The sequence below is a fragment of the Pinus tabuliformis genome, chromosome 3_2 (genome assembly GCF_031772625.1).
Source record: "Pinus tabuliformis cultivar Carrire ecotype Pingquan chromosome 3_2, CPIR1, whole genome shotgun sequence".
NCBI lineage: Eukaryota > Viridiplantae > Streptophyta > Pinopsida > Pinales > Pinaceae > Pinus > Pinus tabuliformis.
In genome coordinates, this window is record NC_142302.1 from 1030523479 (window position 1) to 1030595567 (window position 72089).

General features: G+C 36.3%; 1 protein-coding gene across 1 annotated transcript; it reads left to right on the plus strand.

The window, feature by feature from the left end:
• Positions 1–40408: 40408 nt before the first annotated feature.
• On the plus strand, positions 40409–41930 carry LOC149184108 (uncharacterized). Its single transcript, XM_089418843.1, has 2 exons — positions 40409–41570; positions 41642–41930. Exons 1-2 carry the CDS (start codon positions 41149–41151, stop codon positions 41772–41774), a joined length of 555 nt encoding a protein of 184 aa, XP_089274969.1. The 5' UTR covers positions 40409–41148; the 3' UTR covers positions 41775–41930.
• Positions 41931–72089: the final 30159 nt, after the last annotated feature.

Consider the following 72089-nt stretch of genomic DNA (forward strand, 5'->3'; position numbering starts at 1 on the left):
ACCGACCATTAAGAAGCAAGGCCTCTATACCCCGTTGCCTACCCCTAGTCGACCATGGGAATCCATCTCCATGGATTACATGTCAGGCCTTCCTTCCACTAAGCATGGAAATGACTGTGTTTTTGTGGTCGTCGACAGGTTCTCAAAGATGGCCATTATGATGGCCTGCAAGAAGAATATCACAGCAGAAGCCACTGCTAAACTCTTCTTTGAACGACTGTGGGTGCACTTTGGGATCCCACAGTCTATCATCTCAGATCAGGACAGTCGGTTTCTAAGCACCTTTTGGTCCAGTCTCTGGTCAATGCTGGACACCAAACTCACGAAGTCCACAACATTCCATCCTCAAATTGATGGCCAGACGGAGGTTGTCAATAGGATGATTGTGCACATTCTGCGCATGTATAACTCAAAGCATCCACGCACATGGGACGAGAGCCTCCCCTACGTTCAGCACAGCTACAACCGAGCTCTTCACAGCTCCACTGGCCATAGCCCTTTTCAGGTGGGTTTGGGATTCCAGCCACTATGCCCCATTGATGTGGCCATGCCACTTGCAGCTACTCACATGAATTCAGCTCATGTCCAGTCCGAAACAGATAAGGCCACCAGCTTCATTGAGCGAATCCAACATATTCGCCAGCAGGTCCATGACATTCTTGAGAAATCAAATGCCAAGTACAAGCACCGACATGATCAACATCGGGTGCCACACAAGTTTCAGGTGGGCGACAAAGTCTGGTTGCATTTGCAAAAGGAACGCCTTACTGGAGCCTATCGGAAATTGAGACCACTCCGATATGGTCCTTACACCATTACTAAGGCTATGGGAGACAATGCATTTGAGCTCAGCATTCCCCCATTCTTTGGCCTGCACCCAGTATTTAATGTGGACTGCCTTCGGCCATACTTTCCACCATTGCTAGACACATCCGACATTGCAGAACAGCTCAAACCCACAGAATTAAATCCAGATTGCATGGAACAAGTTGCAACTGATCGGATCATGGACACACAGATCAAGAACACTCGCCAACAGAATATCCAACTGTATCGAGTTGTCAAAGCGGGCCAACTCCTTCAGCAGGGCAAGTGGCTCACCAGGGAACAAGTTCAGCAGAAGTTTCCTCATCTCATGGAGGAGCTCAACGCAATGGGGACCATTGCTCCCTAAGGGGGGAGGAATGATCCAGGTGGATATTGGTGGCCACCTGCCAAGTCCACCTGGACCCCCACCATTGTCTTTCTCAGCATTTTCAGTTTCCTTAATTGTAGCACAACTTACTATTTTTAGCAGTTTTTCGGGTCCTGAACTTCCGGAGCCGTTTTGAGGCCCTAAACGACGTTTTTTTGGGAAATCTGGGGGCAACATGGGTCCCCTTCCCGAAGTGGTAGTGCTCGGATAGATCTTTCTAACGAGCTATTGTACGCGTCAAACGGAGATCGTATGCCAAAGTTACGACCCCGGGAAGTTGATGTACCAATTTACCCAAACGGGGCCCATAGTTTGGCGTTTCATCTCCTAGGGTTAGGTTTTGGAATGTTAAGGGTTGTCCATTGTTTCTCAACAATAAATAGGCCTTCGAGCCTCATTGTAACACAGTTCAGAGGCATGTAGCCATCACATCTCTTCTCAGAGATAAGCTACCATCGCCCTAGCTAGTTTATTGCCATTTCTGTTTGTAAGCATATTTCAGTATTTTCCATTAATGAAATGAAGTATTATTTCCGCTGCATCTTTGTGTATATGGTTATCTCTGTAATTTGTTGCGTTCCTGTTTAAATCCGGATCACTCAGTGACTATGATTACAAATCAATACTTATGGAAAGATTGTAAGAAATTCTGTGAAATAGTAAAGCATAACCTCTATTTTCAAGCAACAAAATCAAGACATTGTTACATCAAGAGCCATAATTGATACATAATCAATGAATGAAGTCCTTGTATGGCACAGGCTTGTTTCACAACCTCTATTTTCTCAATAACAAAATCAAGACATTGTATGTGGTTATTGCCAAAAGGAAACTGCGTTCTAATTTGGAAGAGGGTCTTATCAAAATACATGGATTTATTGAAAGCTACGAAGCCTAATGGGTTACTGAAAATAAGTTGGAATATGGGATCATGATACTAAATTGAAAAAATATGCTTTCATTTTAGAAACATTACAGTTATACAATGTTTTTTGAAAGAATTAGAATTTGAAATTGGACCTTTCTATCAAGACAAATTTTCATTAACAGAATGTACTTTCCTACCTGAAACATTGTAGATATCCAAGAAAAACTTGAAAAGCATAAGAGAACTTAGCATAATGTACTTTCTTTCCTTCCTTAACATTCTTGAAGAGTTGAGGTTCCCCAAGTCATCAGGTAACTTTCGAAGGAAATGACAGTTAGTAATAGTCCAATTCACAACTGAAGATGTGTCACAAATACGAGGGGGCATCTCCTCCAAATCACAAAATTGCTCCAGGTTAAAATATAGCATTATTGGAAGCTTAATGCTCGACTGGGTGTTATTGAACCCAGACATTTTTCCAATCTTCACTAAAAGCTTCAAGATAGATTCTCTAAGTTCTACATGACTTTACTATGCTCTTGAAGTGGGGGCACATGCAGCCTCTCCAAGTGAATACTCTTAAACTAAGTGAAGATAAGGCCGATATATCATTCAGTGTGGATCTCTTTAACCCATAATTGAATACTATGTCTCTCTTGAACCCATAATTGAATACTATTAGGACTTTCAAATTTTTCATGGAACTCAAAAATGTTGAAAGAAAGTATTTGCTTCCAGAAAAGAGTAAAACTAAAGCCTCTGCTTGAGGACAATTGATGTCACACCACTAATACTTCTCCATGGAATCTGTGTAGGTAAACCAAAAATGCAGAATTCCATTAGAATATTGTGTTTATTGAATACACAAATGAAATCATTGCATTTCTTTAAAATATCTTTTGAAAGCAAAATTACTGAAATTACATATCAATAACCTAGTGGGTGTAGGATAAAATTCACCCGTTTCGTTCATAGAAAGCATGAGAAAAAACCTAATACTATATATAAAACCAAGAAAAATTCAAATTCATCACTTCTAGGGACCTCGTCACCACCCTGCCAATACACAAGTATGTTCTTGTTTCCAGTTAGAAAAATTACCCAAATTACAATCTGTTTACTCTAGCCTATGACTAGTGCAATCAATCCATTCCTTTTAGCCCTGGATTTGTTTCACTTTAATACAAAAGTATACAAATATACTTGTCCAATGTCTATGCTTTAACCATTCACCTTAAGATGTTTTTACAATATAATTTCCTAAGTCTATTTAATATCTTCATTATCATAAAAACCAACCTATATCCATCTTAACTCCACATCTACCACTCTTAGGGGGATGAAATCCATTTATCCCTCTAAGCACTCGGTAGACCCAACATTAATATGGATCTAAGACGATAGAATTTCCCCTTTAAATAGTCTATGCTCACATGAATACCATGGTATTACCATGGGTCAATACCATGGGTTATCATAAATCTGGAGCTTAAAAATTACTATTAGTAATTTATAAAAATTAATAAAATTAATAGTTGATTTTTATTTTATTTTTTATTTTAACCAAGCTAAAATGTTTAACATACATTAAATTACAACATCCATTTTTACTCTTGATCCACCAAGCCCCGAGAGGGATCAAATATTTTTTCACTCTATGCTAGTTTGCATATCACGATATTTGATACCTCTCGGGGGTTAGTAGATCTAGAGTAAAGATGGATCTATGCTGGTTTAATTCCCCCATTTAATTAGGCTACATTCCAGGTGAATACCATGGGTCAATACCATGTGCCATTTTTATTTTTATTAATACTAATATTAGGTTTAATAATGTTTTTTTGCATGGTATTAATAATAATCTAGCCCATGGTATTTGTCCCATAGTATTTTGCCCATAGGTTTCCCCTAAATATAACACATTTTTTGAGTGTTCAAATATTTTTTCACTCTATGCTAGTTTGCATATCACGATATTTGATACCTCTCGAGGGTTAGTAGATCTAGAGTAAAGATGGATCTATGCTGGTTTAATTCCCCCATTTAATTAGGCTACATTCCAGGTGAATACCATGGGTCAATACCATGTGCCATTTTTATTTTTATTAATACTAATATTAGGTTTAATAATGTTTTTTTTCATGGTATTAATAATAATCTAGCCCATGGTATTTGTCCCATAGTATTTTGCCCATAGGTTTCCCCTAAACATAACGCATTTTTTGAGTGTTCGTAAATATAAGGTGACTTATGGAGTAAATATAGAAAAATGTTTTATTTGTTTACCATACCTCTCGTTTATTTATATTTTTATTAATTTACCATACCTCTTTTACAAATATGGTATTTGGCCCATAGGATTCACTTAAATAAAACCTATTTTGTGAGCCTTCATAAATAGAAGGAGGGTTATGGACTAAATATAAAAAGAGGTTTTATTTATTTACCATACATCTAGTTTATTTATAGTTTTATTTATTTACCATACCTTTTGAGTAAGTATAAAAAGTCGTTTTATTTATTTACCATACCTGCAAGTTACTTATATTTTTATTTGTTTACACCGTTGCATGTATATAATGTGACTTATGGAGTAAATATAAAACATGTTTTATTTATTTACCATACCTCTCATTTATTTATATTTTTATTAATTTACCATACCTCTTTTATAAATATGGTATTTGGCCCATAGGATTCACTTAAATAAAACCTATTCTTGAAAATTAGGGCAAATGGAAGGTTGTAACTCCTAATTTCAAGGGCTAAATTTACCTTTTTTACCCTCTCCCTTAAAATAAGGTGGGCTATTTGAGGTGATTTGTAAAAATGTACTATGATACAAAATATTCGCCCATTAAAAATTTAAAACCCCTTAATTTCGCCAAAGGGTGAACATTCGCCCCTAAAATTTTCCATGCAAAAATTCTTAGAGTAACACCTTACAAGGAGTGGAGGTTGATAGTAATAGGCTCACGATGGTCATGAGAAGGCCTTAAAAGCATTAGAAAAGGTAGAAAATAGTGGAAAAAATAGCACCCAAATGCACTGACAGATTTTCATGAGCGCTAGGGAGGACAGGCGAAAATGTAGAAGTTATTAAATGTCACTGACAAGAAGAAAACCTGACTGGATGGTAGATATTGTAGACACATTTAAAGTGAGGCCTCTGATATGTGTTATGGAAAGCTCAGGATGGAAGAACTGAAATGCACAATGGCCACAAAACCAGTGGCTCAAGAGCAGGGCAAGAATTCGCCTGCTCTGATACCATGTTAGATATACATGGAATGTGGACAGCCAAATAAGGTAAAGCATGAATACCTTTACTATTAACAAATGATACACATATATAATACACTCATATGACTATTGGATTCATATTCCAATCTCTCTTGGACTCCCTTTGATTGTTTATATTCCACACCATAACACATAAAGGATTAGGTGTCCAACAATCTCTATGTTTTGGTTATAAATATGTATGTCATTATGTTCCCTTCATAAATTTGGATCACTATTACATTCTCTTCTTAGATTTTCATAATTTAATGTTTTGGTTTCTCATTCTCCTCCACCAAGGTTAAACTATTCCTTGTGAGTAATTCATTTTGTATTTTAATAAATTTCAATAAATTCTTGCATCTCTTCAATAGTTTTTTCATATTTCTAATTTTTCTTTTATTTTTCTTCTAAGCTTCCTCATTAGTAGCCATGGGTACTTTTACTTTGTCTTCCTAAGGTATATTCTTCATATCTTCAATTTCATCTTTGGTGGGGATGTTTTCCTCCTCTTCATCAATGATAATATACTCCTCTCACATATTTGTCTTCTTTGGTATTGATGGTTGTTACTCTTCTCTATCTTTGCTTCCAAAATTCTATGTAATCTTGTAATATATGTTTATCCTCATCTACTTCCAAGTTTCTTGAGAAAAAATTATACCTTGGCCTTTTTTTTTGTGTTGGAAAATGCTTGGCCTTTCTCTTTCTATTCTTGAATTCGCTTTGACATAGCCCTTGTGACTCTTTTTGCATATGTAGTAGACTCCTTCCTTGTTGGTTGTACTTTTTGTTAGTGTGAAAATTGTTGGAAGGTGTACCAAAAACACTTCACTTAAGTCACTAGGTGACAAGTGACCCTAACATCAAGTTGATGGTTTCTTGTGATTTAGATCTGCAATAAAAATGGAAAACTTGCAACAAAAAGTATAGACAATCTAGAATAGAAAGTAGTAGTAAAAATATACAATGCAATAACCCAAATGGAAAGACTTTAATTGAACAAATCTTTTATTAAAAACACCTGGTGAAGGAGATCTATAGATGGGTCTATAAGTCTCCCTCTGTGCGATGGGTCCTTTGATGTCCATGATGCTTTAGAAAATGATCTTCTCTCTCAATATGTGAAAAACCGACACAAAATGTGGAGAAATCGAATGGGAGCTCAAAAGAAAAAAGATGATAATGGTGACGATGATTATGATCATGGTGAAGAATGAATGAAAGAAAGTTAGCTTTGCCTTGGAGGCTTTGTAACTGGCGAAGGGTACATGGAGGAGGAGGTTTAAGGAAGGCTTGAACTTTGAGCATGTCAAGAGTGATACCATATTTAGACACAATGAAGCCCAAAAGTCAGACAGAAGGAACGCAAAAGACACACTTAAGGGGATTCAAAAGAATTTTATACTTGCGACATCGCAGAAACATGGTACGCAAATTATGAAGGTGTTATGACCAAGTTTTGGAACAAGCGGTGAGATTGTCGAGATATGAAAGGATAATGTGAGCCAAGTCGTGAAAGCAGTAGGAAATGGCATGCTAAAATGTGACCCTAACATTATTTAAAATTAAAGGAATGACCTTGTAAGTGAAATTTCCTGATGGATAAGTGAAAGCAGTTTTAAGCTAATCAGCATAACGGATATGTATCTGGTTATCTCCATTGAATCCATCCATAAAGGATAGAATCTCATGCCCCGCACACTCATCAATGACTTGGTCAATGAAGGGTGTGGGAAAGTTGTCTTTGAGACACACTTTTTTCAAATTGTCGAGGTCAGTGCAGACATGGATGGTTCCTTTTTTCTTGAGAACAAGAGCAAGATTGGACACCCATGTGGTGTATTCAATGGGATATATGAAACTAGCATGCTTGAGCTTATCGATTTCAGCTTTGATAGCTTCATGTTTGGAAGGATGGATAGGCCTTTGTTTTTGGCAGACAGATATGGCATTAGGCCAAGTGTCGATGTGATGTTCAAAAATGGCAGGATCTAGTCTAGGAATTTCATAATAAGACCAGGCGAAAACATCATGAAATTCCTTAAATAACTTGGTGTAAGCATCAATTTCTTACTAAGTGCATTGTGCCCCCAAGATAATGTTTTCTTCGATCCTCGGTTTATTCAAAATGTTAATTTTGATGGTAGGGGAAATGTTAGCCATATTTCCTTCTTCAAAAGCATATGGTGTAGGAATGGGATTTTTAAACCAATCGACTTCACCATGAATGAGGTCTTTAGACTCCACAACACAATGGTCATGGGTTTGTTGTGGAAGGAAGTACGCACGATGATGCATATCATCCCAAGAATAATCAGGGGTGGTCATAGCTTCAATTATGTCTTCATCATAATGGAAGATGGGAGGACTGGAGGAAGAAGGACCACATGATGGCGAAGAGATACCTGAAACATCTTCACGAGAGACAAGGTTCACATACGAATTGTCAAGGTTGGTAGACATATGACAAGTAGATGGAATATTTACCGATGTTTATACTGGGGTGTTCATCGAAGATGGTTCAACCGAATCACAATAGGAAACATCAGGAGAGTTCCAATCCATCGATATCATGGATGATGACAGGTAGAGAATAGGAACAGTATTATCCATCATCTCGACATCAAGGGGAGGGATCAAAGTGGGTGTTTGAAAAACCTCCTATTCTGGTGTTGGAGTGGGACCAGGATTCACAAGTAGAGGAGAGGTGGACTCACTACGAACAACCTATAATTTGCAAAGCACTTGAAGTGTATCACGAAAATCTGCAAGACGGGGATGGCGATGAGAATAGTGGCCATAATTATCACACAAGTAACATGGGTGGCTTGTGCGTAATGATCTATTCTTCTTGGCTGACTTGGGTAAAGTGACATGGACCTCAAGAATGTTAGAATCAGGGAAGGTATCAAATACCACATCCTTAACATGAGGGAGTTCAGGAAAATTATTGGTGGCATGACCGCCAAAACACACAAAGCACAAGGAGGAATAGGCTTTGTGGCTTAGGAGGAGCTAGAGTTGTTGGGGGGGCCTTGTCTTTAGTTCCATTTTCTGGCCTTTTCCCCGTTCACCATATGCTTTCCCAACAGGAGTAGTATCCCATTGACGTTGCTGCAGAACTGAAGCAAAGGTAGGGGTAGGAACAACAGGTTGGACTGGGGGAAAAGCAATGTAAGGTTTGAGTTGATTGGGTGGAGTGTTTGTAGGAGGATCGATATACTAGACTGGGATCCCCAAGGTAATGTTGGGTAGGTTCAACATAGCCATGAAATGTGTAGAATAAATTCCAGGAGGTGGAAATAAGAAATGTATATGGAAATAAGAAAGGTATATTTTTGAAAAAAATTTAATTTTTTTTTTATTTTTTTTTAAATCTAATTTTTCGATATTTTGATTGCTTAGAGTCTTATTCTGTAATGATAATATGTACTTTGACATATTAATAATAGTGTACATCAACCAACTTAATTAAATTTAATTACTATGGGAAAAGGCACCACAAATAGACTCTAAATCTCGAAAATTTGTCCAGCGAAATTATGAAACCGTCTGATTACCATCAGCATTCCTAAAGCGATCTTTGCCGGTATTTTTCATGTCCAAATCAAAGCCTTTCGTGGAATGCACAATACCAACATTAAATAGAGCCTTAAGATCTCTGACATTAATAATAACCACAAAAAAGTACACCCCATTTCTGTCCCCTTTTAGGGTATCAAATGGTACCACCCTCAAAGGAATCAAGGGACAACCTATCACACAAAAATGAGTTGGATCAAAAGACAACGCATCTCACAAGGATGGGTTGCAGTGATCAAATTTGAAGGGCTGGTCTTAATTTTATTTGGAAGGGCATATATTTATCTAACCCTTCAAAGATGAAAAGTTATAAAAAAAATTATACTTCTATTAACAAGTGTATATTAAATAAACTCTTTATAAAAAAAAATGCCAAAATGAAATGGTGTCCTGAATCTTTAAAATTTAAAAAGTGGCTACATTAAAACACTATAAAATCTTAATAGAATTTAGTAAATAGGCAAACATTTTTCTCAAATTCTATTGAAAAAAGGTAACCATATGTTTCTTCTATTCATTAGATAGTCTTAAAAAATATTTAAATTTACATCATTGAAAATATATATCTATTTGCACAATGGAAAAAATATTTTTTAGTTTCATTTGTTTCTAATTTATACTATATGTTTTGTTCAGCTTGAAACAATTTAAAGCAAACCAAAAAAATAAATATATACCTTCAACAACCAAGGGAATTGAACTTTTCTCTTAACATTGCTCAATCAAAGAACACTATCAATAGACTTTCATCTCCATTAAAAACTTCAAGCTTTATAGATTCAAAAAATTATGTAATTAAAAGGAAAGTTTTCCACATCTAATAGGGAAATATTGTAATATGTAATACACATCTGTAGTGTTGTTGTTGTATGGCTTGGTTGGTCATTTTTGTTGTTGTTTAAGAATGGTTTTCAAATTTGGTCCTTACAATGAATTCAAGTTTTGTTGATATCTTTATCTAATAATGCAGTTTCTTTTCGTTGATGTCTTTTTCTAATAATATGGTTTCTTTTCATTAACAATGTCGTTTAATTTTTCTATGATTTCAACATCAACTTAAAAACCCTTCATAGCAGTAGCTACATGGACACCCACACACAAAACTTATTTCCTAGATGTCGAATGGAGAAAATGAAGCGGGAGACACAATAGTAGTTGTATGGATAACTATTGGCATTCTATATCTTTTGGGAAGACCAACCGGAAAAAGAAAATTAAGTTGTAGCCGTGTAGGCACACCAATCTTATGTTGTGTGGTTATTAAATAGCCATAGAATTTCATTTTAACACTTCTCCCCGGTTCAAAACTCTACATAATTTTATGGGAAGCACATTTATTATTTCTCAAATTTTTTTAATAGCATTAATTTCTATGTTTTCAAAAACTAGAGAGTTAGTAAAGAAAAAGGATTTTTAAGATAAGAAAAGAAATACACGTTTTTAAATGAAGTTTGATTTTACAAATGCTAGGCTTAATAGTAAGCTTTATTATAGTCAGTTTAAATGGAAGAAATGCTAGGTTTTTGTAAGCATTATGGTTGTCAGTCACGGAATCATTTAAAAAAAAAAATGGTAGTAGTTATTTACAAGAATATAAAAAAACGTTTGAATCACTAAGTGTAGTTACCACCATCTAATGGGGTAATTTCATAATTGAACAATCTTGACTTAATGGTTGCTTCACAAGAAAGAAAGAAAATGTTGCAAATTAGTAAAGAAAATGAAGATACAACAGAAAATGTGGTTATGATGTAAAAATGTCAATATTATCACTTTAATCTATTTTTAAACATGATAAAATTACATCTTTAACTAATTTATTTCATTTATTACTATAAAATAAAAAATTGTTCATTTATTACTATAAAATAAGAACTCAAATTAATAAACAGATTACTTTGTATATATATTGATTTTCACTAAAAAGAAACCCTAAATAAAGAACCCTATCAGTCTTATTATGCTATCTCAAGATTTCCATGTCGAACATCAGAGTTTCAAAGTAATGATGTCTTCATGGAAAATGTAAGGAACCCTATCGGCCTTATTATACTATGTCAAGATATCTATGTGGAACATCAAAGTAATGTCATGAATATGTCCTCATAAAGGTAGGATGGAAGTTGTTTTCATAGTGGTAGGATGATCAGTACTCGAATATATTCGGCATGATCAATACTCGAATATATTCGACATCCTCGAAGATGTAGTAGATGGTAGTAGTTATTTACAAGATGGAAAAAAAATGTGAATCAGTAAGTCTAATGAGGTAATCTCATAATTGAACAATCTTGTGTTAATGGTGAGTTGACAAGAAAGAATAAAATTTTACAAATTAAAGAAAATGGAGATACCACAAAAAATGTAGTATGTGGTTATGATGTAAAAATGTCAATATTGTCACTTTAATCTATTTTTAAGCACTGGACAAGTATGAAAAATATCATTTCAAATGTTGAACTACATACCTGTTGAAGGCCATTGATTGGGACCGTGAAATCGCTTGCCTTTATCGATGCTTCAGAAGCTTCATAACTCCCCTTCCAATACCTGGAAAAACGAATATATGAAAAAATATGAAGTGAAATACTTCAATGGATTGATTTTTCAGAGTTGAGCAGAGCAAGATGTAATTACAAGAAGAAGTAAATATAAGGAGACAGAAATCCACATCAAACCTTCAAGTTGAATGGAAAGATTAAGAGATTCTTCTTGATACGGAGTATAACCTTGATGGTTCTCATTCTGCAACAATTTCATCTTTTCCTCCTTGGGAAGGGAAAAATGCCATTGACTTTGCTCAAAGACTTAGTCCAAAAAATCTTCATCGATGACATGATCGATGATATTAAAAAAATACAGAGTCTACACATGACTATATAAAGATAAATCAGCCATTCCATGCATAATAATTTTAATTGGTTCCGCCTAAACCAATGAACTGAATGAAAGGCTAGGGAAATGAAAGTTGAAAATTAAAACTAAGAGTTAAAATACCTTGCGAACTTGTTCTACACATGACTATATAAATATCAATCAACCATTCCATACATAATAATTTTAATCGGTTCTGCCTAAATCAATGAACTGAATGAAAGGCCAGGGAAATGAAAGTTGAAAATTATAACTGAGAGTTAAAATACCTTGTGAACTTGTGTTGCACTTGCCATAAGGTTGGGATTGGAAAAATCAATGCAGGCAAGATTCACAGGCTCAGAATAATCTACCTCACTCATCGTTAATTCTGTCTTTTGTCATTTGTTTCTTTTAAATCTCTGATACCTTCAAAATATGCATGTTCACAAATACCAATACATAGCTACTTCTCCTATGCTATCAATGAATGTGAAAAGAAACCTCTGTTATCAACGAATGCGAACATAAACCTCATATCATCACTGCTAACTCTATCAGTGCTGCCATTATGACTATGGCTTGGGAATGGATGAACAACCTCCATTACATCCCATTGCACTTTCTTGAGTGTTGTCAGAACCTCCTGCAGACTTTAGAGTGTTACATCAGTCAGAGAACTGGAATTTTTTGAAATGTCCTATGGACAATCAACCCTTCATTGGGCATTTTATAATATTATTTTAATTGTTTTTTTAAACTTGTAAAAATCAAAATATAAGTTTCTTTTGACTGGTAAATTTTGCTGAACACTTCTCTGACATGCTAAAGGGCTTTGAAAGGGCTGTGATATGCTACAGGGCTTCAGAAGAGCTGTGATGTGTTTAAATTTGAACACTGATGGGTTGTCCCTTGATCCTTTGGGGGTGGTATCTTTTGATACCCTAAAGGAAGACAAAAATGGGGGTGTACTTTTTCCTCCAAATATGGCAAGCAATATTTGCTATGCTATTGGGTATTCAATGCAGCTTAAAAGTACTGTGATGGAACCTCAAGTGGGCCAGCAATCGCCTAGAAAATTCACCATGCATGCATGGGCATGTAAAGGGATAGCCCTCGAGCTAGAAAGGACTCCAGCTTCCACCGGAAAATATTGACGCGAGCTGCAGTACCTGCATTAATGCGATAGTCATTTGAATTTTGAAAATGCCCGCCCAGATTCTAGATATTTTAATTTCAAATTCGGAAATAGTTAATGAGTTTCATCTCATGGTGTATAGCAATGCATCAGGAGCTCAGTGGGTTGTGGCGAAAGGAGGCAAACTCAAAGTATTTCACGATTCGAGCCATGTGCGCCACAGTGTCGGGCAACGAGCTAAGCCCGAAGGTATTTCACCTGTGAGTTTGTTGTTGAATAGAATGAGCTTTGCAAGACTACATGCTACGCAGAGACCCTGCGGAATCGGCCCTACCAAACGGTTGCCTGAGGCGTCCAGGGAAATGAGCTTTTGGTTTTTGCCAAGCTTCCGTGGGAGTGTGCCAGTAAAAGAATTGTTTCAGATCATCAGTGTTTGCAGCTTGGGCAAGTCTCTGATTCTGCGCAGAACCCATATTTACACTTCAGACTTCTAAGCTCCCAGCAACGATTGAGCTTCCTACCTTTCGATTTGTACCTTTCACTTACAAAGCGAACATAGTAGCACTATGTTATGGATAAAGGCAGTTGTGTTGTACCTTTTCATTTTCTTTGACACTGAGAATGGCAACATCGACAACTGACAACTGCATCATCGTAGAAGCACAAAACGAAAAGCGGGGAATTTTGTAAATATCAAACATGAGGGGATTCTAGCGCAAATGAGTGACATTATTCTTCTGAATTGTCATTACAGTTGTTTTATTTTTTTAACTCGCACAATAAAATAGTTTTTTTTTTTTAAACTCGCAGAATAAAATAGTGGGCACTATGTTATCATTCGAAAGTGTTTAAAGAATTTGATAGGTTACTTATAAGAATCTTAATAAGAGGATACCAAGTATTTCTTTTCACTACTCACATTAAAATAAATTTACATCATAATCGTTAGAAAATTTAATATTATTTCCTCTCACCACTCAAAGTAAACTAAATTTACAGGATAATCACTTAAACTATTAATATGGAAAAGTATTATCGAAGCTTTTTCTAGAAAAGGGATGCGTGGAGATTGGATATAATTTCACGGGAATCTCTTCACGTACGAAGAGAATCGCGGTGGCAATTAAATTTGGCAAGCTGGTAAGAAGAAAAATCTTGGCTATCCAAAGAAAGTTGGTGTTGCAAGCACGTTTACACTCTATAGCTTAAATGAATGTTAGAAATACTCAAGGTTTAATAACTAGTTTGAATTAGATTATTCATGGAGATGCAGAAGATTTTCATTGTTAACCATGAAGGTTTTCTTGCAGTCGTTTGAGGGACACATGGAGGATCAAGGGAACTTTAATTTCCCCGGATGCAAGGGCTACAATCCCCTTAGCAATTGGTAGATTGGGATTTTAAATTGGTAGACATGCATGCAAACTCTAGTGAACGAGTAAGGTTTTTGAAGTAAAAGGCGTGCATGCAAACTCCAGTTAACAAGGTTAATGGAACTACGGTAAAACTGAATTGAAAGCTAGAGACCATCAAGGTTTAACAGCTAGTTTTGAATGAGATCATCAAGGTTTAACAGCTAGTTTTAAATCACATTATTCATGGAGGTTTAACCCTGAAGGTCTTGTTGCCATGGAGGATAAGGGTACTTCAATTTGCTCGATGCAAAGGCCACCATTGCCTCAATCCCTTAACACTTGCTAGATTGGGTTTTTAAAGTTGAGGAATTTTATAGGCATTAAATTTGAAGGGAAAGTTCACATTTCAAATTAAAAGATTAATTACATTTTGGCTTTTTAATATTCACAAATTAAAATAAATTATTATTTTCATATAGAAATGGAAAATATTTTAAAATTTTATGTATATCTCACACATCACAATTTTTATTGTGTTAAGTTGTGAAGATCTACCAATCTTCCTTAAAATATGAAGTACATTTCAAGGATCTTTAAAATATAAACTTTAAGTACATTTCAAGGAGTGCACATAGATGACATTGGTTCACCTGTATTACAATTCATATAGAAATCATATCTATTTACTTAAGCTCTACACATGAATCAAATGGGAAGAATTTCATTGGATCATTTACTTATAATATATATACGAACCATATGGAGGAAATTCAGTAAAATCATTTACCTTTTCATCTAATATGGATATCATTCCTCAATACAATGAAATTATTTTTCTTCTTTACAAGACTCAATTGTTCACATAATTGCAATGACTTTAAAAGGATAAAAATAAAGATATAGTATTATTTTATAGATATCTTTTTTTTGGTAGGTAAGCACCCACGAGGGATTTGAACCAGTGACCTATCGCAAGGAGTGCCTTAATAGTGCACCCATTCACCGTCAATCCAAAGCCCCGTGGGCTATTATTTTATAGATATCATTGTAATCTCCAATAAAGAAAAAATAAACAACTATTTAAAACCAAACCAACAACAACAAAATTTTCCATAAAATAAATATAACTTACAAGAATATTTTTCCATAACAATTATGAAGTCAATGATTAGTGCACATGTGCATTCCTATGCATGACACCAGTTGCAAAAGAACATATAACTCACATTATTTCTAATCAACAAAAATGAATGAACATTGAAAATGGGATAATAAGGAATCATAGCTCGATTTAATCAATTTTAATCTCAAGTGTTTGTTCTCATATCTTCAAAATAAATAGGCATAAACAAAACATGCTGGTGATATTCATAAATGCAAGAAAGCTAAGAAAGTAGTAAATAATGCAAGAAAGCTAAGAAAGTAGTAAATGCAATGGAAGAGTAGGACGTAAGACAATTTGCATTTTTAAATCCAAACACTAAGAGCGTAGGGTGTTGATTGGAATTGAAATTGTTTTTATCTACGAATAACAAAATATTTCACCACAACCAAAGTTTTGATCTTCAATTCCCATTACTAAGACACAACTGTAATAAATTATCAAGATATGGAGAAAAATTGTTAGAATTCATTTTTCTAATTGTTTATATATCTATATAAAGTAAATTTTATCCTTCAACTGAAAAAAATTAGAAATGGTTTTCTTTGCAAATTTGATAAGCAACTTTTTATTTTAATTTCATTTATATGGGAAAAATTGCATACCCCTCTATCAGAGGCTAAAGGGTTCTTAGAGGGTAATGATGAGTTCAAATTTGAACCCTATATACATACAAACTCAAGTTTAACTAAAACCCAATGCTAGTGAGATAAACTAGAAATACTCTAAATGAAAAAAAATTATGGAGAGGAGTTCAAAATCTAGAAATATTTATGGTTGAGGTATTGATGTATCTCAAGGTTGAGCACAAAAGAAATTATACATATTCCTCATACTAGGCTATTGAATGTGTATCTCAGTGCAATAAAATGGATACATGTTAACTAAAGGTTGAACACCTAAAAAATGACACATGTAGCTCATAATAAAATATATTGTAATTTATTTCTTATTTGTAATTATTTTTTTCTAAGTACAAGTTTTTTCATTATTTCTAATAACTATAATAAATTGAAATGTGTCTTGGTCTTCCACTAGGGAAACTAGGAGAGGCATAAAAGTTCTTTTTCTTTAAGAGCCACACAAAATTTTTAGTAATAGTGTACCAAAAAACCAACAACTTTGTCTGAAATAAGTGGCCTCTAGGGTTATACTCAAGAAAAAAAACAAAGTAACTAGGACTTGATAGTAAATAACCACAGAACATAGTTAACATTCAATACTTTCTAGAGCCTGAGGCTTCCACATGGATAGGATCCCCATTATCTCTTGGAGAACAATCTAGAGCAGGGGGCAAGTCAAGGAAACCTTCAATTTTCTCTAGTCTTTGGTCCATCAAGTGCACTAACACCTATAATTTATTCAATTAAAGAGGCATCTCTTCTCTTGAAGTGTTCCTATCCACCAACACATAGCTGAACAACAACATGAGGTGTTAGTAAAGAACAACTATAATGATTGAGGTGACCCCAAGAGTGGCCTATGTTTGGAACTTGTCTTGCTACTTTGGCAAGCACTGTAGAGTTAGTAATGCATTTTTTCTCATGTGAAATGTCATATTCAACATGGGAAATTTCTTCTTGAAGGCTTGTATTATTAAATAAAATAAAATTGTATTATATTGTTTAATTCTTTTTTGAAAGTTTGGTAGTGGTGAGGCTATATCATGGTCATATCCAAGAATAACATTCAAATAGAGTGGGGAATTGAATCATTGTCTTCAACATCTAGGAGTAACTTAACACTATAGTCATCACCATCTACCCAAAACCCGTTGACATTTTTTTTGTTTACTTTTAAATTAATTATTAATTTTTAATAAAATTTTATTAAATATTTCTTAAACTATCATAAAATATAATTAATAAATAAATCTAATTATTAATAAATTTTAGTTAAAAATATTCTTAACTTTATTAAAAATATGTTAAAATATTATTTAAAAAAAAATCAATCTATTATAATGAAGGATATATATTAAACAACCTAATTATCATATAGATGTGACATTTAATATTTATGAATAATTTATATAATTATATTTAAATATAAATTATTGCCATAATTTAACTATTTTACAGTGTAGCTCACACCGTGTAGCTTATTAGTGATCATTCTATTCAAAAGTATTATATAAATTATTAGATTAAAGGCTCAAAGTCCCGTTGGATTAAGCCAACAAAAAAAAAAAAAAAACATTTTTTTTTTTGTATATTTTCTAATCAATTTTTCTTAAGTATTCGGTAGGGATTTATTAGTATAGAAACATAAATAATTCCTCAAGTAAGAGATCTAAATATAGAGGAAGATATAATCTCCAGGAAAATTTGTAAAGGTATGTTGGAGATGCAAAAAAGAAGACATAAAGAAAATGGTCTTATGATACTCCTTCTATAGAAGAAAAAACCTTTAGATGAAGTAGGGGATGTGTACTTGCCTTTTTCATGCACACATGTATGTCTTGAGGCATGGTTGGTTAACTCAATTGAATCCTCTCATATGACTCGTCACAAGGAGTGGTTTGTGCATATGAAAGGTACGATGGAAATGGCATTTCCCTAGACTCAGTAACATCAGTGATTTAAGATTCTATCCTAGACTCTAGTATCACGTAAAAACGACATAGTATCATAGCGACTTTGAAGGGCTAGTGAATCAAAGTGTGCATAGTGAAGCAGCTCAAAGGTAGCTAGATTATCTAAATCATGGAGGAAAGGGTTCAAATGAAGTTACGGAGATGTGGTCTTGAATAGATTGGAAGTGAGATTGACTGGGAGTTTTGGTGGATTAGTGGAAAACCTAGTGAAAAACAATTTTTTGTAGGGTAGGTGGTTGATCGTGAACTTCCTCTGACTTTCCATGGATTTTTGGGAAAGCTTGAGGATTTATTTGACATGGATTATATTGGTTTGATCGAGATTTCTTCATGTGATGGAATGGAGATTGGCAGACTAGTTTCTTCATTAGATCGTGATATTTCATATCTGAGAGTGGAGGGTGTGCACAGGTGGTGTTTGATCAAGGAGGATGAGTGCTACTAGGACTGAGTTGGGTTGATGATGGAACATGTTCCACCGCAACTTAGACTGACCTTGTAGGACATGAGTTCAGTAGTAGATTAAGTCATTGGAGACCGTGTAGACTCAGAGGGAGTAGCCCTATGGAAGTGTTGAGGTCTTCAGGTTAAGATGAGATGATGCAAAGGAACTATCAATATTACAAGGTTAATTCTATAGAGTATACTATAGTGATGGATGCCATATGGGCTAGTGGTGTCAGTGATGAAGTTGATGGAGACTTCCTAGTGTTGGAGGTGCCTCCCTCGCTAAGAGGAAGTGTTGATATTTGTACCTTGAGAGGTACTCCAAACCCTAGGATAGTGGGTTTTGGAAGAATTGGCACACAAAAGTGACTTGTGGATAAAGAACCCAAGTATGTGGGCTTTGTACCCAATCTCGTGGGTGTGAAACCACCAAGAGAAACCATGGTTTGACATAGGTAGGTGAAGGGGCATCTCTACAGGAGCTAGGGGCCACTTCAAGCACTTAAAAAGGATGTATCAAAATGGAGTTGTGAATTTTTATATGTGGTTGTGGGTTAATTTGTGAAGGAGAGAAGGTCGGCTAGGGCTAGATTAGCCCTCTTGATAGTTCATTGGGAGCACATGTTTGTGTATAAATAAGAGTTAAGTTGATGGAATTTCAACACATCTAAGTGCAAAAATATCACAAGGAGCACATTTGTTTTGGGTCGCATATATAAGGAGCATACTTCATCAAAGATTAGAGGATTTATGGATGATTTCTAGTGATTGTTGATGGTCGAGTTTGATCTGTGGAGGAGGCCAAGACTTGAGGGACGAGTCTAGTTCTATTTGTGCATAGTTTTTGTGGCACATTTCCTATTTTTAGGTGCCAAGATACTCTATATGTAGGCCAAGGTAATTATGGGTAGATTGGTGAAATATTTATGTGTGGTAATATCTCCAAAAGGAGTCACATTCTTTTACAATAGTTGGATAGGAGGGCTGAAGCCTTGTACTCCATTGGAAGGTGTCCAAAAGGCCTAAACAGCGGCTGGAAACTTGCTTAGATACCAGCGTATGGGAGAAATAGCATAAGGGAGAAAGGCCACAATATAGGAGGTTGTTGGAGCATTTTGGAAAGGGCTAATAGGCTATTAGAAGCACTAACCAGAGGATACAACATAGAGAATCCAACCCTAAGGTATGTATTGATGATGTTTTCAAGGGTGATTTGTTGGTAGAGGATAGGGTCTAGATTGGACATTTCAATCAGAAACTCATGGACTTGTTATCACAACAAGAAACTCTCCTAGGTTGTAGCTTGGAGATGCCTGGTAACATATAAATTCAATTTATTTGTTGCAATGGATGAGTGGAAGGGATGATGTTTGTCCAAGCTAGATAACCACTTCTACTTTGTTTCACTCCAGACATGCGTGAACACCCCCAGACTACAACGCTTTAGACTACCAACTACTCGCAATTTAGAGATAAGGTGAATATGGAGAATACTGACCACACCAGCAGATGCACAAGACCATGTGATGGCCGGATGCAACCAGTAAGAAGCCTGTAAATCTATTCTACTAATGCATAGACAGGATGACAATTCACTGACACTAGATGGAAAGAAACCTGGATAACCTATTCAATGATACATTCAACAATCTAACACATAGATAAGTTGACAGCTTTCTAGTGCTAAACTTTAAGGATCAAGAATACAACATATCAGGCACAACTTAGAACGGAGAGAAAGTGGAAAGTGAGAAGTTAATAGCAAAAGAATCTTGTATTATCTGAAAATGAAGACGAGACGTTGCAAGTGGCAAAATATCCACAGTCTCTAGAAGTTGAACCTTACATCAAAACATCAACCATTAACCCTGATTACATCCTTCTTCTGGGTATTTATAGAGTTTCATTACAAAGGCGCTTGACCGTTTAGGTATGGAGGGGTCATAATTGACCACCAACTGCATTTAACGGCCTGATGGAGTCTCTGACTGTGTTTGCTTGTTGTAGTGGGTGAATCCGATCTGATCAGGTGTTGTGTTGTCCTCTTAGGCAGTTGGAGTGTTCGTATCAGTGTAGCTCCATAACTGGTAAATGCAGTTACAAGATCGTGCTTGTCCTTTCTCTCCCTTAGCCATACTTCCTGTTAAACATGGTTGTTGAGGCTTTACTGTGACTGGTATAGGCATGCTGGTCACCTCCCTTCGTCGAGCAAATGGACTAGTGGGGGACGTGGGGTGCATGGGCAAACAGATAGTCGGGATGATAAGGAAGGATGACCGTCGGATCGGGAGAATATACGGTCGAGATGGCTCGACGGAGTCTGTCGGACGATGTGGGAGCGGGTTGATTTTAGGCCGTTAGATCTTGGGCGGCCAGATCTAACGGTGATCGGGCAATGAAGCTGCGCGATATTTATCGGGCGGGTGGATAGGTTAGGCGGTAAACAGTATTGCTCGCACCGCCTTCGGGTATGAAGTGGTAAAAAGGACAGGGGCGTGCGATCCCACTCAGTGATAGACATGTAGCAGCAGATGAGAGAGAAAAAACACTCTCATTGCGCGCTAACGTTCGATTGGGTTATAGGTGCGGGGAGAGAAAATGCTGTCGATCTCAACGGAGATGATCAGACAGTGGGGAAATGATCGCGCAGGTTACTTTATCGGGCGCGACGAGAGCCATTATCTGTGGGAGGAAATCAACAGCGGGGAAACGATTAAGGTTTTAGCAAGCACGCGAGGGCGTATGGGAGGGTTTTATGAGGGTTTAGGCCTTTGCGCTTGGGGCTTAAAGTAAAAATGGATTTTGTTGGGTTTAGAGGAAAAATAGAGGAAACAGAGATGAAGGAAGAATGAGCGGGGTAAAGGAGAAAGGAGAAAATGACCATTATGAGCTTCTTTTGAGCATAACCATGTGGACCAAGCTTATTTCCGACTTTAGAAAATCATCCTTATATAGCAGGGCTAACAAGACTATTGAAGGGAAGCATGAGAGTGGACCAAGTGTGGCCTAGAGTAGCACCTTAATTGACTAAGGTGGCTTCTAGAAGAGGCAAAGTTGGATAAACCTAAAGAGAAACTTGTGGAGGGTTGTAGGGGATTTATTCAAGCCCTACAGAACAAGTCTCCTAAATTATTAAGGGATTGTTAGAAGTGGAAAAATAAGATCTCACAGGTATGATCAACTAGGAGCAGTTTGTAGCCCTAGACTTGTCTTGTGAGAAGGACATCTACAACAGAAATTTGGCAGTCCTCCATACCCTAAGTTCATTATTGGAGAAGGAAATTTGATAGTGATAGTGGGAAGCCCTCTAGCCCTAAGTGTGTCTTCATTGGGAAACATAGGAATTCACTAGTGGGAAGAAAGTACTAAAACAGATGAGGAGTAGCAGTGCGGGGTTGAGAGTTGTGAACACATCTATAATAGTCGTAATGTGTTAATGTATTGAAGGACTAACGATCAACTAGAGAGTAGTTGGAGACAATTTTAGTGACCTAATGGAGTTGGTTCATTAATAGAGGCAGATTATAGTTGTTGCAAATCTGGAACTGAAAGACAAGGCAAATGTGTATAGGGTATGACAAATGCAACTGTGAGGAGCTCTACAACATCTAGACATTCAAAGTAATTTGTAAGGGTAGATTGATTATCAAAAGACTCAAAGCAAGCCCTAGTTGTTGTTATCTTGTATCAAAGTATGTATGAGGGTCATTATCTATAGTATGGGAGCTCTAGACTATTGTATTATCAATTTGTTAATATAACGAAGTTGGGTTGTAAAAAATTGTAAATAAGTTTTCTATATTTGTTCACATGTTAAGTTACTACTATATATTATTCCACTGTGAAAAGTCGTCTTATTGTGATACTTGGATTGGTAGCGTCAGTGATTTAAGATTTTGTAATAGACTCCAGTATTATATAAAAAAATAGTATGGTTTGGTAAAAAAAGCCTAAACATCTCATGGTAAATGGCTATGATGTCTATGTACATATTCCAAATAAAACTAGGTCTAAACTATATATCTTTATTGGCTATAAAGATGGTTTAAAAGGTTATAAGATTTGGAACATGGAAACTAAGAAGATTGTGTATAATTCAGATGTATTATCTAGAGAAATCAAATATAGTTTAAAATAGGAAGTCCTTCCAAGGGAGATAAAACCAAAGAAGATAGAGTTTGAATGGAATGATGATATATCAAAATCTACAGAAAAGAACAAAATTGATAGAAGAAGAACCACATATTTCATTATTGGTAAGATCAAATAAGGAAATAAGGGTAGGTGCAAGATAATGATGGTATTTAATGAACGAGATAATGTTTTCATTATATTCCTCCTTTCGAGAGGACAAAAATCGATCTAAAGATCACCCAATTTGGTCAAGCAGAAGTTGAGTTATGACTTATTTTATTCATACATGTATTATGGAATGGGTTAGACCTAACCACATGGGTAATTGCTTAACCCCAAGTGGACTCTCATGAAAGCCTATGAATGGAAGATACCTTAAGCTCATTTAGACACATTCAATCAAGCCATATTCTCTTCTATTATTGTCTTGGTTCGCATAGGTTTGTCTAAGGAAAGTTCGCACAAGGGTCTGTAATCTCAAGATCGAAGCTCGCATTGATCTAGAGAGTTCTAGCCCCTGGACGTTGGGACAAAACTAGTCATTTTAGTCCCTGGACGCTTGCACATAAGCCTATGAGAGCATCCAGAGACTTGTAGACATTGGCACAAAATCTTATGAGAGATTCCAGGGTTCTAGAAGTAATTCTAGAGGTGTTAGTCCCTGGACGCTCGCATAGAGTGGTCCTGAGAGCGTCCAGGAGGTCTCGGACACATGCACAGTAACTATAAGAGAGTGTCCAAGGGTTTTTTAGCAGATCTAGTGAGTTGGTCTCTGGACGCATGCACAGAATGGTTTGGGAGCATCCGGGCTGCCATAGACATTGACATACAGTTCACAGAGAGCATCCCGGTCTGTTATAGACGCTCGCACAACTCCTCCTCCCTGTGTCTAAGACTCAAAGATAAGATTTCAGTATTCTGAAGTTTCTGCTCAGTGTTCGGCAATGTTCAACACACTGATAGTAGTATCAAGTAGTCATCTACAGTCAGTGACAAGATATTACAGTCATCAGAATCAGGGTTTTATTTTCAAGCATGATTAGATCTGTTTCATGGATATCATAGTTTTTTTGTTGCATAGATAAAGTTATGGATCATTGTACTCTCTTTTTCTAAATCATTTGATGACGATCTAAGAAGAATAAGATTTGCAAAGGTTTTCCCCATAGTGGGTTTTACCCTGGTCTCAGACCAATCCTGGTGTCTCTATGTGTGTGCATGCTTTTCTTTTACTGTTCCTTTTATGTTCTGTTGCATTGATGATGATGATGATCATGTTATTTCTATATAATTGCATATGATGATGTATAATGGTGTAGATCTGAATAATTTCATGATGATATGGGGTAAACTTAATGTATTAATGATGAAAAGCAATTATCAAAGAAAATAAAAATGTACCCCTATGAAAATTTAACAAAAACAAATGCCAATATTAACTGCCGAGTTAATAAATCAAAACAATGCGCCATATATGGGGTGGACAGGGTTTGAACCCTATCCGCCCCCACCAAATCTGCCAAGCTTAACCATTGGGCCAACAACCCATAGCTTGGCTAATCCGCTAAAAAAATTATATAAGAGCTCAATTCATTTTCCTAGGGAGTGAGACGAAGGTCTGGGCACGAAACCCTAAGCGGTAGGGATAGTGGAACCATGAGCGAGGGAATCCACTAGATGCTGAAAAGATTCCCTCAGAGGGTTAGAGGTACCAATATCAGAATTTGACAAGTTTATAGTAATTTTTGCACATTTTCTCTCCAGGAGTCCAACCATGTGATCTGTTTCCCCATCTGAGCAACAAAAATTCAGGCATCTAGCAGTAAGGAATCATTGCAGAATCTTGTGCAATTTAAAAGATTCCCTTGGAGGCTAATTTTTTACCGAGGCAGAATGATGCCAACTTTATAGTAATTTTTCATAGAATTTCGCAGGGAGTGTATGAGTGTGCTCATAATATTCATTCAAGCAGCAGATTTTTCGGCCATCCTCGGGAAGGAATCTTTGGGGAATCTTCGAGATTCCCGAGGGTCCAAAATTTGATGGTGTCATAAAGGGGCAAATTTTATAGTCGTTTGACACAATTTCGCACCACGAATTCAGTGGTGCAGTCCATTTTGTTAGCTGAGATTTTCATTTTCTATCCATCCCTGAAAGTGGAGGTAAATGATGCAGTTATGCCATGTCTTTCTTCTGATTTGCTGAGATGATGTTTGTTGTTGAGGTCCTTGTTACTATTGTGTTGAAAGGATGCTTGTATGCCACATCATGGCATCGACCCAATTAATATATCCTCTATTTTGTAGGTTTTAACTATATACAATTAATTATTGCACATAGATTCTTAATAAAATATAAAATATTCAATTGCAAACACACACATTAACACAAATATTTTATCCTAGAAACCCAAACTCAGAAAACCAATAAGATTTTTCTAATATATTCTTCTATATAGTGTTATAACACAATATATATCCCACGACATCCATAAACCACCAATAAATTAACCATGGATTAGAATACAATTGTAGTTTTCTAATTAAAACTAGAAAAACCATGGGCAAAAGCTCCATATACCACAAAACCACTTTTAGCAAAAAACAATGTGCCAAAAATGGATGTAGAAAACCACCATTATTTTCTTTTGGATCTGGGGGGGGAGGGCACTACCTTCAAACCCCCATGAAAAAGGGCTACTAACCCCCCTGTAGCCCCCTCACTATTCCCGAAAAAATGTACAACACATATGGATAGTCATGCAAAGAATATAACACATTCCCAACATATTTCCAAATATATTTTTTCCTATATCTAGCTAAGTCTCTTTAGCGAGGCCTTCTAAAATATCCATTTGAGCACCTATCATTGCAAATGTCATAAGTGACCTTTCTATTGTTTCAAAGATGCGATAATGGATTCTTCTAATATCATTTTCAATATTAGAGGGGATCAAATGAGGATATAATTGAAGATGATTATTACGGAGCCTTTCCCATAGGGTTAATAAGGATAATCAACACAAGGAGGGGTTAAAGGTAGGGAGGGTATCATAGTTTCATGGAAATTCCAACATACTACAGAACTATGGGATAGAGTGGAGAATAAAGTCTTTACCAACTATTGCACCAAATTTGATGACGAAATTCCCCTAAGCACATGAATAAATATAATACTTCTTTAATAGAAGGGGCTCCTAGCTATATAAACATACCAATATAGGTCACATATTAGTGAAAAAATAGATAATACCATCCTTATCAAAGAAAGAAGACTAGCATCTCAATGAGATAGAGATATCAATGGTAGGGATAGGGACCACCTAAAGAGAAAAGGCCATGGCGACACCCAACAGAGTCACCTGAGGGCCCCTTTTTCATTGCATCCTAAAAGGTTGAGCCTTTTACCCCTCCTTCAACAAGGGTACCCTAATTTCTTTTAGCTAAAGAAAACACAATTTATAAACCCAAACGTGTGAAATTTTATGACCTTGTAGGCCATGTGATATGAAGGGTACAAATTTTATCCTAGTTCCCCTTGGGTGGACAAAAATGACTTAGTATTATTAGCCCCCATCTTCATTATATAAGAATCTATGATGCTTGCTGTAATTATTCCCTGGTGGGTGGTAACTCCTTCTCTTGAGAAAACTTTGGAGATAGTGTGGTTTGGATCTATTAGGATGCATGGATTATAGGAACATTTATTATTATTGTCCCTATAACACTTATCAGACTATGTAAGGGTGGAAACACCTATTTCATTATTATCTTAGCACATGTAACTTTTATTCCCCGCAATAAATATTGATCTTATTTATGCACACCACTTTGGCCATGGTCCTCATTTTTCATGGCAGTCTCAAAATACACAATTATTTCACAATCCAAGAGGCAATTTTTTTCATTATCCAAGGCGAGAAATAGGCCTATTACACTCTTCGTGGAATTACAAATTAACTCCAAGTTAGAGCATCCAAAATTCCCTACTCAAAATTCATTTTCTAATTGATTTTAATCCCTTGGGAGGGGTTCATGGGGGCTTCACTAGGGGAGCAATACCATACCACGTGCATTCATATTGGGGGGTATATATTGAGGAAAGAATGAAATAATATATTGAGCATATATTAGGGGGTAAAATTTTTTTATATTGGGAGGTATAAAAATTGGAGATTAAATTTAGTGAAAAAGTATAAAAGGTTATAGAAAATGTTAGTGAAAAAATGGAGATCTACAATATCTAATGAAAGCAGAGGTTTTCTAAATTGGGAAGGTGTATTGGGTTTGTATTGGTAGGGAGTTAAATAATGTGATTTTTAGAGGTGTTTTCTAATACATATCCAAATTAGGAGTATTTTTCAGTATGCCATGAATGCACGTGATATGACAGAAGTTCATTGAGTGAAGCCCCCGTGGAGGGGTTAACTTCTCCTTGGGGAAGTAATGGGGTTAAATATGGAAATGTTGTACCTTTTACAAGTGAAAAAAGGGTCAAACTAGTTCAATAAAGCATCTATTGAACATTCTCAATCCAAGAAGAAAGGAAAGAAAACCCTAACAAATTAAATGAAGTAAATTCCAATGAAAGCCAAGCAAATTAAAGGAGTTTTCTACTTAATATTTGAATGTTGAGCCTCCTCTACAAAACATCAAGCAAGATAAGGATAACATTAGATCTTTATTAACCTTGGAAGAAGGAGGATATATATATATATATATATATATATATATATATATATATAGATATGTATGTATATATGCATACATACATCTTGTGGTGTGCTTCAATTAGCAATACCGGAACATTAGGCTCTTACTGATCTATCAATCAATTTGTATAGGGTAGGGGAAAAAATGTAATGATGAATTTTAATGTAATGACTTAGTCTTCAAGTATGTTGTGGATAACAAGTTAATACTTCTTAATGCTTCTTAGCATAAACTAAGGATTTAAAGGAAGATAGTTGTCAAAAGCCTCATCTATGAATATGAGAGCTCCCTCTCCTCCCAAATTGTTGTAATTGTTGGGATCATTGTGCCATAATGCAATATTTCCACGAACCTTTGGTGGAAAATTTTAAGTATCTTTTTCTTGGTTATTCTTCATAATATTAAGATAATATTGTGATAATTCAATATTGCTAGAAGACTATCAAGATCAATCCATTTTAAGGGAAACATTGTCACTTGGAGGGAGACATCTAGGATAAATGTCTCACCTCTCCTTTGTTGGTGTGAGGTAAGCATTAAATTACCTTATTCGGTCATACCCTAGAGGTTCCTCAACAAGGGTTTTGATTTTATTCCATTCCATAATTAATCATGTGGTTGAATGCTTCTCCTTGGAGGGATCCATTCTAGTAGGTCTTGGTTTCACAAATTGTCTTGATTAGATAACATATTAATTTAACCTCTTAGGGTACCATCCTCTTGTCCTAATCCACAAGCATTAGATAACCAACTTAAGAGGGGCATTCATATTGACCCCATTAAGCCTCAATGGAGATGAGCCATTAACCCTAAAGCCAAAAACCAACCACTTTTTTTTACAAAATTCAATTTCTTGTCTTTTTATTTATTTATGTTATTAAAAAATCCATAAAAATAGAAAACAAAAAAAATAGAAATCCCTTTGTGGATAAAGATCCTATTGGCGGAGGAAAGGTTTCTACCCTTCCCCTCAAGTCAACATGGGAGATTAAAACCCTCGTGCTAGGGGGAGGATCTTGGGGGAGAAAATGACCTATTGCAGAATATAGGGAAGAGTTGCAGTGGAAGGGGAAGAAAGTTGGAGTGATAGAGATTTTATGGTATCAAGAAGGGATTATATATCTAAGGAATGGAGATATTCCCACACATAAATATTTCACCAATCTGCCCATAATTACCTTGGCCTACATATAGAGTATCTTGGCACCTAAAAATAGGAAATGTGCCACCAAAACTATGCACAAATAGAACTAGACTTGTCCCTCAAGTCTTGGCCTCCTCCACAGATCAAACTCGACCATCAACAGTCACTAGAGATCATCCATAAATCCTCTAATATTTGATGAAGTATGCTCCTTATATATGCGGCCCAAAACAAATGTGATCCTTGTGATATTTTTGCACTTAGATGTGTTGAAATTCCTTCAACTTAACTCTTATTTATACACAAACATGTGGCTCCCAATGAACTATCAAGAGGGCTAATCTAGCCCTAGCCAACCTTCTCTCCTTGACAAATTAACCCACAACCACATATAAAAATTCACAACTCCATTTTGATACGTCCTTTTTAAGTGCTTGAAGTGGCCCCTAGCTCCTGTAGGGCTGCCCCTTCACCTCCCTGTGTCAAACCATGGTTTCTCTTGGTGGTTTCACACCCACAAGATTGGGTACAAAGCCCACAGACTTGGGTTCTTTATCCACAAGTCACTTTTGTGTGCCAATTCTTCCAAAACCCACTATCCTAGGGTTTGGAGTACCTCTCAAGGTACAAATATCAACACTTCCTCTTAGCGAGGGAGGTACCTCCAACACTAGGAAGTCTCCATCAACTTCATCACTGACACCACTAGCCCATATGGCATCCATCACTGCAGTATACTCTGTAGAATTAACCTTGTAATATCGATAGTTCCTTTGCATCATCTCATCTTAACCTGAAAACCTCAACACTTCCATAGGGCTACTCCCTCTGAAGCTAGACTCCCTCTAAGTCTACACGGTCTCCAATGACTTAATCTACTACTGACCTCATGTCCTACAAGGCCAGTCTAAGTTGTGGTGGAACATGTTCCATCATCAACCCAACTCAGTCCTACTAACACTCGTCCTCCTGGATCAAACACCACATGTGCACACACTCCACTCTCAGATATGAAACATCACGATCTAATGAAGAAACTAGCCTACCAATCTCCATTCCATCACATGAAGCAATCTCGATTAAACAAATATAATCCATGTCAAATAAATCCTCGAGCTTTCCCAAAAATCCATGGAAAGTTAGAGGAAGTTCATGATCAACCACCTACCCTACAAAAAACTGTTTTTCACCAGGTTTTCCACTAATCCACCAAAACTCCCAGTTAATCTCATTTCCAAGCTATTCAAGACCACATCTCCATGACTTCATTTGAACCCTTTGCTCCATGCTTTAGATAATCTAGCTCCCTTTGAGCTGCTTCACTATGCACACTCTGATTCACTGGCCCTTCAAAGTCGCTCTGATACTATGTTGTTTTTACGTGATACTAGAGTCTAGGATATAATCTTAAATCACTAATGTTACCTATCCAAGTATCACAAAAAGGCTACTTTGCATAGTAGAATAATATACTTTTAAATTTGTCAAACACTTTAGATTTCTTCCTCACAAAATAAATTTACATATTTCTTGAGAAGTCATCTATAAATGAGACATAATGCATATAGTTTCCTAGTGATTGAACCAACGCATTTCTGAACACATCATTATGCACCCACTACAATATTTATTTTTTTTCCATAGTAGAGGATAATGTTATCTGATTATGTTTCTTGTATAGGAAATGCTCATATAAATCAAAATATAGAGGGTAATTATACATACATTCTACCATACCTTTACCATGTAGTGCTTGAAGGCCTTTCTTTCTATTATGTCCCAGTTTTTTATTCCATAGCATAGTCTTATTTCTAAATACTATAGGATTTTTTTCTTCTTTAGTTCCATTATGAGGAACAAAGGGATTTTTGCACCCATCACTAATAGTCCTTCTCAATATCTTACATAGAGTTCAAAGCTTAACTCCTCTTGGTAATACCATTGCTCCTTGAACTATTCTATACATTTTCTTTTCAAACATTGTTTTTACACCTGCATCACTCATCTTGATTATTGAAATCAAATATATGGTCAATACTGTGATGCGTAGAACACCAGAGAGTGTTTTAATCCTTCCATCCATGAGATTCAATGTGAATTTTCCTCGTCTTATGGTTTTGGTTGTCGATAAATATCATAGGAAAATGTCATTTCCATCGTACCTTTCATACACACAAACCACTCATTGTGACGAGTCATATGAGAAGATTCAATTGAGTTAACCAACCATGCCTCAAGATCTACATGTGTGCATGAAAAAAGGCAAGTACACATCCCCTACTTCATCTAAAGGTTTTTTCTACATCTCCAACATACCTTTACAAATTTTCTTGGAGATTATATCTTCCTCTAGATTTAGATCTCTTACTTGAGGAATTATTTTTGTTTCTATACTAATAAATCCCTACTGAATACTTAAGAAAAATTGATTAGAAAATATACCAAAAAAATAAAAAATAAAATAATGATTATTAATTTTTTTGTTGTTGGCTTAATCCAACGAGACTTTGAGCCTTTAATCTAATAATTTATATAATACTTTTGAATAGAATGATCACTAATTAAGCTACACTATAAAATAGCTAAATTATGCCAATATTTTATATTTATATATATATATGTATATATATGTTATTTATAAATATTAAATGATCACATCTATACGATAATTAGGTTGTTTAATATATATCATTCATTATAATAAATTGATTTTTAAAAAAATAATATTTTAACATAGTTTTAATAAAGTTAAGAATATTTTTAACTAAAAATTATTAATAATTAGATTTTTTTTATGAATTATATTTTATGATAATTTAAGAATTATTTAATAAAATTTAGTAAAAATTAAATGTCGACAGGTTTTGGATAGATGGTGATGATTGTGTTGTTAAGTTACTCCTACATGTTGAAGACAATGATTCAATTCCTTGCTCTATTCGAATGTTATTCTTGGATATGACCATGATATAGCCTCACCACTACCAAACTTTCAAAAAAAAATTAAACAATATAATACAATTTAATTTTTTTTAATAATACAAGCCTTCAAGAAGAAATTTCCCATGTTGAATGTGACATTTCACATGAGAAAAAATGCATTACTAACTCTAAGGTGCTTGCTAAAGTAGCAAGACAAGTTCCAAACATAGGCCACTCTTGGGGCCAGCTCAATCATTATCGTTGTTCTTTACTAACACCTCATGTTGTTGTTCGGCTATGTGTTGGTGGATAAGAACACTTCGAGAGAAGAGATGCTTCTTTAATTGAATGAATTATAGGTGTTAGTGCACTCGATGGACCAAAGACTAGAGAAAATTGAAGGTTTCCTTGACTTGCCCCCTGCTCTAGATTGTTCTCCAAGAGATAATAGGGATCCTATCCATCTGGAAGCCTCAGGGTCTAGAAAGTATTGAATGTTAACTATGTTTTGTGGTTATTTACTATCAAGTCCTAGTTACTTTGCTTTTTTGCTTGAGTATAACCCTAGAGGCCACTTATTTCAGACAAAGTTGTTGGGTTTTTGGTACACTATTACTAAAAATTTTGTGTGGCTCTTAAAGAAAAAGAAATTTTATGCCTCTCCTAGTTTCCCTAGTGGAAGTTCAAGACACATTTCTATTTATTATAGTTATTAGAAATAATGAAAAAACTTGTAATTAGAAAAAAAATAATTACAAATAAGAAATAAATTACAATAAATTTTATTATGAGCTACATGTGTAATTCTTTGGGTGTTCAACCTTTAGTTGACATGTATCCATTTTATTTCACTGAGACACACATTCAATAGGTTAGTATGAGAAAGATGTATAATTTCTTTTGTGCTCAACCTTGAGATACATCAATACCTCAACCATAAATATTTCTAGATTCTGAACTCCTCACCACAATTTTTTTCCTTTAGAGTATTTCTAGTTTATCTCACTAAAATTGGATTTTAGTTAAACTCGAGTTTGTATGTGTATAGGGTTCAAATTTGAATTCATCATTACCCTCTAAGAACCCTTTAGCCTCTGATAAAGGGGTATACAAGTTTTCCCATAGAAAATGAAAACGTGCAACACAACTGCCTTTATCCATAACATAGTGCTACTGCGTTCGCTTTGTAAGTGAAAGGTACAAATCGAAAGGTCGTGAGTTCAATCGTTGCTGGGAGCTTAGAAGTCTGAAGTGGAAAGATGGGTTCCGCGCAGAATCAGAGACTGGCCCAATCTGCAAACACTGATGATTTGGAACAATACTTTTACCAGTACACTCCCACGAAAGCTTGGTAAAAACCAAAAGCTCATTTCCCTGGACACCTCGGGCAACCGTCTGGTAGGGCCGATTCCGCGGGGTCTCTACGCGGCACGTAGCCTTGCAAAGCTCATCCTATTCAACAAGAGATTCACAGGTGAAATACCTTCGGCTCTAGCTCGTTGCCCGACATTGTGGCACACACGACTCGAATCGTGAAATACTTTGAGTTCGCCTCCTTTTGCCACAGCCAGCTGAGCTCTTGATGCATTGCTATATGCCATGAGATGAAACTGATTAACCACTCCTGAGTTTGAAATTAAAATATCTAGAATTTGGGTGGGCGTTTTCAAAATTCAAATGACTATCGCATTAACGCAGGTACTGCAGCTCGCGTCAGTATTTTCTGGTGAAAGCTAGAGTCCTTTCCCGGCTGGAGGGCTATCCCTTTACATGCCCATGTATGCATGGTGAATTTTCTAGGCGATTGCTGGCCCACTTGAGGTCCCATCATAGTACTCTTAAACCACATTGAATACCCAATATCATAGCAAATATTGCTTGCCTCCAAATATTACACAAGGTTTCCGAATTTAATAATAACCGCACCATAGAATTAGTGCTCCCGCACAAAACAAAGATTAGTGCTCCATTGTAAATGTAATTGGACCGACGATTCTGACCGTAGCGAAGAACCAGTAGACGATCTCCACGTATTGCTCAGTTTCGAACCAAAGGCCGAGGCTGCCGAGCCTGGGAGATGTTTGATGTTTGAGGTCTATTTCCTGCGGGATTACTGGTAATTACTTTTAGCAAACAAATTTCCGCGATTCGATTAGGTTACCTCCAGAATTTACTGGTAATTACTTTTAGCAAAAAAATTTCGGCATTGAGTACATTTTTCTTCGGCCAAACGTGTCTTTTCAAGTGGATTCAAGAGAACATCGTTATCAGGAACCTTTAACATTTTTTTTTTCTCAAAAGGAAGGTTACCGGTTAGATATAATCAAATTTAATAATTTTTTCCTCAAAAGTAAGATTATTTGTTAGTTAATGATAATCAAATATATACAATAATAACATCATTTTAATTATCAAATTATACAATATTCATGGAATTCTGATGATGCCAAAACAAAAAATGTTGTTATCAACGTTAATATTAAATTTAAAACTTTGTTCAAATTTCGAATTGATAGTCTATAATTTTTATAAAGAAAATACAAAAATCTAAGTTCAATTTAAAACTTTGATCAAATTTTGAATGGATGGTTGATAATTTTTATAAAGAAAATACAAAAATATATTTTAATAAAATAAGGTTAATCAGTTTACTTTATTTATATTGATGATGGGTTTATTTTGGAATAAAATTTTCAAAATTTAATTTAATTATCAAATATTTATTCAATGAATAATAAAATTTTTGTTTTTAGATAATATTCTATAATATTTTTATAAATAATCACAGATTGAGATATATTTCTAAAGTAGTTATGTTTTTTTGTTTTTTTAATTAAATTTATTAATTAAAAAATATATATTATATGAATATGTGTTATGGTTTTTGGGATATGTAATATAAGTAAGCCGTGTTATTGGCCCATAATATTATCACATAGTCTATTATGGGTTAAGATTCTCCATGATTAAGTGAGAGTAAATCTCAATGATAAGAATCAAGTTACATATTTTTTTTGAGAGATATATGTTTAACCTATGTATTGATTCCTTTTATAATTAATAATGAAATTATAGTTTAAAATAAAATTATAATTTTGGTTTTTATGATTTCTTTGAATCTTTGTAATGTGATATCTATCATGAGATAAGTGTTTTGATGCCTCTCAATATTTACCAATTAACTATTTCATTTATAAAAATCTCCTCATATCAACATTAATACACTTCAATTTCTAAATATTGTAAACTAGCATTTGCACCAAATGTTGCAAAAGAAATACCGTAAGGCATAAATGTAAATGGTCATTGAAAATAAGAATTAATAAAGAAAATTGCATGCAAAGGTAGAAGATAAACACTATATACTAATAACAAAAATCTATTGTCAATGCACTACATTGAATGGTCATATCCTTTGTCTATTTAAAATATTGATGAAACTATTTCACCTGATTCCATGGCCTTGTCCACAAGTAACCTATTCAATGTTAAGATTGGAAGTGCCTTCCAAAATACGAATACAATCATCTCATGCACAACCAAAGTTAAAACTATTATCTTTAATACAATAGTTCTCCTTTCTCCAACAATTTTAGAATGTTGTTGGAAAATATAATCCACCTGAACTTGCACTGCTTTATTATTCTCGGAAACTATTTCACTGGAGAAATGCCCCTCTCATATATATAATCTAAACAGTTAGTAGCAACGCTTGCCAAAGATTAACGCTTCAGAGTCGATAGCAACATTCTCAGAGGTAGAAGGTCAAGGTATCTGGGGTCTACCTAATGTCAATGTTGTTGATCTAAGCTTCAACATTTTTGTGGGTGAAATCATCAGTGAGATCAGAAAACGAATTTGTAGTGGTTGGCCACTCAAAACAACCAATTTTCTGACAACTTGGTGCTAGTGACATAACTTCTTGTTCTAGGAAGGAAATAAGGGACACCAATCATATTACCATTGATTTGATCAAAAGTGCTTAAATTCTGTAAATTATGTTAACTTGTCTTTAATTATACAATACATTTTCACTTATAAATTAAAAATCCAATATAACATCGTTGGAAATCTTATTAATAACAAAAAATAATGATGCAAAAATGCCCCTCATACGTATAATCTAAACAGAGTCGATAGCAACATTCTCAGAGGTGGAAGGTCAAGGTATCTGGGGTCTACCTAATGTCAATGTTGTTGATCTAAGCTTCAACATTTTTGTGGGTGAAATCATCACTGAGATCAGAAAAAGAATCTGTAGTGGTTGGCCACTCAAAAGAACCAATTTTCTAACAACTTGGTGCTAGTGACATACCTTCTTGTTCCAAGAAGAAAATGTTGGTTTATAGGAGTTTGAAACCTCTTATAGTCAATGGGAATTCAGTTGGATCGTCTCCCTCCTTTCTAATATTCCTTAGATGCTCTTGGTCATCTTTTACCTACTAGACAAGATCTAAACAAGATCATCAGGGAGGACATCTACAAGCAGTTCGTCCAGGTCACCTGGGTCAATCCTCCAAGAGGGTTGCGCCCAAAGATGGCCTTCTACGCTGAGCACTTCTTAGAGTTGAGAGACAGGCTCATTGTTCGACCCCAGTATACATTTCACCACTGGATGCATGCTCTTCGCATTCCTCTAGGCCAGTTCAGAGTAGGTTCTCATAGACTTCAGGTAGAGATAGACCACCAGGTGGATAGACTAGACAGACTCTGCCAAGTATGTCATTTACAAGAAGTGGAGATCGAGGTGCACTTCATCCTTGGATGCCCTATCTACTATGAGATCAAAGGAAGGTTTCATTGCTTGTTCAGATATTCTTGGACCCTTGCCGACCTTTTCAAGTACCCCGATCAGAGATTTTTGGCCCTATATATGCAGAAGGCTCTTAGGTTCCAAGTGCATATTCTTCAACCTCCCATTAGACCAGACCCCACACAGAGGATCCGACATTTTTCATGGTACTACCTTTAGACAGGGGCACCAAGAGATCAATTGACACAAGTACGTATCCAGATTGCAGATCAATGAGGATCTGTGGGACCTCACCCTACCACACAATATCTCAGCAAAAGTTCTATCTCAGATCTGTTCCTGGGAGATAGACTAGGTCCTCCAACATTCAGCAGTGTGTGAACCCCCCCATGATACAATTTAGTGGACAATCAGCACTTGCCATCGGCTCTTCATTAGGTCATCAGACTTTATTGAGTTTCTTCAGTATTATTCATTCAGCCTCAAATGTTAGTAGAGATGGGTCTGATCCTTAGACCTATTAGCTCCTGGACCTTCTCCGCTAGGGCGAGATGTTGATTTACTTCATTCATTGTATCTTTGATTTACTTCATGCATTATATCTTTGATAGTAGGCCGTTTGGTTCTCCTGCTTTGTATATACATCAGTGTACTCAACAGTCCCTTTGACGTACTTTGTGGTCATTAGTTGGACATAAATATAATTATCTTATCTTATCTTATGTTATCTAGATCCCTATCTAGGTTTTCAGAGCCAATTATAGTATTTAAGCACTACATGTACAGGTTTATCCACAAATTTATTCACGAGGCCATCCTGTATCATTGAAACAAAGAATATACCGTCACATGAGCAAATTTGATGAGTGGAGCTCGAACAGATCAATGAGGATTGAAATTTAGTAGCTATCATATGATGTCCAATTTACTTTAAAATTGTTATTACTTTTTCTTTATTTCATTATTGCAGCGAGGAATAACATAGCATAATACTAGATAACAATTTATACCACGAAACATGATCTCATTTAACCTGTATTTATATGTTTCTTAAATTTCATGAAACTCATTATAATTTAGTTGTCAAATTAGTAGTGCAGATAGTTATTATTGGCTACTATTGACTAATGCAGGGTGACTCATCATTTTTATTTAAGAAGAACCATGCTACTTGGAATTACTCCTTTGGGTCATGAGCCATTAACATGTTTCCTTAAGTCCAAGGAAAATAAACTTTTAGCGAAACAAAATTAGTTTTAGAGCATACTACAAATCCATAACCCTCAATACTTAAAACTACAATGTAATTTCTCTTTTTACACAAACACAAATAAATTCCTTAAACCATAATGCAAAGACATTTAGATTATTAAATGATTTTGTAAAAATTATTAAATTTAATTATTTTTAGTTTATATTATTAAAAAAAAAGAAAATAAATTATTTAAAATAAAAGAAATATATGCTTGGAAACTTTCAAACAGATTTGAAATGATAATTTAAAGTTTCAGATTTATATAACACAATCTCAAGACTCTCTTTTCTTTATCTTCAATATTCAACAATCTCAAAACTCTCCTTTTTATCTTTAATATTCAACAATATTTTATATAAAATTGTAGTCATATAAATAGGATGTGATTTTACGCCTTCTATTTTAATAACAAGTTTGCAATATGATTGCATTATGGATGGAAAGAACACATGTAAGCTAAGATGAAAGTACTCTCTAGCCTTCCAATATCTTCATGCCAGTTCCCACCATTTCCCTGCTCAGAAGATGGGGGTTCTCAATACCCTTGCTACCAGGGCCCTAAGGATCTCGGATAAAAAGAGCTTTGAGAAAGAAAATCCCATCTCCTGGATGTCTTTGTTGAGAATGGTTATAGTAGATACATGGGACAGAAGGCTTTCATAAAAGCTGCCAGGAATTCTCTTACTAAAAGGGAACCGAAGGAGCGTATTCCAGGTGTCCATCTTTCGTTTGTTCAAGGGACCACTGATAAGATTGCAAGGATTCTCAAGATGCATAGTATCCCTGTAACCTTTAGGCCCCTTAACACCATTCGTATGTCCCTCAGATCAACAAAGGATCCTATCGACCCTAAGGATATGAAAGGGGTATATGTTATCCCTTATTCCTGTGGGACCCCCTATATTGGGGAGACGAGCCACTCCATCAATCAAAGGATTAGTGAAAATGCAACTGACCTTAAGCATAGGAGATCAAAGTCTTCGGCTTTAGCTGAGCATGCGGAAAAAACCAATCATCATGTTTGTATTGAAGAGGCTAGTGTCATTGCTAGGGTTTCTCAGTTCCATCATCGGAAATTTAGCGAAGCTTTGGAAATTGAAAAGAGGCCGAGCAATCTCAATAGAGAGGATGGTTGGAAAATTAGTAGATGTTGGGTCCCAGCTCTCTCTTCCTAGTCGCTTCCTTCCTTTCCGCCCCTCCTCCTCCCCTCCCCTCGTTTTTGGTCTCTTCTGTTTATAATCATTTAATAATTTTTTATTTATTTTTTAATTAATTAATTAATTAATTAATATTATTATTATTATTTTAATTTTTTTTTTATTGGATTGTGTCTGTAATTTATTTATTTTTATATTTTATTTTAATTTAATTTATTTATTTTTATATTTACTGTATTTTTTTTAATGTATTTTATTTAGTTATTTTTATTTTATTTTTATTTTTATTTTCATAGTTATTCATGGGTCTTATTCCTTATTTAATTTTACTATATATTTTAATTTGTCAATGACTCTATTTATAGTTAATTATACATTCTTTTCTAATAGTTATAGTTTCTATATATTTATTTAAGTGTTAATCCCTTTTAACAACCAATTAAATTAAATTACTTATTTAGTCCCTTATTACATCTAACTTCCTATTAAATTAAATTATTTTTATTATTTTTATTTTTATTTTTAGGACCCTAGTCCATTTTAGCCGTTGGCCTAGCTAGCCGTTGGAGGCTCTGCTCAAGCTATTTAACCTGCAAAGTTGGATCTGGTTCTTCAACTTGTCCTGACGATGAACCACACTGGCTGGTTCGAAACGCATCGACAAATGATAGATCTTGTGACTTGCGCCGAAAAATCTCGCATAAATTAATAAATTCATTATAACGAATTTATGTTAGGAATATTTTAATTAAAAACCAAGTCCTCTCTTTTTATGCCCACTGATAGCAATAATCGAAAAACCAAAGAAAGGGTTCTTTGCAAATTGCAATCCTAGTAGTAATAGATAAAATGAACATTTATCTTTGCAATGTCTACATCGAGTGAATAATATGCAATTTTTTTTTTTAATTATTATAGAAATGAATATTTCATAAAATTTAAAAAATAATGTATAAAAAGAGAATGATTTTTTTTTTCTTTTTTTTTTATTATTATTTTTTTATTTAGTTTTTTGTTTTTCAATTCAGAAATGAATATTTTAAATTTTTTTAAGGCTTTTATAGATATATATATATATATATATATATATATATATATAGATATATATATATATATATATATATATATATATATATATATATATCTATATATATATATATATTTTATATTAATTTGTAAACATGAATTTATTTTTTAATCAACCTTTCATGATAAGGGAATGTGGAAAGCGTCCTTTAACTGTTCATGGCATTAGTTTAATATAACACAAAATAAATAAGGGAATTTAAAAAGCATCCTTTAACTTTTCAGGCCACTATTTTAGGGAGTTGTCTATAATGCGACTTTTTGGAGATTCCGGTGACGGAATCCGGTGGAAGAAATTGAGGTTAAATCTTGATTTGTTGCAGTTAAAATGGTTTTTTCATTGAATATTTGGATTCAACACCCTGAAAAACCCCTGGGATGCTTTGATTGTGCAGAAACTAGCTATCAAACTTGCGATTCCAATAAATTGCTGCCGGATTTTGACCGAAAAAACCCACCGGAAAGGCTTCCAAAAAGTCGCATTATAGACAACTGCCTATTTTAGTTTGTATTTATATAATTAAAGCCTTTAAATGAAGAAAAGCACAAGTAATAAAACTTAACATAATTAACACAGTGCAGAGTGAGGGTTAGTTCTCGAACCTTCTTGCCCCACCCTCCCGATGTACCTGCGGGCAGCTTGCCACATGGGTTTACCTCCGCGGTTGATCTACGCCAAGCTTATCTGACGACTCAGGATTGTTGAGGCGTGGTAAGGGTAACGACCCCAGGGGAAGCAAGGAAAACACCGCCATTTGTTTAGTGGTTCGACTAAGAGAATAACTTTGCAACCAGTTCACCATTGGGGTTACAGAGGCAGGTTCCCGGATAGTTTTGTATTGTCACCAGGCACGATAATACCTCTGCTCATGATTCTGAGTCTTAACATTTTTTCTTTCCTCCGTCTTTCAAGCAGTAACCCTGTCATACTTTTTCTATTGCAGCAGCGGGGAGGTTTGCTTTTTCTATTGCAGCAGCGGGGATTCTTCAGATCTGCAGGGGCTCTGCTATATACAATTGGGTCCGTGACTATTTTCGATCGGATGACCGTTGTTTGATATATTGCATGATTTGGGTAGCCACGTTTTGAAGATAAGTGCTTTTATTTCTTGAGACCCATTTGAATTTTGAGGGATTTAGGATGAATTTGTGATGGCCCTGTGCTTTCATTTGGAAATACTCATAGTTACTTGCATAGAACGTCATGAGTTCGAAACTGCACGAACTGGAAACTCCCGAAATGAAACTCGAGGAGATCCATGCGGCAGACGGGTCGCCTAGAAACTCCCGAAATGAAACTCGAGGAGATCCATGTGGAAAACGGGTCGCCAGGGGAACAGGATCAACAAGGACAGGACCTGCGGTCGAAACGTTTCGGCCCCGAAAGCTCCTCGCCCAGATACGAGTTGCGGACTTCAAATAAGAATGAAATGTGGCCGAATGTCTCAACAAATCACAGAGTGGAAAGTCCTTTCCTAGAGGAGCTTCGACCAAGAGACGAAGGATGCCTAAACCGACACTGGATGATTCTGACGAAAAACGGACAATTCCGGAGTTTCATGGTATTGATGGTAGACTGGTTCAGCAAGCCAGGTCTATCATGGATATCAGAGAGAAACTTAAACCAGCAAATGAGGATAGGGAGAGTCCAATTGCTAGCGTGTCCAACCGTTCTAGCAGTATTGATGGTAGTCGGGTTCAGCATGCAAGGTCTATGACGGATGCCGGTCAGCAACTTAAACCATCAAACGAGGATAGGAGGAACCCAATTGCTAGCGTATCCATCAGAAATGCGGGTCTATCCATGACACACGGTGTTCGCCGTCTGGAGGTGACAGGTTCCGCCACCTCGGTCGACTGGGTTGAGACCTCTTTCATGAGGGTTCAGATTCACGAGGGATACTCTGCATTCCTCTGTAGACAGAGGTATGTACCCAGGTTTAGCTTTTCCTCTTAAAGAGTTTGGAAACCCTAATTCAATTTTCTCTTTCCTGCAGGACTTCTCCAAATGGGTGGTTTGAAAGGGACACAATGCCTCTGCCATCTTCAACCACAGGTTGGCATTCTGAGGCTAGATATAACCTCTGTATGTTGGTTAGGAAAAACTTACAGTTCTGGGTATTATTTTGAAACCCTTGCAGGGGTTCTGTTTGAGTTCGGTTTTTACAGCAGAATATGTAATAGACTACTTGTTATGATTTAGCCGTCGAGGCCACAGCTTCTTGGCGTTGCCATTTAATTGTATTTCTAAATTTTAATCTGAATCCAGTGTAATTTAATTATGAACTGTGCATGAATGTCTTTTTCTGTTCTGAACATTTAAATCTCAGTTAATCTCCACTGAAAAGGCAGATTTAACCCCTCTTTACCAACACATTAATTAACTCGTTTTCATCATATTATCTATGTTTTCATTTCTATAGTGTATTCGCAATACATACTTCAGCCTGAAGTCGGCCTATATGATTAGTTGTTTCACTGCATAATATTTTCATTTTCAGATCAGTGGCTAGGTAACAGAGGTTTCAGTCCTCATTCTTCTCTATTTTTTTTTTGAAATTTTAATCCCTTATGTTAAAGGAATTATGTCCAGTAAAGTCCAGAACAATTTAAGTTTTTAACTGGCCTGTCTCTAAAAACGTTTTCCTTCACTCTGATTGTACCTTAGTCTCCAACCCAACAACAGACCTTGGCTCTTTGGTCTGCAGATTTCCCAGGGTTTGGAAGTCTTTCGCTACCTATTAACAGTACCCTCTTACAGGTTTAAAGTTTCCAGAATGAACAGTTAATTGAACAACCTGTGGGTTGCCATGGACCCTTACCCTCGATAAGGGTAGCATTTTTTTTACAACGGCTTGTTAGATGGGTTCTTAAACAACTATTTAGACAGGCCTGGAACGGTCCAGAACCGCCTTCCAGTTGCACTGCTACTACAACAGGTTTAATGTAAATTCCCTCTACGTTTTCCATTTTAGTTTACAATTAAGACACATTTGTACAATATTATAATTGTGTAAGCAATATTCATCAAGGAATTACACATTACTTTTCATAAACAAAATTATTTACATGCGCTGTAATTACCCAAAGGTAACAACTATCTGCTAAGCAATTTAATCCAGTAATATATATCCATACTTATCTGCAGAATTTTGTTATACCAATATAAGAGGGTTTAACACATTCCTTTAGCATGAACAGACTTCTCATTATATTTTGCATAAACAGAACTTCTATTAAATTAAGTTCTACATAAATTGTTCAACACTATTGTTTAGCAACTAATTAATTCAGTAAATATTATACTTATTTGTAAAGGGCTCTGTCAAACCAGAAGAAAGATAGGTCGCCACCGTGGCCCTGGGTGAGATTGAGCTTCAGAACGACTTCGTTAGCGCCGCCATCAGTGCCTCCATTGATGGCGAGATCAATGTTGGGGTTATCATCAAGCTCCTAGAGTGGGATGCTCAAAGATGCGGCCTGCTTAGCAACATTTGTTGCAATTCTGTGCAGCAGGAAAAAAACTGTGGAAAAGAACATAAAAAACTAACCTAAACTAACTAACTATTAACCTAAACTAACTATTAGGTTTTTTCTTATCTTAACTATTCATCCAACGGTTGGGAACTTTTCAATCGTCTAACATCTAATTGAATGGTTCAGAAAAGTACACGGTGACAATTGGGTGAGTTGATTTCAGAGGGGAATGCCTTACGACGTAATTATATAAAAATAAACATTTTTTAAAACTAAAGCACTTGTATTACCAAAATGACTCAAAATTTCGTAGTTGTTCACCAGACCACCAAGGAAATTTTTGTTGACTCCTAGTGATACAAGAGGATTCATACTTCTCTACTAATCCTATAATACAAAAGATATCAACTAGCTAATTCGAAAATACAAAAACTTCACATATTAGCCACCCATTACAAAGCCTAACAAAATACCAAATATACTATCAAACATAAACACCATTAAGAATCAAAAGAAGAGAGGGGAGTAGAGACGTTGGCACTCAATCCTCCATGAACATCAATGTTTGTATCACAATGTAGTTGTCCTTCCACATCAACCAATCTTGAGTCAAACTTGTTATTTCCTGCTACAACAGGGTAATAACGTATTCAAAAAATATTGATGTTCACATTAATTTTAAATTTACCAAAAATTAAATGATGTTATCTAATGTTTACTTTTGAAAAAAATTTAATATATTTTTTTGTTTTCTTAAATCTATTTTTTCTACATTTTAATTTGTTAGAGTCTTATTCTGTAATGATGATATGTACATATGTATTTTGACATATTAATAACAGTGTACAACAACCAACTTAGTTAAATTTAATTACTGTGAGAAAAGACACCACAAATAAATTATGTAATTCTCTTTTTTTAGTTTTTAATATCCAATTTCTTTTTTTTTTAAGTTTTTAATATCCCTTCATCCGCCCATCATTACATGCAAAGTTACGCTTTATTCATTAAAAGATTCTAGGATAGACTACCGTATAACTACCATTTCCATCAAATTTAAGTGCGGCCAGCCATGCCTATGTTTAGGTCTTTATTTATTTATGTTTGGGTATACGTACGGTAAAGTTCCAATTCAACCACCGAAAAAAACTAAACAGATTTACGCTCATTTATGAAACAAATTTAACTGCAATATGCTCAATTATTAAACGATTAATAGGGTCACAGTTGCAAGAGGCGAGAGGTGTGTGGAGTCATACTTTGTGGGCAGTTTTCGCTTTTAATGGTTATTTTTTAATATTAAATTAATATTTTTTGAAATGATATATAATTAGTTTACATTAATATTATTTATTTTTTAGGTATAGTTGTTATATTTTCAAATAAATTAGAATTATGATAGATTTTCTTACTTAAAACACAAAATTATAGATAAATTAAGCATATTTTAAATTAGATAATATTTTTTTACTTATTATTCCTGCCGCATCAATGTAATAACATATTCAAAAAACATTGACGTTGACATTAATTTTGGATTTGGTGAATTTTGTCTATTGTCAAGCAAAGGTTTTCAACTAAAAGTAAAAGTAAGAAGGTGCAATGGGCTTAAGTGTCTCCCCAAATTCATGTTAAATATTTTGGAAATTATTTTTTTTTAACTGAAAATTTTAATATGCCCTATATTTTTAGTTTTTGTTGTATTTAATTATTTTGTATCTTTGAATCTTTATTTAATTGTTTTGCATTTTAAAATTTATATTAAATTTCAATTTCTAAAATGATACAATTATAAAATTGTCATATATACTATCAAATAACATATTACATCATATAAAATAACAAATTACATCATATAAAAAATAAATTATCAAATAATAAATAATACATTTCATTTTGAGAAATATAGAAATTATTAAAAAATGTAATAGTTAGTTAAATTATTATTTTACAGTGCTTAGATTACATAACTTTTGATCTATTGGTTCTTGAAATACACCTTGAAATACCCATTTTTCACATAGAACGAGTTTTAATCATATTTATTTTGAAAGTCTTTGATATAATGGTTAGTTAAATTATAATTTTATATTGTTGAAATGTAATGTTAGTTTTGCCAAATATTTTATTCATTTTGAACTGTCATAAGGTAATTAATGCAAATGTAGTTTTTTTTATATTTTTTACAATACATTGGAATCTAGTTATGTAAGTCATGATCAAATTGTCACTAGTGAATTTTGCCTAAAATCAAATAAAAATTAATTGAGATATCTTTAAATCATTATGCATTCAAACACACATTATTAAAAAATATATCACCTAAACTAATAAAGTAATTGTGTCTTTATTACATAAAACATTACAAGGTCAATATATTCTTAATTTATTAGTTGGTTTGTTGTGTTTGATAAAAATCTCTAATTGAGTGTTCGTTTCACTTCTATAGAACATATACTTTTTGTTCATATATAGTATATTCATATATATTTGTGATGTCTATCTTGAGCATAATCATATGTATTCGAACAAATCTAATATTGTGTAAACATAGAATTTGATAAGAGGTTATATATATGTATATGTGACCAGTTTTATTTAGCAGATTTCCAATGCAAGATAACAATATTTTTTACTACTTTTGGAAGAAACATTTTTTGGTTTGGAAATATGGTTCTAGAATTTTGGTTTCAACGTTCATATCAATATATTTTTACCACTTTTAGTAAGAACATTTTTTTTTTTGGAAATATGATTCTAGATTTTTTTTTTTTTAACCACTTTTGGTAGAAACATTTTTTTGTTTGGAAGTATGGTTCTAGAATTTTGGTTTCATCATTCAAGTACTAAGTCTCAAGTCATTAACAATATTTTATGGCTACTAAAAACACTTTACTCATTCATTCATGTATGTCTTATTTGTTTCTTACTCTAATTTAAAGATATTTAAAATAAGCAAGATATCTACAAAGTAACTCTTGTTCAAATACAATAGTTAGTTAATATATTTCAAAATTCAATAATTAAACTAATTGGCAAGGAAACACTAACTATACAGCCTTGTTATTATTAAGTTTATATCTATATATAATTTAACAAAAAATATGTTGAATAATTATAGATTTACTGTTTTTTTTTTTGCTTCACACGAACTGTGTCACTCGCCCTCAACTAACCTGAAGTGAATTGAGATAGTTTTGTTTATCCCTCAATTTTCTGAATCATATGATCTTTTATAAACATCACAATTTTCTGTTTCTTATTTCCTAGTAGTACGAGAAAAAGTGGTCCCAGCAAAAGGTCGCTTGGTCGAGTTCTAGAAGCGTCCGTAGGCTAAAGAATTTGTTGCCACAGGGAGTAAACAAAAATTGGGTTGTGATTATTAAAACCTCTCCATAATTTGACCACCATTCATACATAGACATCCGTCCTCATATAGTACTCTAAAATACCTAAAGTAAGGAAATCAAAGGAATAAAAGGCATATAATATATAACTCCCTGGATACGTAAGCCTGAAAACATGAGATCAAAGTGAACAATGCACAGCGAATTCAAGGATTGTAGCGGTTGGATTTAAAAAAGAAATGTCCGAGATTTGTAATTTGGACACGGAGCGAAGGGAAAGTAATCTTTTAGTATCCCACGAAAATATTAAAACTTAGACCAGTTGAAGACACATGGGAGCGACAGGCAATAAATATTGTTGCTGGCCTCATCTTGTTGTTAATGATATATATTCGTCTTTATTGGGCAGGCTGAGGTGGTATGTGCTACATTATCTGCGGATTTTTCTCCATTATCTGTTGTAGGTGGGGCAACTGGTTTATACTTCTACCTTCCATATTCTGGAGATATTTATCTTGTCAGCAAATGGATCAGGAATTTGATTACTTGGATGTCAACATCTCGGCTCACGAGGCTTACATTCAGGCTACGGTTGATGCTGAGTTGGCCTATGCAGCAAAAGCTAGCATTTGGGGCCCTCCGGTGACTACGTCCCTACATGGACAAGTGGTTGTAGACTGCACTATGACTATAAACCTGTGACTGGACCTGTCCTTGGGGATGGCTTGACACTCGTTCGCCCAGTAACAGATTCATAAAGGGGAAGGAGGGTAAGGCCATCAAACCTTGCTCTCATACCAAACTTCTCAGCTACTTCGAATACAATGTGCTATGGGACCGTGACATTAGCTTACAGAAACGAGCAATAGTGGGCCACTGTTTTTCTCAGAGATGCCTGAAAAAGACATGGATGTCGCTCTTGGGGTATCCGCTGAAAGTCAGTTTGCTTATGAACTCTTAGTTCAGTGTACATTCTCTGCATTTGGACGACGTAGAAAAACTCCTCGAGACTCCTTGGGTGCGAGTTAGAAGTTTTTTTGCAGCTTCACAAATGGTATATTGGCTTTAATCCTTTACACGATACTCTCAAGAATGATATGATACTCTGAAGAATGATATGGTACGGTTCATTGTCCGGCTTGCCCCTTGAATTTTGGACAAGACAAGATTTGAGGTGATTGGGAATTCCATTGGCAGATTCATCTACTTGGACCTGGGATGTATGGGCGCAAGGGATAAGCATGTGGTGTGGATTTTGGTAGAAGTACGTTTCTCGAGTGGTCTCCCCGGAAATGTAGATTTGGAATGGGGACTGATTCAACTCTGACAAAGAGTGGACAACTAGGGGATCCCCTTTAGATGATCTTGTAAATGTCATGGTTGCCCCTCCCCTCGAAGTTGTTGATAAATCTCTTTTCCATTTGACTCTGATGGAAGCCCCTTCTCCCCCTAAGGAATTTCCCTCTCTTCCGGATTTTTCTCCCTCGGAGGGTTCCACTTTATTGACCAAGACTAGTTTTTCCCCTCAAATTTCGAATGGGCTAGCTCTCTCTCCCTCTATGCCCCCTCTTGAACAAGCCAATACTCCTCCTCCTTCGATGCCCTGACAAACCTGCTCCTGTATCTTCTCCACATAATTCGGTGGGAAATGACATTGTTTTCCTTTTATTAAACCCTGCAATGGACTTGGCAGCCTTGACTATCCATAAGGGATGTATCACCCTCCTTCCCCAGTGATTAGTCCCTCTTCTGCTATTCATATCACTGTCCGCAAGAAGGGGAGAAAAGGAAATCGATACTTTCTAGGTCGTCCTACCGCACATGCTTTACATCTTGAGGACTCTGTTGGATTAAGAGATATCCCCATTATTTCTACTACTAACTTTCGGGCCCTTAGTGCACATGCGCCCATCAATGGTGTCTCATGATGAATATACTCTCTCTTAATATCTGTGGTTTGGATGACCACACTAAACTTTTGGGTCTTTGTCATATGTTTTTGTGTATTCATCCCTCTATCATTCTCATTCAAGAAACCCTGTCGACTTCTACATGGGCAATTTCATATTTTCACATTATTTTCCCTTACTCGAAAATTGTGGGGGTGAACTATTCTTTTATGTCTGCTGGTCTAATTTCCATGTGGGATCCCAAGTAGGAAAATATGCATGCCTTTCGTTTTTTTGTTGGAATTCTACTAACTGGCCATTTTAGGGGGATTCCCAGTCATATCCACTTACTTAACTTATATGTGTCATGTAGAGAACACTCCTCTTTCTGGGATCGTATGAAATCATGTGATCTGCTCAAAATTGGTGATCTAATCATGGCAGGGTATTTTAATGCTACTATATCGCTTCGTGAATTTTGGGGGACACACAGTCGATTGGACCCCTTGGCTAACCAGTTATATAAACGTTTTGCAGATCACCACTTGGTCGATATTTTCCCCAGCCCACTATCTCCCACTTGGCGTAACCACAGGTATGGTGATGAACATATTGGGAAGTGCTTAGATCACTTCCTTGTCCATGAAAAATTGGTTGAGACACTGGGTAATTTGAATTCGACTATATACAAGTCATATCTTTATGTTCATTTACTGGTTATTTTACAATGGAGGACGGAGAATATTCGTCGGGTGATCCCTTTTAAATTCAACAGGGTCTGGTTGGATGATCGTGATTTTAATGAGATGGTTACCTGTACATGGACCTAGGTTACACGTCCACATGGAGACTCTACCATGCTGGAAATTACTCATATACTTCATACATTAAAGAGAAGGACTAGAACTTGGGAGTAGGAAAAAAATAGGGTGATCATGGAACTACAACAGATTACCAGTGATATTTCCAATTTCGGCAAGTCCTTGGAAATGGAAAACCCTTCCCCACAGGAGTTGAAATTCTTAATAGCCCTTGAAGATAGAAATAATGAGATTATGAAGATACAGGAAATTACATGGAGACTCAAGAGCAGGGCCATCTGGCTAAGAGAGGGGGACCAAAATACTTGATTTTTCATCATTATGCTAACCAAAGAAAAAATATGAACTCTATATGGCACATTGAAACCACTGATGGGGAGCTTAAATATACCACTCTAGAGATTCAAAGAGAAGTTGTTGGACATTTTGAAGCCTTTTATAAACACAGATATGGAGTAGACTTCATGGATTAAATATGGGCCTTGGACCTACACCCTACAATGTTCAATGTGGTAGCAAATGAAGGCATGTATCGTCTTGTACTTCTGGAAGAGATTCTATAGGTACTTAAATATTTTTCCAAAGACAAATGTCCGAGCCTAGATGGCTGGACCATGGATCTATTCATACATTTCTTTTATTTAATGGGACAAAGTCTACTTGAAGTTGTAGAAGAATCCAAGACTTCTGAACAAATCACTCGTATTATTAACTCCACTTTTTTAGCTCTTATTCCAAAGTCTTCTTCCCCTCGCACTTTTGAGGATTTCAAACCTATCTCCCTCTGTAACATCACTTACAAATTGATTTCCAAATTGATTGCAAGGCATATCACTAATGTCCTCTCTGAATATATTTCCCGGGAGCAATTGGTTTTTTGAACAATAGACTGATACATGTTGCAATTGCTATTGCACAAGAATGCATACATTCTATACATACTAAGAAGTTGGAGACTTGTTATGAAATTCGACTTACAAAAGGCTTGTGACTGTGTGGACTGGTCATACATTCGCCTCATTCTAAATAAGATTGGTCTATTCCCACACAATGTTGAGTGGATAATGGCGTGTGTTTCTTCGGTATGTTATGTTGTTTTGATTAATGGCTTCCCCTCAAGTTTCTTCCAGGCGAGAAGAGGACTTCGTCAGGGATGTTCCTTTCCCCTTTACATTTTATTCTGGTCATGGATGGACATATTTTGAAGATGAGGGATGCTCGGTCTAGGGCTCTCTCTATTTCTCCACAAGTGGTTATCACTCATTTATTTTTTGTTGATGGCATTCTTACTTTTGGTATTGTTTCCAAAGCGCAATGGTCTGCTTTACACTATATCTTTCTATGCTATGGTGTTGCCTCTAGTCTGATGGATAATGGTAACAAATCTATACTACTCTCTTCATATGGTGACATGTAGGACATTGAGATCATATAAGGCTTATTTGGAGTAAGAATTTCTCCCCTCATTGATGGATTCACCTATATGGGATTTAGACTCAAGCCTAATAACTACAAGAACTCAGATTGGGCTTGGATTTTGGACAAGTATAAAAAGAGATTAAATTGTTGGACCCACATATAGCTTACCATGGGAGGCTGATATATTCTAATACATGGTTTTTTACAACAGATTACCATATATTGGGCTCACTTATTTATGATGCCATCAATGATTATAACCGAAATCAGTTTCATCATTTCTAATTTCTTATGGTCTGGAATTGGAGAGGACAAAAAATTTCATCTTTGTAAGTGGGAAACATTGACTAAGCCAAAAGAATATGGCGGGTGGGGATTTTTGGATAATAAGGATTTTTTCAAGACATTATCAAATATAAATATCTGAAAGGTTCTGAACTTGATACTTTGTATAGGGACAATCACCTGATGATGATCAAGGGTTCATACATTTGGAGGAGTTTCACAAAAGTTATGATTTAGCTCAAAATGAGAATGAAATGGGCATTTGGCAACAGTCATAAGATTCTCGTTGGTTTGAACAATATACATGGCACACATCAGGATGCACTATTAAACGAACAGACACTAGAGATAATTCATTCTAGAGGTTTTTTTTTTTTTTTTTTTTTATTTGTATCAAATCATCAGCTGATGGAAATCAAGTTTCCCAATCTACAAAGACGTTGAACATATGAGACTACAAGGTTAAAGGGATGTATATTGGAATGATTATATAAACCTATTTCGCATGGCTGGCCTTAGTCAAAACATATCACTAATACAAAATGGCTAATTAATTACTAAAAAAAATGACTAAAATTTGCATATAAACGACCATTTTTAGTCGGTGGCCAGTAGTAGCTAATTTACAGTGTCTTATAACGTGACCAACTTTTAGTCATTTTTAGCTTAGTCATTAATTGGTTGTCTCATTTTTATCGTCTAGTAGTATATTTAGTCATTAATTGCCACAATTAATGACTAAATATACAACAAAATATATTACTATATTTTTATTTTTTTTTCCGAAGAAAAAATCGTAACTTTTTATTAAAAAGATAATGAAAAGTTACATCTGCTGAAACAATGAAGCATGCTGTGACCTGCCACAAGGGCTCGGGTGCTTTCGCACCCCACGCAGCGTTAGAAGACTAACGTGCAAAAAGAAATAAGAAAAAGAGAAGATGGAAGAGATGATGAAAAGAGGCAAAAAGGCTGAAAATTCCGACATTTCAAGTTTTTCGCCCCTTTTTCTTTTCGACCTTACGCCACTCTCCTTGGGTGGCCTCGGTCGAAACAATGACTAGCTGTGTTTCTGCATTCTGTGAGCCATTTTCTTTGTCTGAATCTGAAGTATCTGAGAGATGATGTCGCTTGGTACCCCCTATACTGTGGTCCGCGTTTGTCATCTCTGCCTTGTTTTCTGGTGTGGTTCCTTTCTGTTTCTCCATTTCTTGAGTTGCCTCGGTCTTCTCTACAGGGAACTCTTCCTCCTCTGCTTCTGATTCTTCGTCCTCTGAAGCTGGGGGTGAGAATTGCCATCCTTTCCTCTGCTTCCCTTTCTGCTTCTTTTTGCTTTTGGCTTCTGGGCATGCGCTTTGTAAGTGTCCTGTCTGCCTGCAGAGTCTACATCTGAAGGCAGTATTTTCATAATCTAGCACTTGCAGCCAGTTTTGTTGTTTGTAGATCAGCCTTATATTGTCCGGCAACCCTTTACTTAAATCTACTTCCACACAGATACGTGCGAAAGTGTATATCCTTTCATCAATCCTTTCCATATCTATTTTGATATATTTCCCTATGCTTTTCCCGATGCCTTCCAGTACTCGTTCATTCCAAAAATGCAAAGGTAGATTGTATAGTCTAACCCAGACCGACATTTTGGTTACAGTCATTTTGTTTGGGTCAAAATCTGGAAACCATGGGGTCATAAACAGCCCCGCTGTTCCCCAAAACCATGGTCCTGTGTTTATGACTGTATCTCTGACTTCCTTGGATGTAAATTTAACTATGAAAAACCCCTTTGAGCAGAGATGAATATCACATTCCATGGTCCAGCTAGTGAAGATCCAATGGAATAGATCCAGGGGTTTTGGCCAAAAACTATTGAAACGGCAAATGAGGGCTTGCGTTTCATAGGACCTTACAAAATCGTCGAACCCAGAAGAATCTAAGTTTAAGGCTGGGGTTTGCTCTGCCTGATCTACTATGTATGGCCTGGGTATATGGCCACCTTGATCTGGAGAGGACCCTGAATCTTTGCTGCCCTGCAAAATATTTTTGTAGGATAACCCTCCCTTGGGTTGATACTAGGGAACATGTTTTTTTCCCTTGTCTCCGCTTTGTTGTCCCGTAGGCGGAGCCCCTCCTCTCAATCTGAGATTTAAAGAAATGGTTGACCCTGGCCCAATCTCATAGCTTTCCATCGATCTACAGTCCTGTAGAGACCGCCTTCCACTGACCAGATGTTGGATCTGGACTGGATATCCCATTTCTGCCCATATTTGTTGTTTCAGTTGCAGGGAAGTGCTTCCTGCATGGACCCATACTAACCAAGTTTTCCCTTGTGGGGGTTTAATCAAAATCTGAAAACACTTGTTTGTTACCTGCTCTGGCTGAAGGCCATACTCCAGATCTGGCCCTGACCTATTGGAGCTATCGCTCATTTGCATGGCAAAATCTTCGAACCCTCTGTTGTAAGGCTGCGTCGATGTGGTAATAGCCCGGATCTACGCTGCAAAGAGCATTGGAGCCTCCAAACACCGCGACCCCAGGGCCCTTCTTCCACCCCATACCTGATCTGACGCTTTTCCATTTAAGATCCGCCCTAGATTGGCAGATCGAGTCCACGGGGTGCCACAATGGGGCATGTAATCTGGCAAAACCCTCTTTCCTCCATGGACGCAAGCAGATTTGCCATATCTGTGCCTAAAGTTCTCGTACGATGGCGTAACGAAACGAGACAAAGTGCAGACCATTTGTTTTTGGGTGTAAAACTCCGGCCATGAGATTTCTGGTGCCGCCGTGAAAGAATCTCTCTGCACCCTGACGGAGGAGAAGCTCAGTTTGCTTTGGTTCGATTCGTTAAAATCTTTTTCATCGGCAGGTTCAATCCAGGACCCAAAAGGGGCAGCGTGCTCATAGTATCCATCGGCCAGGCGTCTAGCCAAACCAAAACGGATCAGATCCTTTGGGACCGCATCGACGCTGAGAAAAACTTCTGAAACCCTAAGTCCAGAATATGCCTCCATCGCTTCGTGCAACCTTTCTTCTCCCATAAAATATATTACTATATGATCACCCAAGAAAACCAATTAATGACCAAAAAAATATGACCAAAATGTTAGTCGTGTTATAAGATATTGTAAATTAGCTACTAATAGTAATATATATGCAAATTTTTGTCATTGTTTGAAACCAATTAATGGCTAGAGAAATATGACTAAATTTTGGTCGTGTTATAAGATACTGTAAATTAGCGACTAATAGTCGTATATATGCAAAATTTAATCATCATTTGTAGTCACAAATTTATCATTTGCAGTAGTCATTTATCTTTTTTTGGTAGTTTCATATTCATTATATAAATAACTAATTTAGTAGTTTATATTCATTTCATTTAATTTCGTTAATAATCCTTATAAATGACTAATTTAGTTGTATATTAATTTTATTTGTGTTCATCATTAATCAATATAGCCTACTAATTAGTAGTTTTAGATTGATTTTATGTGTTCATTATTAATCAACATAAATTAATTAGTATGATTTTGAGACTAAATTTAAAAAATGTCATACAATGTGCATGTTCATGTTATAGCTCCAAATCTCACTCTTATGGTTTGTGATGCTGCACTTATGGCCTAGGGCAACCCCTCCTTCCAGACCTGGTCCAAAAATTTAAAAAACAGTGTTTTATTCCCTGTACGCGACTTTGCCCTGTGTTAAACGCGTGTACACGCGGGTCTGTCATACCCAACCCGCGTGTATCTATTAAAACACTTAAAAAAATATATAATTTCCTCTTTTTCAGGCGGTGATCGCGGGTTTACCTGCTGGATCACCTGTTAGTGCCCGTGGCCCAACTGTTCCCAACCAACTCCTAACTAAAAAACTACTTTGGAGAGGGTATAAAAAGACATCAAAGGGAAGGCCAAGGGGAGAGAGAAAGGAGAGCAAGATTATTATGCTGAGATTTTTCCCTTAGACCAGGTCTGAAGTCCTTGGTGCATCCTGCACTTCCCCCATTTTGCATAGGAAACCCTTGTTTCCATGTGTATTGGTGATCATTCATCCTTGACATCATCATTGAGTAAGACTTGGAAGGAGCTCTTGTTGAAGGCTGGAGGCTGGAACGAATCCGGGAGGAAGCTTGCTTGGAGCCTGCTGAAGGTGTTCAGGTGATATCTTTCCGATATATGTACTTTATTTGCCTTTATATATAAAGAAACACGTCTTTGTTCCCGAATAATCTTTCTTTATGCTTATGAGATTCTTGTGTTGAATTCTTATGAAAGTAGTTACTTAAAGATTATTTATAACTAACTTTATAGCATAAAGATGATTTATACATAAACTTCTATACATGTACTGTTGTGTTCTTTGGTTTGTTTGTCTTGCAGGTCAGAGAAAGAAGAAGGGAACTCCAAGAAGGGTTTGCACCCTAACGGTCTTCTCGGACGTAGGACCTTAGGTATGTACCCTAAACATTAGAATTTGCTTAAAAGTAAAAAAGATGGCTGTGTGTGTGTGTTTCTTTGTATAAGCAATTTTCAGTCTGGTAGAGTCTCAGCCCAAAGGACTCTAGGGGTACTTTCCCTTCAACCAGAATTGGCGACTCCGCTGGGGATTTCGGCTTTAATGAGCCTTTTTCTCCGTCTCCATTCCTGTATGTGATCAGAAATGTGGGTTGCCTTATCCTGACGAAAGGTAGCCAGAAGTTCAGTTCCGGCATCATAGCGGACAGGTAACTGAAAGTGATTCAAGAAGATATTAGCTAAGTCTGCGAACGATGTAAAGCTGCCCCCTGGCAACTCTATGTACCATTTAGCCGCATTACCAGTCAAGGTGCGCTGAAAAAGTCTCAACCTAACCGAATCTTCGATGAGGGAGTTAGATGAGCACCACAAATGGAATGTGGTTACATGATCGCCCGGATCTTCACCACTCTTCCCTTCGAATTTTGGGATGTCCGAAGGGAGTTTGGTTGGGACCGGAGGCCAGGCTGGATTGTATCTGATAGGGTCGTTCGTTAGCTTAGTGAGATCTGGCAAGTTTAACGTTGCCAGAAATGGAAGCCTAGGAGGACCTAGGGGATTCCACCCAGACTGGGCAGAACTCCCCAAGTTCTGAAAAGATTGTCCTGGGATTTGAGAGGCACCAGGCTGCCCCAAGTGACCAGTAGAACCAGCTGAACCAAAGGGCAAGCCTTGTGGTCCAGTAAAATTCGGAGTTTGACCAACTCCTGCCGTATAAGCTCCATAGCTTGCAAAGTTTCCTCCTATAGAATTGTAAGGAGTCGATAACCCCTGATATGGGTTCCAAGCAGAAGCGAGGGGAGGAATACTTTGAAACATGCTAACCGTGGAATACGGCCTACTTCCTTGTTGGCCAATGAATGGATTCGCAGTTCCTGCGTTACTAGCCCCAGGGTTATTCCAACCTTGGAAAGGATTGCTGCTTTGTCCTATTGAAGAAAAAGGCATGGATCCTACCGTTGGGTTGGAATGTGGAATATGACCACTTCCAAAAGGAAAACCCTGAAATGAAGCCGATGCGCCCATCATGGACGTAGCGGCATTGAACGGAACTGACGGAATACCCTGTGATTGGGTGCCAAAAAGGAAGGAACCAGTACTAAAAGCATTGGTTTGGGCATTTCCACTCGTGGACGGAATGGAGGTAGACCCAACCAAAGATGTGCTAGCAAACGATCCAAACAAGGAAGCGGAGGGGATGGAAATGGTTCCTCCCCCTTGCATCGATGTTGGGGTTTGCATAGTCGCAGCACTCGTGGAAGCCATGCTTCCAGTAGTGATCATAAATGGTAAGCGCGTAGCGTAACCTGGACTCGCTGGTCTATATAATGGAGGCCCAACGTATTGCAATACGTCTGGGTAACTAGAGGGTAGTGGAGAATTTGGAATCACTAATGATTCTGAAAGTTCTTCTACCTCTACGTTATCCTCCGCTTGAAAGCGAACTTGAGAAAAGACTGGAGCGTCCCTCTCTTGTTCAAAAGTACCAGGCCTTGCTTGGCCGCTAATATCCCCGAGAGGAGGATCAATCCCCGATGCGTCAGCCGGCGTGGGACGGACCCCACCGGTAGTATTCCCTCTGCGCCTTCTAGGAGAAGGTTCTAAACTAGGTGGCGAAAGACCACGAAGTCTTCGAGACCGTCTTGGAGACCGGTCAGCCACTTTGAATTTTTTGTTATGATCTTATCTAAAGACTCAAAAAATTAAAAGCTAGGCCAACTAGGAGCACAGAGCACACACTAAAAAGTTCCTAAAGATACAGCCAGTCAAACAACTTTCAAGTATTTCCGCTCCGGGTGATTGAGACCGGACACCAAAATACGAGAAAGTGAATCAAAGGGCCTTCCGAGGATAGTCTGGGATGATGAGGGCCCAGTCCTATCAGCGAAGGTATCAGAGGAAGTTACGCTGACCTCCTAACAACAGTCTGCGCCGGTGCAAGCCCCCAAGCTTCGCAAGGGTGCCCTCCGGAAGTACTGTCGAGAGTGATACAACGTCGACCTCAAGTGCCACGGGATTCCCCTCCGCAGCCACCTATGCAGATCCCTATGAGAGGCAACTATGGGTACCAACTCGTCGCAGAAGCCAGGCGGAACAGTCGTGAGGTAAGTTCGGACAAGTAGGAGAGGGGGTATCTCTCTTCCCTGTCTTCACAGACCCTCGTGCTTAACTCCCAGATCCGGAGCTTTCCTGGTCTCCCTAACGCTATTGGATTTACTCTCTTTAATCAGACTCTTATGTTTGACGTTTTGTGTGGCCTTGGAGAGTTAACTCTCCACTCGCCTAATCCAAGGCCCTAAAATCCTAAACTTGTTGGTGTAATAACTAAAACAAAAAGTTCTAGTGGATTTTAATTAAGCGCTTGATTTTATTAGGCTGTTCTTTAAGTCAAAGGTAATGGAGGTGAAACTTGTGGTGTTTTATGGACGCAAAAGAAATTAATAAAACCTAGCTACATGCACATGCACTTTTGTTTTCGATGAATAGCAATTTCTATGGGGTTCAGAAGGCACTTGTAATATAAACAAAATTTTTTTCCTTTTTCTTTTCAGACTCCACACTCACAAAAACTAACAAAACTAAATATGCCTAAAAAGAGATGCAAATCTTTCCCTAATGCAAGAACTAAATGTGGATGCACGATTCAAAGACTACTCTAAAAACAAAGAAGGAAAGTTGCTGCTTTACCAAATTTTGTCTTGCCACTGAAATGCTTAGATAGAAAATGATTTGTTACTAATCATTTCGTCCAAACAATAAAAACAAGTTTTAAGATAGAAAACAAAGCACTTTCACTTCGCAAAAAAGGAAATCAGATGAGAAGCAAGTTTAAGAAAGCGAAACTCAAACTTTCAAAAGATTTTCTTTCAATCAAACCAAAAAGTCTTTTTCAAAGGAAAACTCTCAAAAAAAACTGACACTAATGATTGATAAACAAGCCACCAAACACTTTCGTGAATTGACACCTTCCAAATGATGAGAACTCAACAAAAATAAAATGTGTTCGAAATCGCTTTTGACAATCAAAAGCAGCAATGAAAGTCCAAGAAATCAAAAGACAAGTTTCAAGGAAATGGTAACAAACAACTTTCCCGAAACGAAGGAGCAAATGGTCATAAAAATGATTTCGTTAAGCAAACACAAATGTCATGAAAACAAAATGGACACAAAGATTTTAAGACAATCTTCCCACTCTGCCGAAACAGAGCAATCAAGATTCTTAAACAGAAACCTTGTGTGTCAAAAATCAATGACGCTTGCAATCAACGAAAAACAAGACTAGCACTCCTAGAGAGAGTTCGAAACAAGATGCCCCCTGTTAAACAGAGAACTGTCACTGGGAATTGACTGCTTTAAACTGACCCAAACCACCAGACAGACATTCAGCCAAAAGAAAAATTATAAATCTTGAAAATTATGTGATATACGCGCCTGCAATTATTTGCAGAATGCGTGTACACGCGACTGTAACTAAGGAAACCTGCGTATACGCGGGTTTACTTAGTGCAACTTGCGTATATACGCTTCTGTAATCCAGAAAAAGTGCGTATATGAAGCGTTTCAAGAAAAATAAAAAAACACAAACTGAAAAACTGGAAAAGCTTGGAGTTCAAGAAAATATCAGACAGTCAGAACCATGGCGACATTCTATATGCTGGCACCTGAGTTTGCAGTGTAGTACCATCCTATTCCATCATGTTCAGTTGGTACCTTATGGGATCAGCCTTTGATTTCAGTGATCCGTTGCATCTTTCAGCATCATTGACAGTTTTATATGTGATATTCAGACATGTACTTACTCATTATGGTCAGATGATCCATTATGTATTTTACAGTCATTTATACTTGTATACTTAGTGGATCCGCTTGTACTTGATATGCGGACATGCTTTACTTTTCCTGAGCATGGGTATGCCCGCCTCAGACAGTGTTTCTTTCTGATCTCCTTTCGGTGGCTTGGCAGGCTGAATTCTGGTGAAGTCCTCCTCGGTTTTTCGGCAGAGTTCCTTTCCTTGTACTTACTTAATGTATTTCGGCCATCATGTTCCCCTTCTGACCTCATACATTAGGGGGCATCTGTTATAGCTCCAAATCTCACTCTTATGGTTTGTGATGCTGCACTTATGGCCTAGGGAAACCCCTCCTTCCAGACCTGGTCCAAAAATTTAAAAAACAGTGTTTTATTCCCTGTACGCGACTTTGCCCTGTGTTAAACGCGTGTACACGCGGGTCTGTCATACCCAACCCGCGTGTATCTATTAAAACACTTAAAAAAATATATAATTTCCTCTTTTTCGGGCGGTGATCGCGGGTTTACCTGCTGGATCACCTGTTAGTGCCCGTGGCCCAACTGTTCCCAACCAACTCCTAACTAAAAAACTACTTTGGAGAGGGTATAAAAAGACATCAAAGGGAAGGCCAAGGGGAGAGAGAAAGGAGAGCAAGATTATTATGCTGAGATTTTTCCCTTAGACCAGGTCTGAAGTCCTTGGTGCATCCTGCACTTCCCCCATTTTGCATAGGAAACCCTTGTTTCCATGTGTATTGGTGATCATTCATCCTTGACATCATCATTGAGTAAGACTTGGAAGGAGCTCTTGTTGAAGGCTGGAGGCTGGAACGAATCCGGGAGGAAGCTTGCTTGGAGCCTGCTGAAGGTGTTCAGGTGATATCTTTCCGATATATGTACTTTATTTGCCTTTATATATAAAGAAACACGTCTTTGTTCCCGAATAATCTTTCTTTATGCTTATGAGATTCTTGTGTTGAATTCTTATGAAAGTAGTTACTTAAAGATTATTTATAACTAACTTTATAGCATAAAGATGATTTATACATAAACTTCTATACATGTACTGTTGTGTTCTTTGGTTTGTTTGTCTTGCAGGTCAGAGAAAGAAGAAGGGAACTCCAAGAAGGGTTTGCACCCTAACGGTCTTCTCGCACGTAGGACCTTAGGTATGTACCCTAAACATTAGAATTTGCTTAAAAGTAAAAAAGATGGCTGTGTGTGTGTGTTTCTTTGTATAAGCAATTTTCAGTCTGGTAGAGTCTCAGCCCAAAGGACTCTAGGGGTACTTTCCCTTCAACCAGTTCATCTAATATAAAATTGCATAGTTGCATATGTTAATTACAATACTAAATAATATCAAGTGCAACTATAAATAATTTCAACCACATAAATTATATTATATGAAATTTTAAAGTATTACAATATGAGTTTCCAACTTAATATAGGTTGGACTACAATTTACACATGAAATGATGTTTCATCACTTCAAAACATTATCATTGTGTTGCCAAGGCATTGCAGGTGAATTCACCAACTCTGAAGACTTGACCATCAGTCTCTATGTGTGTGTCTTGTGTGGGATATTGACTCTAAGGGTATCACTAGACCGGCTCTCTTGTCTCTCTCTTTTTGCATTTTTCGCTCCAGTGTTATTGCTCAGCCTCTTTCTTCAATTCATGCTTCTTACCATCAATACTGAGTTCCTTTTCTGAAAACAAAAGAATATACAATGCACAGTGTAAGACATGAAATACAATGAACACTAGAATATAAACTAAAATATACTATAAAGAGTTTATACGACATATACCTCAACATCAGCAATGCCAAAGCCATTTTTCCCCACACAAGCAAGAAACTTGAACAAGTTTTCTTCAGTTGGGCGATAGTGGCCACTATAATGTGGCTAGATGACTTGTATAAACTGTTGGGTCCCTATAATACTAGTGATTACCCCATTACTATTGTAATTGTACCCCTTATTAATATTGTGGTGCCCCTATTATCCCCATATTGTTATTTCTGTGCCCCATAGAATCCCTCTATTATTATTTTTGTGGCTTTATATTATTATTGTTAGGTCGGCTAGGTTGTATTGTGACTCCTTAGACTCCTATATATAGAAAGGAGGTTTTGTCATTTGTAGCATTCAATAATTGTTCATTCGTGTAATGTAAAGGAGGTTTCCCCCTCGAAGAGGCTGAATTCTAAGGCGTTGATCTATCTTTTATATATTTTTCTTGAGCTGGTTTCATAACATTTGGTATCAGAGCTTTGGATTCTAGGGTTTCGCTGCTCCAAACAGGTCATCGTGGCATTTTCTCTATAACTTTTTTTCTGTGACATTTCAGAAGTTGAAAAAAAACTCATTTGAGAAGAAATTTCGCGTTATATTTGCGGAGATATGATCTGAGGAAGTTGGTCTTTTTGCAGACTCCTGAATTACATTCCAAACAAGTGACCTGGGGAAAATCATCATAACTTTCTCTCTGGGGATCAGATTGAAATTTCATAAGAAGGTGAAGAAAGAGGATAGACTGTAGTTTCTTGTATGCATTTTTCAGATCCAAAGGTTGAAATAGTGACTCGTGGCACATCATACAAGTTCGATCTACTGAACTAGTCTATAATCAAGTCACTGTGGGAGATTTCGCATAACTCTCCCTTGGAGAATCCAATTTGGGTCAGACTTGTGGCATTGGAAAGAGGACATGGAGGGCTACTGTAGGTCACAAATTCAGAACTAGAGGATCAGAACGTACAGAGATATATCAGAGGCAATATCGAGCTCCTACAAAGTGACAAAAGGTGTGTAGATTTTCTGAAATTTTTGCTTAAGCTTGGTTTGAAAATTTATTTTGAAGGAATTCAAAGGGCATAGTAGAGCATTATTATCGATAACTGATGCCCCAAGGAAAGAAAATGAAAACACCTAGTAAAGAACCTGAAAGCTCTAGCATGAATCGTGAAGAAGAGGAAGAAATGCAACATGATATATCAAAATTACAAGACCAAGTGCAACAACTATCCCTTGCACAAAAAGGAACAGTATCTAAGATGGATGGTTTAAAGAAAGATGTAGAAGCTAAGATGGATGGTTTAAAGAAAGGTGTAGAAGCTAAGATGGACTGTTTAAAGAAAGGCGTAGAAGCTAAGATGATTGACGTGGAAGCTAAGATGGATGACTTGAAGATAGATTTGAAGACAAACATGGAAGATTTGAAGACGAGCATGGAAGATTTGAAGACAGATTTAACAAAGTTTCTACAAGAAATGTTTACTAATGGTGAAAGGGTAGTAAAGGAAACTCATGATGAGAACAAAAGAAATGTTAATCATGATTTCATAGACTTTAATGTTGGATCAAAGACCCACCATATTCCAAAAATCGATATGAGGAAGTTTGATGGCAAGGATCCCGCAACATGGATATTACAGATGGAGCAAGTTTTTGATCTCAATAATGTGAAAAATACACAAAAGGTACGTATTGCAACTTTATATTTGGAACCAAATCAGTTTGTATGGTATCAATGGCTTGGCTCTCGTAAACAATTTATCACTTGGGAAATTTTTACAGAAGAATTGATAGCACATTATGAGGATACAAAAAGAAACGCTTTCTTTAGCCAATTGATAAGTCTCAAACAAAAGAGTTCAATAATGGAGCACATTGAGGAGTTCCAAAAATTGAACATAAGGATAAAAAATATTCCATAAGAGCATAGAATTGATGTGTTCATAGGGTCTTTAAAGGATAATATCCAACATGATGTTCGCCTTTGGGAACCTGATTCATTAGAGAAGGCATTCAAGTTAGCAAGAAAAATGGAAAGCAAAATTATGGCAACCAAGAAGCATACCACTCACAAATATAAAGACAGAAGTGTTGTTGCCCCTAGTCTTCCACAACCTATAAGGTTGACACCACAACAATTGGAAGAAAAAAGAGCAAAACGACTTTGTTACAGTTGTGATAGCAAATAGATTGTGAAGAGGAAGAAGAAAAGGAGCAAGAAGGGTCAAAAGAAGAGGATATACTCCAAGAACAAAACCTAGATAAAGAAGAAATGAATCCGACCATATCTTGTAATGCATTGGCGGGAATTATCACTCCTTAAACCATCAAGATAGAAGGACAAATCAAGAAGAAAATGGTAATAGTGTTGATTGATTCAGGAAGCACCCACAATTTTATTCATTGTAAGGTAGCAAAAGAATTGAATTGCTTTTTATATCCAGCACCAGAGTTTCAAGTGATGGTTGCAAATGGAGGAACAATAAATTGCTCTGGAAAGTGCCATAATATCAAGTTGTCCATGGGAGAATATGTATTGACTAGCCCAATGCTTTCCATTCCAATGGGAGGTGCTGATGTTGTACTAGGAGTCCAATGGCTACAATCCTTGGGTACAATAGATTTTAATTTTCAAGAACTTTTCATCAAATTTTCTACGGAAGGAAAGGAAGTTGAATTAAGGGGTATTGCAGGGAAACTAGGAAAGATAATAAGCTCTAATGGTATGAAAAAGCTTCTAAAAAAGGAACAAAGAGGTGTAATTGCACAATTATGTTCGCTAGATGTTTCCACATCGGAATCATCTATTTCTCTAGATCTAAAAAAAGTCCTGGACCATAATTCAAAGCTATTTGAGACTCCCAAATGTGTCCCACCTATGCGTGATCATGATCATGCTATTCATCTGATTCCAGGAAGTGTTCCTCCAAACATCAGGCTGTACAGATATCCCTATGCCCAAAAGAGTGAAATTGAACGTATGGTTGCAGAAATGCTAGAGGTTGGTATAATTCAACCAAGTCAAAGTTCTTTCTCTGCTCCAGTAGTATTGGTGCACAAGAATGATGGATCATGGTGCATGTGTCTGGATTATAGGGAGCTCAACAAGCTCACTATTAAAGATAAGTTTCCAATTCTTGTCATTGATGAATTACTGGATGAATTTCATGGATCAATTTACTTCACCAAGTTGGATCTTTGTTCAGGATATCGTCAAATAAGAATGAAGATTAAATACATTTCGAAAACAACATTTAGAACTCATGAGGGTCATTATGAATTTTTGGTCATGCCTTTTTGCCTTACCAAGGCACCTTCAACATTTCAAGGTTTTATGAATTCAATTTTCAAACCATTCCTTAGAAAATTTGTGTTAGTATTTTTTGATGATATACTAATCTATAGCAAGTCTTGGAAGGATCATGTTGAACATGTTGACAGGGTGCTACAACTATTGGAGGAAAAACAACTATATGCAAAAAGATCCAAATGTTTATTTGGAGTCCAAGAGGTGGAATATCTGGGTCATATTGTATCTCATGAAGGGGTTAAAGTAGACCCTAGCAAAATTAAAGCCATTAAGGAATGGAAAATCCCCACATCCATAAAGCATCTGCGAGGATTTCTCGGGTTGACAGGGTATTATCGCAAGTTTGTTAAGAATTATGGGAGAATAGCAGCACATCTAACAACATTATTGAAGAAAGAAGCATTTTCATGGACTCCGGAAGCAACAAAGGCCTTCGAACATCTTAAAGTGGCAATGTGCCAAGCACCAGTCTTAGCTACACCGGACTTCACAAAAACATTTATTGTGGAATGTGATGCTTCAGGAAATGGAATTGATGCTGTTCTAATGCAAGATGAAAGACCCATTGCTTTTGAAAGTCGTCCAATCAAGGGAAAGTTTTTACACAAAGCTATTTATGAGAAGGAAATGTTGGCAATACTCCATGCACTTAAGAAATGGCGACCCTACCTAATGGGAAGACACTTCAAGGTAAAAACGGGTCATGATAGCCTTAAATACTTTTTAGAACAAAGATTATCCTCTGAAGAGCAACAAGGTCACAAAGATGTTGGGTTATGACTTTGAAATCATCTATAAAAAAGGGAGGCAAAATGTGGTGGCAGATGCACTCTCAAGAAAGGATGAGGATGTGGAAGCATTGTTGTGTGCCATTTTTATTATCCAACTAGATCGGATAAATGAAGCAAGGGAGGAATGGAAGAATGACGAAGAAGTGTGGGCACTTATTCGGAAGTTACAACAAGATTCCAGTATGTCTGATACATTTAGTAGGAAAAATGATTCATTATGGTACAAATATCGCTTATACCTATGTAAGAATTTGCAGATAAAACAAAAGATTCTTATGGAATTGCACACTTCTCCCTTAGGAGGGCACTCAGGATTTTTAAAAACTTACCACAGGGTTAAGAAGGAATTTTTTTGGGATGGCCTTAAATCAGATATTCAAAAGTTTGTGGCGGAATGTTTGGTTTGCCAACAAAATAAAGTAGAAACAATTAAGACACCTGGTCTATTACAACCTTTATCCATTCCAAGCCAACATTGCGAGGAGGTTTCAATGGATTTTATCACAGGTTTACCCAAGTCTGAGGGAAAGAGTGTCATCATGGTGGTAGTTGACAGACTTACCAAGTATGCACACTTTTGTGCATTATCACATCCATTTAAAGCCAATACAGTTTCTACTGCATTTATGGAAACAATTCAAAAGTTACATGGAAACCCAAAGATTATTGTAAGTGACAGAGATCCCATTTTCACCGGAAATTTTTGGACAGAATTATTTTCTTGTCTTGGTACTTAGTTAGCTCATAGCTCATCTTATCATCCTCAATCTGATGGGAAAACTGAGATAGTAAACAAATGTTTGGAAGGATATCTTCATTGCTTTGTATCTAATACACAGACATAATGGGTCAAATGGTTGCCTCTGGCTGAATGGTGGTATAACACTTCCTTCCATACAACAACAAAAATGACCCCATTTATGGCACTTTATGGGTATTAGCCACCATCCATCACATCATATTTAAGAGAAAATTCTAAGGTTCAGGTAGTGGAACATCATATCGAACATCAACAACAAGTCCTCCAACTCTTAAAGGATAACCTCGTGTTGGCACAGAATAGAATGAAACAACAGGCAGATCAACATCGCAGCGAAAGAAGTTTTGATGTAGGTGATTGGGTATTCCTATGGCTACAACCATATAAGCAAATGTCCCTCAAGCAAGCTAAGAAGGATAATAAATTATCACCAAAGTATTATGGTCCATACAAGGTGTTGCAAAAGATTGGTACTATGGCATACAAATTGGAGCTTCCTGCAGCTTCTCGATTGCACCCAGTTTTCCATGTTTCATGTTTAAAGAAGGTTATAGGCGACAAGCTCCCAGTTCAAACAATATTTCCAGAACTTGACGAGGAAGGAAAAAATATATTGGAACTGGAAGCAGTCACAAAAAAAGAACTTGACAGCTACGAAATCGATCAATTTCGGAGTATCTTATCAAGTGGAAGAACTTATTTGCTGATGATTCCACATGGGAGGATGAGAATTTTATACAGAAGTATCCAGAACTACTCAAGCGTTGAGGACAACACTTTTTTGAAGGAGAGGGGCATGTTGGGTCCCTATAATACTAGTGATTACCCCATTACTATTGTAATTGTACCCCTTATTAATATTGTTGTGCCCCTATTATCCCCATATTGTTATTACTGTGCCCCATAGAATCCTTCTGTTATTATTTTTGTGGCTTTATATTGTTATTGTTAGGTCGGCTAGGTTGTATTGTGACTCCTTAGACTCCTATATATAGAAAGGAGGTTTTTTTATTTGTATCATTCAAGAATTGTTCATTTATGTAATGTAAAGGAGGTTTCCCCCTCGAAGAGGCTGAATTCTAAGGCGTTAATCTATCTTTTATATATTTTTCTTGAGCTGGTTTCATAACATAAACAAAGAAAATAAAATGTCACCATATAAAATAACACCTTAGTAACGTAGTATTCAACCTTCAAAGAAAGCTTAGGCACAATTATGCCAACTAATTTACATGCTAAAAAGCTAAAGTTGTAGATAACTTGTGAAAACAAATAATTTGAGGTGTGATGTTTAATTATTGTCATTTATTCACAACAACATTTCATTTTCTAATGCATGAACTTGGTCAAGTATATAAACAACATGTGCTCAAATAACAACATGAAAGTAAACTTTTTTGATAGTCATGATTTTTTTAACACAAAATAGCTATAAGAATTCCAATCAATATCGTGTAATACTAATTTCATCTTCAAGATTTGATTTTTGTTAAATGGACATGATATAAAGTATTTTCTATCAGTGGAGATGTGGAAAATTTGAATGGATGAGGATGAATCCCAAAAATGGTAGATTGCAGAAAAAATACTCTATCTCAATAGACTCAAAAGGGTAATCCACTGGCCGGTGTGGGGGTGGGGATGTGCTTGACCCTGGGGGGAAAATAGAAACAGTGGTGGGTGGGGTCTAGGGAGGCATCAAATAATTGATCAACTGATATTCATAGGAGATTCTTCTCTTATTATGACATACATGCCAAATTTATCCAGTCCAGTGGTTCTTAATCATGCAAGAATAATCTCAAGAATCAAACGATAGGAAAAAAAAGGTTTGATTTCATTGATTTATACCATGTGCTAAGAGGACTAAACCAAAAGGTCGATCACTCAAAAAATGCAACATCTTTCCTACAAGCCATAAAACTAGTTACAAATGGAAGGAACATCACTCCTCATTGTCCCTATACCATGAGCTCTAATTATGATTTATTCAAAGTTTAATGTGCAAGACAGAAAATCAATATCACAATTCATATGTCAAGACAAGAAGAGGCATGCAAGCTTGTGGCAAGGATGAGCATCAATATTCCTATATACAAAAGGGTGTGACCATCAAATACTGGAGAAGATTGTTTTTAACATGTCAGTTAGCTCCATAACAACAAATGTAGATGGAATTGACCTATTGAATGGGTTTTTGTATTGTCATTTCTAAATATTTTGCAACTCTTCCTGCTGGACAGTATATGGAAGGAAGTATGTCAGATCCTTATCCTTCCTTCTCTAGGGATTGGTGTCAAGCATCAAGAAAGTATATTCACAAGGCAATGACCACTCTATATTTTAATGGATGGAAGATAAATCATAAGAAATAAGGTAACTCATCAAGATCCACTCCTCCAGCTTCAGAATGACAAGCCAATTGATCTTACAAGAGGAGACTCAATGCTCGGTACACTGAGATGTTAGAAATAGTAAACTTACAAAAAGATCAAAATTCTCAGCTACACACAGATTGTGTAAGGACTCAATGTTCCGATCAACCATGAAGAAATATCTTCTATGGGATTGTTATGACGAAATATTACTATTGTCACATAAGTAACCAGTTCCTCTTTTTAGTGAAATATAAATCCAACACAAGGGAGGATTCCCTTGTAGCCTCAAGAAATCCTTAGGTAAGACAAAATCAAGTCTAGGGCCTTCTATACTAACTACTCATTACTACAACTTAAACCTAACATTCAAGGTAAGAAATAAAATGGTTTGTGAGGGGATTTTGCATATTTTAGCATATAAACCTTATAAGACCATTTTGGGATGTTTATCAAGTTAGCATAAGTCAAAAAGTAAAACACAAACACTACAAGTGAAGAAAAAGTTATGGTTATTGTGAAAATTGCAATTAAGATAGTATATTTCATAACACAAGTTATTACAGCACCAAATAAATTAGCCCTTGAACTTGAATCCCAATGAAAACTAGCGTTGGAAAGAAAAAGTATACTATATTTTAATTAACATACAAATTCTGAAATTAAAAGGGCATATAAAAGCCCTAAAATACAAACTGTCCAGCCCTATGAAGGCTGTAAAATAAATCAACAATACAATATATGATGAATGAGTCTATTTTCAACCATACAACTGCTCAAGTATGATAGCAGTATTAAACAATTTAGAGAATATTATGGGTCAATTATTGGATATGTTGTAAGTTCTTTTCAACTCAAAGCAAGTTAGCACAAATTACGTGCATGAAGAGATATATCTTTGACTTGGGTTTGGATATTGTGTTCTACCTTGTTCAAGATGAACTGTTATGGGTAGCAACATGGCTTCATGAAGCAACAGAAGACCAATACTACTTGAACTAGATGATTGACAATGTAGGTCCACTTAGTGGGAAAATGTAGGACATGAATGAATTTAGTTGGGATAATAAATATGCGGGGCTCTAGGTGCTTGCATCTAAAGTCATAGTGAAATATCAATAAATAAGCCAATTTTCTAATGGTTTTTTATCTAGTTATAAGTAGTATTTTCCATCAGCTTACATTGCAGGCTTCATACCAATGGCCAGATTGGGCTGCTCATAAACTCAATCATTTTGGATCGAAATTGAATGGACAATTGGCATTGTCTCTGGTCTTTGTCATCATCTTCATCATGAGAGAAACCAACATCTTCATCATGGGCTTCCTAAATTTCAAAAATGGACTTGTCGAGAAACAATTAGAAGATTTTCAAGGAAGTTTTGGAAATATTTGTTTAGCAACAATGACTACCTAAATTTGGAGAAATTGTCATCAATTAATGAGGCATCAACATTGAAGTTCATTCCACCTTTGCAGAAATAGCAGAATAGCCAGTAATATTGGTACATCTTCATGGAACTAACAAAGTCATGGAAGTTTTGAGATATTTCAATTACTTAACAACGAAGAGGAAAGGAATATCCATGTTCTAAAATCCCAACCAATGAAAAAATCCTCATTTTGTAGAGTTGTTAGTGGTCAACAATGTGGGGTTAGTTTCAAACCTATGACTTTGTCATGGCCCACTCAAAGTTGGTTGAGATAGGAGGCCCAAGGGTATAGTTGTTCACATCACAAGGTTGAATATATTGTCAAATACTTCACATTCTTTAATGAGAATTGGTACAATGTTTTCTCATTTTTATTATTTATAATCATGATAAAAATGGTAATACTCCTTTCACTTATTTTATTTCTCAAAAAAAATTCAAAATATACGCTTGGAAATGGAGTTTTTGAAGCCCTTGTCAAGGGAAACATAAGAGCTTGAGTCATGGGATGAATGTCTACAGTCTTGCAAAATGTGCTCGACATGACAAAGGTTGAGATGGACCCTATAACATGGATGTTGGTAAAATTTAGGCATATGACATGCTAAGGGGCTTTCATGGGGATGGTCAGAGATATTGGGCACACATACAATGTGACAAGTCGAGACTAGGGCTTGGGTGCACACACCATGTAACAAACTAAAAAAAGGATTGTGGATGCACATATCAAGTTGTGTATGAATATTAGTTTTATGCCCATACATTGTGTGATAGACCTATATAAGGCTCATCAACACAAATTGTGTGGTAGGAAAAGGAATGACCATAATCGAGTAACCAACATGTTCTTAAACAAATGGTCAAAACAACTATGGACTAGGTGGATGAGTGCACTTGATACATGATGAAGCAATCGATATGTAATGAGAAAGGATAGAATATTAGGTGTATGAAGTTCCAATGGGGCCATATGGAGGTTGATTAGATAAGTTATGTCTACAGTCTAGTTGTTGTGCAGAGCACATGATGTTGGTGGATGGTAGAATGACTTATATGACAAACCAGGTGGTATTGCAATGAAGCAAGTGACACATATTTTGACATCAATTTGAAATGATATGCATGTGTCAACATGATGTGTGTAGGAGGATGCACAGGACAACTCACTAAGTTGTGGACCACACAGAAGTTGGGTCAACTTGACTTCACATGTGGATGAGTATTGCAATGTGACATGATTGGCCTATGCCATATGGAACATTGCAAAATTCAAACTTATGGGACAATCTCATATATATGCGTGAGATTTTGTGATATGTGAGACAAGTGATGGAAATAGTATAGGAGACATGACTCTAGCAGGAATGGGGCATCATCTTGATGACATAGAATGACAAGTAGATAAAGAAGTAGTGGACCAAAGACTAAAGAGGATGGTTGATATCATCATGTGATAGATGTCATGGGTGAGTTAACTAAAATATTTTATTGTTAACATTGAAGCTTAACTACAAGACTTGTCAGTCTTGGACATAATCGAGATAGGATATGGCCAAACTAATAGCCTTGCCATCTTGGAATGACCTTGTTTAGTTGAGAAAGTTGGTGAATCCATTAGATGTTGTCTATGCTAAGGAGAACACTTTGTAGAATAATATGAAAACAAGGTGAATTGATTGAATGAGTTGGTGAATCCTACCAAGGTTGGGTCATATGTTTTACAAAGTAAGACACAAGACCTGCATTCATCGCAAGCTTTGCAGATGGTTGGATCATGCCAAGAATTTTTTATGAGTGAAGCCAAGAATGGATATGTAAAACACATTAAGAATAACACATAGTGTTGGCTTAGTGGGGCCTGACCCAAGTTCGGAAGTGATTTAGCCAAGAAAATCCCGGTACTACTAGCCCTTTTGGCAACAGTTCGCAGAGTGCAGACTGAGGTCTCACCCGAAGTAGTATGGGAGGGTGCTAGAACCAGGTTTACACACCCTCGACATGTCTGATATGAGGTGATTTGTACGGGGTCCAACCTTGCTACGCATACCTATGGGCACCCCGCGCCCTGTGCTACTGCCTTCATATGGTTCCAGCCGCAGTGCAACCCATGTTATTTACCCAATTCTTCCTTGATTAGGCTCTGTTAACTTGTTTACTTAGATTATTTTCATATATAAGCATTCATATGAGTATTCATCAAGTGCGCGCAGTAAATAACTAGAATAAAAGTAATGTATAACATCAACATAAAGGTTCCAAAACAGATGCACATAATAACCTTCTCTTTATTATCTTTCAATCCCAAGAACAAACCTGACTCCACCCTACGCACTCAACTGTAGGGGCCCGCCCACTCAACTGCGGATTCTACTAGGCCTCTGCACACTCAGCTGCAGAGCCTCTTCCTACCACTACGACCCAGTACACTTCAGA

Excerpts from the sequence above, each read along its gene's own strand:
- LOC149184108 (XM_089418843.1), top strand. The coding sequence starts at position 41,149 with ATGCCTAAACCGACACTGGATGATTCTGACGAAAAACGGACAATTCCG. Across the intron at positions 41,571-41,641 it reads GCATTCCTCTGTAGACAGAG|GACTTCTCCAAATGGGTGGT; the intron begins GTATGTACCCAG and ends TCTTTCCTGCAG.